This window comes from Nicotiana sylvestris, chromosome 6, assembly GCF_000393655.2.
Source record: "Nicotiana sylvestris chromosome 6, ASM39365v2, whole genome shotgun sequence".
NCBI classification, from domain to species: domain Eukaryota; kingdom Viridiplantae; phylum Streptophyta; class Magnoliopsida; order Solanales; family Solanaceae; genus Nicotiana; species Nicotiana sylvestris.
In genome coordinates this window covers 61,924,359-61,996,447 of record NC_091062.1, presented here as the reverse complement: position 1 = coordinate 61,996,447, position 72,089 = coordinate 61,924,359, and the positions used below count along the sequence as shown (strand labels likewise).

The window sequence follows — 72,089 nt, the reverse complement described above, 5'->3', positions numbered from 1 at the left end:
CATTTTTATAAAACACTAAATTACTAATTAATTCAAGAATGCAAAATTAGATCCTAAATGCAAATGCAGCATATTTTTGTATTTTTCATTAATTAAACAAAATTAAAAATGCACAAACAAATGCAAACAATTATCAGAAAATTTCACAAAATCCACAAAAATTGCAAATTATGAAAAGAAATTATTTTGTTTTGAATTTATGGGAGTAATTCATATAGGGCAAAAATTACGTGCTCACGGGCATCATTAGGGAAAATTATAAACGTTGTCAACACTCTATGTCCCCAGTTCATTTAATTCATTTTCAAACATCTTCGTAGTTTACCAACCACTTTTCATTCAAACCACAACTCAAAGCCAAACCATTTTAGTAAGCAACCCATACTTTAAACATCTATCGCTCAATATAAGGCTCGTACGGAGTGATCAAGTTTATGAGTTCATAGGGGATAACCCGGAATGTAGAAATTAGGGACTTTGAGCCGATCATACTTAAACTTATGGAAATATTATGGAATTTAATTCCGAGAGAGAGAGAGAGTTTAGCCAACATACCTTGTTTAAGTTTTCCTTAAGCTACTACAACGCACCAACACCTCTAGCAATAATAATCTATAAGGAGAAATCGAAAATCGATTAACAACTAGAAATATTACCCATGGTGTAACTCTCTTAGGAATTGCATCAAACGCCTAACGTGTGAAATAGACTACAAGGTCCGAAAATGGAAATTCCTTCTTCCCTCAACCAATTTTAACAGGAACTATCCAAATTAGTTCATTAATATCACATACTACAACTTAATCTCACATGCATGGCCTATTTCTAATCCCCACAACATATTCGAACCCTTAACCTCTTGCATGCAAGTTCTGGAAATGGGACTTACCCGGATAGAGGACAATCTAGTGGCTATCTTCCTTGATTCTTGAAGACTTTAACAAGATTTGGTGATTGGAATGCTAGGTTCCCTCTTTCTCTCTCTAAAATGCTCTCACCTCTCTCTAGATTTAATTAATATAAAAATAGCCCCAAATGAAGCCCCAAAGCTTATTTATCAAAGTGGGTTCAGCTATGAAAATTTTCAAAAATGACCCCCGAAGTCAATTATGTGGTGCAATTATGCTATAGCATAATCGATATGTAGGCAGCAGACTTGCAGCATAATCATTATGCGATACCATGATCGACAGCATAATCAATTATGTGACAGCATAATCAATATGCTATAGCATAATATTTTGACCGGCTCTGCTTCACTATGCGAAAGTGTGTGGTCCACGGAGTCGTTTTGCGATCGCGAAATTGATCGCAAATCCATCATTTGGTAATTTGATCATAACTTTGTGTAGGAATGTCCAAATGACGAACGGTTTGAAGCATTAGAAATTAGACTCGAAGACCTTTAATTAGATAGGTTGTTCATCACATAAAACCTTATATGTTTTTAGATATGCTCGTTAAAAGTATGGACTTGTGCGAACTCATTTGGAATTTTAGCCTGTTATGTAATTTTTCAATTTGGCTTAGACTTAGTCTTTTCCTTGGACCCCAAATTACTTATTATATGATTTATACATTCATTTACCATATCCAATTGATATACATCATTTTATAGCACATAAAATATTATAATTAGCCTACCTGGCACCATGAAATCTTAAATTACTTAGTAAAAATTTTCGGGTTCTTACAAATAACAACATCAAGAATCGAATATCAAACCCATCTCTTGACTTTTAACCATTCCAACTTTGCCGAAAGCGTCCGAATCATACTTAGACATTCCGGACGACAGTCAAAGTTTGCACACAAGTTTCAACCAATTAAATGAATCTATCCAAAGTTTCAAATACAAATCAAAGTCCGGTAACACTAAAGTCAACTCCCCCTCAAACTTAAGAACCCTCAAATCCTTCGACTTGCCAACTTTCAGCGATTAGAGTCGAAACCTTCTAGAAACCTCTGAATCCAAATCTGAACACACGTTTGAGATCAAATTAACTATACAACCTATTAAAATCATCAAGTCCTGATTCTGAGGTCCTTTTATTCGAAACTCATACCTTAGTTAACTCTTCCAACTTAAAACTTCCAAAACAAGAATTACTTTTCCCAACCAATCTCGAACCTCTAGAAAAACAAAATCAATCGTACATATAAGTCATAGTACATCATATAAAGCTACCAAAGTCTCAAACCGTTGAACAAAATGCTAGAACTCAATGACCAATCGGGTCGTTACAGATTCAAACTAACTAAAAATTACAGAAAGACCTAAAAATTCTAACAAAACCGTGATTCAATTTCACCAATAGCCCAATCAACGTCCACAGATGAAATGAACTTCTATAAAATCACAAAAAAAAAGGAAGTATCTGAATAGACCGCAAAGGAGAAAATAAATGAGGAATTGAATAAAAAAAAAGAAAAAGCACCCTTTTTTTGGCAATTTTGCTATTTATTCATTCCTTTTCCAAATAAGATAAATCTACCTTTATTGATTGCTTACGGTGATTATATTCCTTCCATTAGTAGGCATATTTTGTTTCCATTTTAACTTAAGTAGGTATTTGAATATAAATTTGATGGAAACTTGAAAAAAAATCTTTGAAATATTGTTGAAAAATAATTTTTGAAAGTTAAAGTTTCATTTGGGCATGTATTTTCTTTGAAAAAGAATAAAATTTTATGAGTAGAAGAAAAAATTTCACCCAAAAACTGTTCCAAACTAATTTTTGGAACTTGAGTTTTTTCTAAAAAAACAAAGGTAAAAGAAAAAAAAATCTATTTACAAACATGGGCTATTTTGCCAAGTAACATTTCCAAACACTTTTATTCTTTCAAGCAGATACCCGGTAACATACTTTGCCAAGTGCTTGCTCTAAACAAGGCAAAAAAGTGTCTCAAGTTTTTACTAAGGATTGCTCCTCCGTTTTGTTTTTATTTTATGCAGCAATGGTTCTTTATTTGTTCGTTTTAAAAAAAAAGATACATTTATGCTTAAAAATAATTTAATCCTATTTTTCTATTTTACACTTGATAAAATATTTTTACACTCCGCAAAAATCTTATGACATATTTAATTCTTTTTTTTTGGCAATCCACTAGGCAAGCGCCTAGGGCTAGATTTTATAAATATATAAAAAAAAACAAAAAAACAAAAACAAAGCGTCATGAGGTCTTACAAAATGGAAGAAATAAACCTTGTCGATTACATAATGCCTATTATCAATATTGAGCATCGAGTTCAATATTGAGCATCGAGTTCAATATTGATATCACATATGATCTAATATAATTCCTGAAATCAAAAAATAGCCCTGCATGATGAATGTCCAATATTGAAAACTTGGTCCCCTTTGAAAGCTGATTGCACTTTGCGTTGTAATTGTTGAAACAGCCCATTTCCATGAATAATTTTGTCCTAGTCCTTTTGTTTCAACTCTCACGTTCCAACTCTAATACTGTCCACATGATGTTGAAGTGATGCTGCTTGCATTGCGCTTGTGATGCCCATGTCTGTCCCATTTTGATCCAGTAGTTCATGCCATGTCTCCAAAGCCAAAGACCATTATTACATTCTTCCATAGCTTCTCTATAGTTCTGCCAAATTTTTGCCCAGAAATATCCAGCTGATGCCACTTTTTCACGCATAAGTATACTCCAAAGCACTGCCCAGGTATTTTGGAATGCCCTGTTGTCGTAATAATCTTTGCGTGATCTCCCTTTGCTTCCTCTTGATATATTTTCCTTGCTTGTATCTTGTGGTGTCCTTTTAGCCTTTAGTAGCCAACCAAATTGCCAATTTTGTACCCTCGATAGTACCGTACAAGAGTGTGCATGAATCATTATTTTTACAACCTATGTTGTGCACTGCCCTTGTGCATATTGCTGCTACATTCTCCTTGTTTATTGCCTGAGATGTTGTATTAATCAACCATACTTCTATATTAGCCCAGCTTCTACTCCAACTCTTAGCCCGTGATTATTGCCCATGTCGCGAGTCTGCTTCAAAACCTGCTACTGCTGCATTGTGCAGAAAATCTGAATCTAATGCACAGTTCCAAGATTTAAAATAACCCTGCAGCACTGAAATTTCCATCCAAATAAATATCGAGTTGCCCATAAAATTGCTGCAACTCCCCTTCTGCCTTGTGATCCTGTTCATGGATATCATGCTTGTGCATGCCTCTTTTTCTTCTTCAAGGGAATGAGCACCAAGTGCTAATATCACCCATTGAAGTCGGAGTATTAGGCAACGCATGAGTACATTAATATTTCCTGCACAAAAACAAACAGAGTTAGTGAGAATATATTTCAACATCTTCTCCCCCATAAGGTTGTGATGAAGTTGCCAATTCCTGCTATCCAGATGAAAGCTGTCCCTTGATTCTATTCTTTTTTCTATCTTTAATTTCTTCCCATTGGCCTTAGTGCATTGCATTAATGCCACCAAAAAGGAGTCTGTTAAATAATAGAGCTTAGAAGTAGAATTTGCATCGGCAACGAAAAGAAATAGGATTCCTTGTTGTGTAACACTCTGTCCAACACCTCGAAAGTAATGTGTAATGTCCAAAGTTATGTCCCAGACTTTATGTGTATAGAAAACTCCATCCAAATTTAGAGTCCCAAAACGCATGCTTACTCTGTGGACCATAGTCATTGGCATTTGCAACCACGCTACCTTGCCTTTTGCATCCATATCTTTGCCCTCACCTCTTTTCATTTCTTTTGACTTTGTTTCTCCCTTGTCTCTTAATTTCTTGCTACCTTGATTCTCAGATTTGGGCATAACAATTTATCAACATTCACCAATCTCCTCCCGTGTGTGTCCAAGTGCTGGAAATCATTGCATTCTAAATTGCCCACGTCAAGTGCATAATTTGCCAAATGGTCTGCAAGCTTATTCCCTTCTCTAAAGATATGTGTTATCTCTCCCCTACAATGCTCCAGAATCTTCTTTATGTCTGCAATTTCATCTTCGATGATCCAAGGTGGTTTCCATATCCCATTAATAACATTCTTCATCATCATCGAATCAGGTTCCAACCAAAAGTCATCAATGTTATGTTGCACACATAATCATAGAGCCTCGAGAATAGCCAAAGCTTCAGCTTTTGTGTTCGTGGTCTACTCTATTTCCTTACCCAACGCATATACAATATCACCAGATTCATTCCTCAAACATATACCTATTGAGCTCCTCCCAGGATTGCCCCTTGATGCTCCATCCGTATTGATTTTGATCCTTCCCTCTCTTGGCAGCTCCCATGTTACCTTACTAATCTTCAACTTAGGCATATATCTTTCCACTATTACCAAAATATCTGGCCATCTATGAGGCACATGTTGCAGAATTGGCTTCCTCACCTTGATTAAGGACAGAATGGTGGTGTTAATTTGATATACCACCCTATTGATCGATACTGCTTTTCCATGTTTGTTACTATTCCTTCTTTTCCATAATTCCCATGTAATAATGCTAGGTAATGCGTGGAATATAGGTTTCAATCTTGGAATCACCTTCATTGTCCGGCATTTCACTATGGTTTGTTGTAGGTTCAGTCCTTGCAGAGTCAAACCTGCATTAGAGAAAAAATAGCCCCAAACCTTTCTAGCCGCATATGAATTAAAAAACACATGTGGTATGGACTCCTCATCTGGATTCAAACAACAGCAACATTTTGATGGCATTGAATACCCCATCCTTCGAATCGAATCATCAGAGGCAGTTTCCTCTTCCATAATCTCCACATGTAGACCCTTCACCCACATGTTCTTATAGGTAATAGCATTGTCCTTCCTTCTTCTCAAGTATTCCCAAGCTGGCTTGACTAAAAATGTCCCTCTTGTTTCTAATCTCCACCCTGATTTATCCAGTGCATTGAATTCTCCTGGAGGTGCAACATTATCCAGAATATGAGTAGCTAGATCTTCGGGTAATAATTGATATAATACTTCTTCATCCCAGCTTCCATCCTTCATCACTTCTGACACATTATGGAAATTTTCATCGCAAAGGAAATCTGGAGGAGTAACAAATATAATGATCCCAGCTCTGTCCAATTGTCAAACCAAAATAATGATGATCCCATTTTGAGTTTCCATACTATTTCATGTTCCACAATGTCCCTACACTCAAGCATCTTTCTCCAAACGTGTGATCCACCTTTCCACGGCACTACCATTGCATTTAATTTTTTTAAGTATTTTTGACTCATAAATGAGCTCCATAGGGAAGGTTTGTTCTAAAATTCCACCATAATTTACAAAACAAAGCCGCAGACCATAATTTACAAAACAAAGTAGCATGATGCATATAAATTGCAGATTTTGCTTTATTAACCTTCTGGCCACTTGCTACTTCATATGCATATAGAACTTCCATAATCAATCGTAATGAGGTAGCGTCAGATGATGAAAAATGATCGTATCATCTGCATACGCTAGGTGATTAATTTTAGGGCTCCACTTAGGCAAACCAAACCCACAAAAGTATAAATTCAAATGAAGTGAATTTAAACCTCTTGATAATGCCTCACTCGCTAGAATGAATAAAGTAGGTGACAAAGGATCGCCTTGCTTTACTCCTCTTGTAGATTTAAAGAATCCATGAGCCTGCCCGTTGATGAAAACTGAGTACCAATTGTTGGAAATAATCCCAAATACTAATCCAATGAATCTTTCATCAAACCCCATTTTCCTCAAGACTTTGGTTAGGAACAACCACGATAGTCTATCGCATGCCTTAATCATGTCTAATTTAATCACCATGTTAGAATCTCGTATTTCTATCTCCTTCTTTAAGCCATTGCATGCCTGATTTCTGCTTCCAAAACTCCTCCTCCAGTGCCATGAATTTGTATAGATCTGCTTGAACTCGATGGAGCCTTTCTCTGTTTTCTAATGTAGGTCTCAAAATAAACTGCGATTGATGAACTTTAACTACCTCCTCCTAACTAATAAACTTCTAAAATATGTCCCCAAATGTAGCCTTGCTCCATGTAGATCAAGCTTTTTTCAACTTCTTTAACTTATAGTTAAATAAGGAGAAAGGATTAGCGTGAAAGTCAGCGTTCCAATTCTCTTCAATTACTGAATTGAAAGAATCATTTTTTATCCAGAAATTCAAGAACTTAAAAGGCTTCTTTATAGGGACAACTTCTGACTTCAAAGTAATGAGCAACGGGATGTGATCTAATCATGTCTTTTGTAAATGTTCAATCTCCATTCCAGGCCAGAGATTTTGGAATTCCATATTATCCAAGCATCTATCCAAGCGTTCAAAAATACAATCCTCCTCAGCTCTTCCATTCCACCATGTATATATGCTTCCCTTGAAACCAAGATCAAACAAGTTGCACGTATTCACATAGTGTCTAAAGTCATCAATTTCATTAATGTTTACTGGTAAGCCTCCAATTCTTCCTCATCCCAGATGACATTAAAATCTCCCCCAACAAGCCATGGAAGATTCATGTCACTGGCCAAAGCATAAAGAGAATCCCAAAGTTCAATTCTTTCAATTGCGTCGCATTTTGCATATACCAGAGTTAGGATGAATTCCTACTGATCTTCAGTGTCAAATATCTTCAAAGTTAGTTGTTGCACCATGTCCATAACCACAGTGACTTCATATTTTTCATCAAAAAATGCCCAGATTTTGTTAGACATATTTTTGATGGCAATAGGAAAGTCAATCCTCCTTCGGTATCTATCCAGCTTCCTTCCTTGTTGCATTGGTTCCATCAATCCTATGAACTGGAACTTATGTCTTTTATGCATTGATATGAGCCTTTCAAAGGCTCTCTTTGTATTTACAGAACAAATATTCCAAATCAAAGCATTCATGACTAAATTATGGATTTGGAGATTGTTCTTCTCGTTTGCACCCCAGTTGCTTGTACACTAGGGACTTCCTTATTCTGCCTTTTCTTTCCTCGACCTGCTGATCTGCCTTTTTCCACCTGTCGAGGTAACAAGTCACCTTGTCTTGCAATATGCATAAAATTTTGTGCAGTTGATTCCGCATCTAAATCTTTTCCTTTGTCTATCTGAGATTCTTCTTCTTCTTCTTGAAAATCTTTGACTGCCATCTGATTATTTGATTTTTTTTATTGTTAAACTCTTTTCCTCCTTCTCCTTCATAACAATTTCAGTTGTGTTGGTTGCATTGATTCCACGTGCTCTTTCTTTATATCTTTCTTTTTGATTAATAGCTTTTGAACCACTTCCTTTAGTACCCTCTAGTTGTATTACCTTCTGAGTTATGTCTCCAGGATCAATAGGAATTCCACTGTTCACATTTTCATCCATAGTATCGTTCTTATTAAGGATATTGTGAACCTCCTGTGGCGTAGATTCAATCCTAGGCAGTTACTCATTCCATTTTGAAGAGTTATCCTATTGTTGAGTTGTCACTCGATCATTGTTGGCATTGACACTATACTCTTCTTCATAGTGGACATCTTCCTCAATGTGATCATTCTTTTCCTTGCCATTAACCAAATTATCTTCTTCTTCTTCTGTGTGTTCCTCCTCTTGTGCATTCCATAACCTTCCTTCCATGAATTTAACTCGATCTTGGTAATTCTCCTGCTCTTCAATAGCTTTTGTATCTAGAGATTGTGATGGGGTTTCCTGGTAGGATTGATTTGTAGTAACATTGTTTGGTCCAAAAGCTTTATTTACCCATTGAGATGTTGATTCTTTCTCCTTCTCCTTCTGAGTAATGGCTTTCAGAACCATAATCTCATTTGTAGCAAGGTTATATGCAGGGGCAGCTACATTCAGATGTTTCCCAGGCGTAGTGTGTTTGGTCGATGACTTAGGCTTTCCTTTCCCAGTTGTATTAGGAGTTGGTGATGCTGTACTTTGTGCCACTAATGCCAATTCATTATTGGCATCCTGTTGTCCTTCCTCAACTTCTAATATTGCAAATTGGTTAGTTGTTTCTACCTTTTGAGTTGCCATATTCTCCACTGGAAGATGTTCTTTTTCGATTTCTACTGTGACAATTTCGCTGCCCGTAACTGTTTGTCCTGCAGTATTACCTTTCTTTGCATTATTATCCCTTATCTCCTTCCATTGTTCTTTACCTTTGCCAAGTATATTTTCAACGATCTTACCACTAGATAATATCATTAGAGGGCCTTTTTGATTAGCATTAGCAGTAGCAGTAGCCTTTTCAACCTGTTTTCCAGCTTCATCATCATAAGCTTCCTTACTTTCCATCAATTCTGGATGTAATTTCTAGCACTCCTTGATATCCCGTCCTTGCAATTTGCACTCCTTACAAACATTTTCCTGCTGCTGAACAGTTTTGCTTTCCATTAATTCAGGATGAGTTCTCCAACATTCCATCCTATCGTGCCCTTATAACTTGCATTCTTTACAATATTTTGGTAGGTAATCATACCTAATCGTTATCCACTCAGTTCTTATTTCCCCTGTTGCCTCATTAACAACATCCATACGCACCTTTGTAGGGAGATCAGTTAATAAATCAACTAAAACCTTAACTCAGGCACAGCTTGGTCTTGTCCTGTTGATAGTAGCCAAATCAAGATGCATTGGCTTTCCCACAGCATATGCCAATGAGAACAGGCATTCTTTCACAAAATATGTTGGTAGCAAATTTGGAAATGAAATCCACGCCATTACCTTAGGTGTTTCCTCCCCGGCTTTGAATTTAGCATCATATATCAAAGTTCGCAATTGGTATTCATTGTCAGCCTTGTCTTTCACATAATACACACTCTTCGATGAGAATTCAATAAAATTTTGCCATAACGTAAATCGTATTAACACATGCCTGTCACGAAGGTATCCAATAGTACACTCGCCTTTAATTCCACATTGGATCGGTACAATTCGACGTATTTCATTAAGCTCAGCCATCCATACGAAAATTTGCACACTACTGCGTGTTGCAGTCCTTCGATCTCGTTCATTCAATCCACGTCAGCTTTAGTGAACTTCACCATAGGCTTCCCTTGAAAGCACACTGGTCGACAAAATGAAATTGCCTCACCAGAACACTGTTTTGATTGAACCGGTGCATTGATCGTTACTGGTTTCAGGATGTTTGAATAATCTAAAGGCTTATGTATTGTTGTGGTGTTATTAGGGATGGAGGGTGATGCTTGGGAAGGGAGACCAGCCATGGCCTTAGAGGCCATGAATGACCCCTATGTATCTGCTCTTTTTTCTTCTCCCAGAACTGTCCAGTTTCTTTTATAATACAGTGATCTTCGAACCCAGCTCAGCTGCTAAGTAACCATGGAGCTCTTCAACACTCCATATAAATGAGAGAAAAGCTGGACAAACTTCACGCTTGTATTTTCCTGAAGAAAAATTCAATGCTACAGTAACTCGGGAATTTCAAATTAAGATCTGCTGCGGATGGCTATAGATTTTAGGATAAAACCAAAAGGAGGTTGTTCCCAAAGAGAAAGAGGTTCTTTTGAGACCAATCCTGTGATGTTACCTTGCCGGATGCTGGAGTTATGAGGTGTGAATAGTGACGGAGTTACTATTCTGAGTTATGATTTCAAAAGTGAAATTGAGGATTTTTGTATAAACTTTTTATGACATATTTAATACCACAAAATGGAGTAACTAATAATTTTTGGAAAAATGCATAAATACTCCTGACCTATATCCGAATTACCAACTACACACTTTTTCTTTGCGGGAATCCTATTATCCCCATAAACTTATTTTAAATATAATTATTTGCACCATTAACGCTAACAACCAAACTCTTGGCAAGTGGTGAGCTACACGCGCCCCCACATGTATTTTTAGTACTTTTTTATTCTTTCTTCTTTTTCTTATCCTTTTTTCTTATTTCTTATTATTCTCATATATTTTTTGGTTATTTCATTCTTTTTCTTTTTGTTTTGGTCACCGGCGACATAAAATAGTGGTCGTCGGTAGGGGTGTTCATAAAAATCCGAAAACCCGAACCAAATCGAAAACCAAACCAAACCGAACAAAAAAATCGATACTTTTTTGTTTGGTTTAGTTTTGGTTTTGAAATTTAAAAACCGATCAAATTTGGTTTGGTTTTAATAAAAAAACCGAACCAAACCGAATATAGGAGTAGCTATTTTAAATTTATTATTACACCTATATATATGTATACTTTTATACAAAGTTTCAAATTTTTTATAGTAAATGTTAATCGTTTGCACTTTTAGTACAGGTCTTTACCTTTACATTCTAGTTTGATTGGTAGTTTTCTTTTGTTAAGTGTAAGAATCTATTTCATGTTAAAAATATTTTTAATTGTGTCCTTAAATTATTCATCACTATTTAATTCAATCATCATCAATACATCTTGGTAAATAATAGATTTCTCAAAAGGCAATTGATTTGATAGTGTTACGTTGAAATGTGGTCGCCGAAATATGTGTTTGGTAGTGTATGTCTTATATTTAAGAAAAAACCGACAAATAACCGAAAAAATCGAAAAACCGACATAAATTGAATCAAGAAAAAACCGACTTAATTGGCTTGGTTTGGTTCTAATATTTGAAAAACCGACTTACTTGGTTTGGTTTCTTTTTAGGGAAAAACCGATCCAAACCGAACCATGAACACCCCTAGTCATCGGAATTTCACAAACACCATTTTTTCCGGCAACAGATTTTTATCCTGATCTAAGTATGTTTTGTTTTATATATATATAAATTTTTCTTGAAAGTGTAATTTATGTATGGGAGGAAGAGCAAAAGAAATAAAAGCGAATATAAGCTGAGAAAACTTTTTCCAGTTAAAATTTTAATACATCATCTTTTTCCGGCTTGGGAAGGTTTTCCGATGATGAATTTTTTTCCCCAAATCTTAGTGTATTTTGATTTGCTTATGAATAGATCTTTTTGAGAATTTAATTTGTGTGTGAAAAAAATGGAAGAAAAATAGTTAGACAAAGTCGTCGGTAAATGAATATCCGCCGGAATTAGAGAAGAAACGAAAAAAAAAAGTAAAAGAAAAAAGACAAAGAAAAAGGAAAAGAAAAAGGAAAAGGAAAAGGAAAAGGAAATGGGAAAAAAAAGTAAGAAAAATGGTAAAAAAAATAAAAAATTATCTAAAATTATTTTTTCTTGCTTCTCACTCTCCTTTGGGAGAGTGAAATACACACTCTGTCACGTCAACGTTAAATAATTTCATTTAAAATAAGTTTAAGGGGGTAATAGGATTCCCGTAAAGAAAAAGTATGGAGTTGGAAATCGGGGTATAGGTTAGTTATGCATTTTCCCCAATTTTTTCTATGTTATATGAAGGGGAAAAAACAAAAAGAAAGGAAAAAACTAGTACAAAAAACAAACAAAATAAAAAAGAAAGAAAGAAAATGAAGTCGAAATTGTCTCTTGAGTGGAGAAAACCCTTGTACACAACTCCAAAATGTGAAAACACCAACATCAAACAAAAACAAGTACAATCAAAGTTCAAACACACAACTCTCTTCGTATAGATCGCCTACGCCATCCATTACGTCTTCCCATTCTCGATATTTCTCTCTGTACCTATATATACACACGTCCTAACACTCACTTTAACAACACAAACCCTTTTTACACATTATTATTATTATTAACAGAAAAGAAGCGAAAAATGGCAGAAGAAGTGAGCAACAAACAGGTCATTCTTAAAAACTATGTCACAGGTTACCCTAAGGAATCTGACATGGAAATCAAGAATTCCACCATTAAACTCAAAGTTCCAGAAGGTTCTAAGGCTGTGGTTGTGAAGAATCTTTACTTGTCTTGTGACCCTTATATGCGTAGCCGCATGAGGAAAATGGAGGGTAGCTATGTTGAGTCCTTCACTCCTGGCTCTGTAAGTGTTTAGTAATTTTTTTTTCTTGAACTTACCATGACCCATTTGATTTTTTATTCACAAATATGTTGTCTTTTTGTTTGTTAGTCTTGAATGCTTTGGGATTGTTAATTTATTAGTCTTAATGTGAAAAATGATTTACTAGTATTATATTCTGGGTGGGAGGTGGGGACCCAGTTTCTACTGAATGTAATTTATAGTTTAGGTTTTCTTTTTCTACTTTAGTTTATTACTAATCAAAATTGGTAAAACAATCCAAACCAAAAAACTGTTTTTTGTTGCTCTTGTTTGAAATATATTCGAATGTTCCTTAATACCTAGCGTATCTAATTATAAAAATGTACTCTTGTTGCTCTTGTTTGTATTGGGATTATTTAATTAAATTTGTGTTTTATAATTTATTAAAGGCTATTCGAATAGTTTTGACCGATGTTTGGAAAATGTCATCAGATATCAATGTTGGAAGCCATTTAGTTCAGTAAAATTAGTTTAACAAAATCAAAAGGATAAATTTCTTAGAAGTAAATATTATAGGTTGGAGTAAATAAGTTCTTAATGGTAGTGTTTCTATTTGGTCATTTGGGATTAGCCAAAAAAAAAAAGTGTTCATTTGGTTCTTCCTCCTCCTCCTCCAATAAACGTTCTTGTAATTGTTTAACTGACTGTAGAACAACATAGATAGGCTTTCTACTTATTTTTGTGAACTACATACCAATCTAACTGTCATCCATAAAATGCAACCACAAGTAAATCGTGCTGACCTCAAACATACAAATTTAATATTATTTCTTTTCCCCTGTGTTGTTCAAGAACTTGTAGATGTTGTACAAGTTAAGGGTAAGTGGACGGATGCTTTATTCCTTGTTTTTGATGTTTTGGGATCCAGCCCACAATGATTTGAAATATGAAACAGACGGAAACGATTTTCTGTATGGCTAACAGTTTGTCCTATGATAATGTCTCTCATAACTTTCTTTTCTGTTATAGCCTATCACGGGATATGGAGTGGCTAAAGTTTTGGAGTCTGGTGATCCAAATTTCCAAAAAGGTGACTTAGTTTGGGGAATGACTGGATGGGAAGAGTATAGTATTATAACACCTACTCAGACTCTCTTTAAAATTCATGACAAGGATGTGCCTCTTTCCTACTACACAGGAATCCTTGGTGAGTTATTATCTCAATATGCAGAATCTATTGAGTCTGCGGTATATAGTTTAGCAATTTGAAATGGTACTTTCTTTTTTTAACTATAATGCTGCCTCTCTGCTTAAAAATGCTGGAATTGGTCCTCCTGCATTTCATAATCAGTTTTACCTTTATAATGAGTATTTGCACATTTTATCTATGTCTTCTTGATGCAGCTTTCTATTCCATTGAGGAGTTATGAGCATGAATCAGTGTCTTTCTTTTTGTAAAACCATGTGGATAAGCACAACCTTAAGTAATTGAAATTGAAGATTTTGTTTTGTTTGAATTTTGATTATCTAACATATGTGGAGATTAAAGACGATACAACATGTTCATGTACTTGTAGTGTACATTTTTTTATTGCGTTTCATTTTCTGTTCTTCATCTTTATCCTGTTTGTCATGCTTTTACTTGTTTGTGCTTGTCAATAATTACTGCACAGTTGTCTTAAAGAATGCCGTATATGAGTTGGTGAGCCTACAAGAAAGCTCATTTACACCAGATTGATCCTTGGAAAGTTGATACTAGATCCCCGTTTCTTTCATTGAATGCTTACTTTACCTTAAGAGTTGGTCCGGAGGGTTGTATGATCATGTCGTGAAACATGTTTATTGAACTGTGCAGCTTCTCTCGCAAAAAAAAAATGTTCTGCTTCAAAAGGTGGAATAGATTATTTCTTTATTAGATCATGAATAACTGAAGTTTTTAAATGGTGAAAACAGATGATCAGCCGTTTCTAGAATTGTATGTGCTAAATGTTTATATTAGTTCCCTGTTTGTTGGCTGCAGTTGTGCTTAAACTTGTTTTTTACTTAAGATTGTCTCTGAATTCTCCTCCCTATTTTCATGTGTCCTTCCCCCTATTAAAAATAAGTAAATAAATAAAGTACTTATGTAGAACCCTGTGGGAAAAGTTGCTGTTTCTAGTTTGTGGCAAACAATGGATATATTTATCCGTAGGTCAGACAGGATGTGTTGTTGATATAAAAGAGGGAAAAACAAGAGCTCATTAATTATCTGTGCTCGCAGGGATGCCTGGTATGACAGCTTATGCTGGTTTTCATGAGGTTTGCTCCCCCAAGAAGGGAGAAACTGTGTTTGTTTCAGCTGCATCTGGAGCAGTTGGTCAGCTCGTTGGGCAATTTGCAAAGATGCTGGGTTGCTACGTTGTTGGTAGTGCTGGAAGCAAAGAAAAGGTAAGTTCCATTGCGTTGGATCTTCATAGTGTTGAATCTATCTTCATTCTTCGTTATGTTAATCATTGTGCTCCGTCCACCATCAAACCCAAAGGTTGGGGTTGGGGTTGGGGTTAGGGTTGGGTGGGTTATGCCTTTGGGGGGAAAGAGAGGTTTTAGTTTAATAGACCATGATGTTTAAAACTCTTGTTATTTAATGTCTCTTTTTTATTCATTTCCAAAGGTTGATCTGTTGAAGAGCAAATTTGGTTTTGACGAGGCTTTTAACTATAAAGAGGAGCAGGATTTAAATGCAGCTTTGAAGAGGTGAGTAATCTTACTTCCTGCTACAAAACAATCTACCTATTGTACAAAAGCAGTTAAAGATGTTCTGTGAAAAGTATGATGATATTATGTAGATAGTGTGAAACTTATAGAAAGACTTTAAGATATGCCTACGAAAACCGAGGAACATGGATCATTTCAAATCTGGCTTTTCATGAATATGGAACCCCATTCACTAGATTTTAGTGCGAAATTCCTAGACTTGAAGTGACTGGAAATACTGGTTTGTTATTAGGTACTTCCCTGATGGAATTGACATCTACTTTGAGAATGTGGGAGGGAAGATGCTTGATGCAGTTCTTCTGAACATGAAACTCCATGGCCGTATTGCTGTGTGTGGGATGATCTCGCAATACAACCTTGAGCAGACTGAAGGAGTGCACAACTTGTTCTGCCTCATCACAAAACGAATCCGCATGGAAGGATTTATTGTTTTTGATTACTATCATCTTTACCCCAAATATTTGGAAATGGTCCTTCCTCAAATAAAGGCAGGCAAGGTTGTTTATGTGGAAGATGTTGCCGATGGCCTCGAAAGTGCTCCCAGTGCTCTCGTTGGTCTCTTCTCTGGACGCAATATTGGAAAGCAAGTCGTGATTGTTTCGCGTGAATGAATGTCACCAATGGATATCTTTAAATGGTTTATTTGTGTTTAATAAGCTTTCCCTTTTGGTCAAACTTAGTAGAGCTGTTTGTATTTATGGTTGTGAACGCTTTGATTATCATCACTGGTTTTGTTATTGCATAGTGTGTTTGCTTAAGGTGAAAAGAAATAGATCAATCGTTTTTGGCAAGTATATATTTTGTTCATGATCATTCCATATTACCTAGCCACACATGAAATTACTAAAGGATTTCCACTATTCTTCCAACAGTTGCTGCATGGAATTTTTCAAGTATAATTCCAAATTTAGCCTCGGAATGAACCAGTTATGTTGAGTTGACATTTTAGACGGAAAGTCACGTTTAAATATAAAAAATAGAGAGTAATTAATTTTAACCTCAATGTTCTAAAAAGGATACAACAGATGAAGATTTAACATAAACTGTTAAAATAGAGAAATTGGCATGTAGATAGTATAGGGGGTGTACAAAAGGTAACCGACAAATCGCACCAATCAGATAATCCGAGTCAAACCGAGAAAAAAATCCGAGTATGATTTGGTTTGATTTGATTTGGTGTTGGAAAAAAAAAACACGACAATAATTGGTTTGGTTTGGTTTTAACTAAAGAAAGTTAAACCGAAACCAAACCAACCCTGCATTACATATATAGAAATTTTAGATATATTTAATATATAAATATACTTATTGTGATGTAATTTATAAATATTTCTTAAACTTTCTCATAATTTTATCTTTTAAGATATTATTTCAAGGTTGGACTTAGAACTTTGAAATATTCCAATAAGTTTTATAGCCATTAATATTAGTAACTTAAATAATGCTAACAAAAGCCTAAACTAAAATCAAATCAATACTAATACTAACAAAAGATATTCAATTCAATACTACGAACAACAATGTATTGAATATCTATTTTTTATTTTGCAATAATTTAGATAAAAATGCATAACCTATTTTTATTTTTCTTTAGCGTTTAGTCATGTAATTAATACTTCCTTATTAATATACTTATTTTAGCATGGCTTAGTTCTTTTAGATTATGTTTATTTTTATTATGACTTTTTAATTAGCAATATTTACATAATTTTATTGTTTTTATTGTAGAATATTCTAGGATAATGTCATGACACATCTCATATTTTGGATTATTTTCTCAGTAAATACCTTATATAGTTGTATCTTACTAGGATAAAAAGAAATATTTTGAGCACAAGTTATATGTTTTGTGCTATGAAGATTTTATCGGAAAAAAAAAACCAAAAACCCAAGAAGAACCGAGATTGAAAAGTCTGAGTTTTATTAGTTTGGTTTGGTCTTTAGGTTTAATAACCCGACACAATTGGTTTGGTTTGATAATTGCAAAATTCGAACCAACCCGACCTATGTACACCCCTAGTAGATACGACGCGGGTTCATCTGTTGACAAGAAATAGCCAACTTCATGTTATCGGCCCGATTTAACATTTTTAATTAAAACTAGTATTAGGACCCGCACAATACACGAACAAATCATTTCAAATTGTGATGTAGGTTGTTTGAATCATGTGCAAATAACCTTAAAATATAAACTTCTCACATAAAAATTATATAACATGAGAATTTAATTATGAAGTGGGATATGAAATTATTGTTCAAATCTCATAGTAGACAAACAATCTTTTTAATATATATTTGTAGCAACCTACCCCCTTGATTTTAGTACTTGCATTTTGTTCCGCTGTCAATATTAAAGAAGACTAAACATGTCATATTGTGATCTGTCTTGTTCGAGCACATTAGATCATACTATTTTAACAAAAAATTTACTATCACTTTATTTTTATCTGGAAGTCAAATATGTCTTATTCATCACATCATTTTTACGTAAATTCTTTTTTTTTGTTCTTTTCTTATAGTTATTGTTTTATTTATTATTATAGTATCATACAATTTTTTATTAGCTTATAATTAAATTAATGTCCTGCTTATTATCCTTTTAATAGTATTTAATAAAAGTAAATATTTTATTCTTGAAATTTGGTATACTTTTATGTTTTTATCCTCTTATTCATAATATTTTAATCATTTAAATTTATTAGTAATATTTTTAATATAATTTTATTATTTTATTTTATCTATTTTTAAATTAATTTAAAGTATAAGCATCCTCACACTACCTCTATTTTATTTTATACATTCTATTCCCTACTATAAATTTTAATTAGTTTTTATATTAATGTTTTACCTATAACCAAAATAATGTCATATTTTGTTTTAAATTGTAAATTTTAATTAGTTTAAAATATTAATACATAAGTTATTTGATTATCATGTTCCAAATGTATTGAGTTCTCTTATAATTAATTTTGTATTAGATGCAGTTAAATTTTCTTTCTTTTTTAGCTATAAGATACAATTTAATATTTAATTTTTCATTAGTAAATTTTATTTAATCATAGAAAAAAATTCTTAATTGTTTGAACACATTATTTCTAAATATTGTAGTAATATTTTTACTGTCATTTTAGTTCTTTATTTAATATTTTCAAAAACAAAAAAAAAATCTCATCTCAAATTCAAATAATTCTTATCATTCTATTTTCTAAATTGGACCGCACTTTTCAAAAATTATGCTATGCATTCAAACTCAAACTAACTGCACTCGATTCAGATATTAATCATAGAAAAATATTTTCTTAATTGTTTGAACATATTATATCTAAATATTGTAGTAATATTTTCACTGTTATTTTATTTCTTTACATAAATTTTCTTTCTTTTTTATTTTTAAGATACAAATTTAATTTTTGTAAAATTACCGATATTAGAAATTTATTTTGTAATTTAAAATTTTTGTTTGTTATTTTTTTATTTTTCATAAATAAGACTTCAATTTCATGATATTATCCATAATTTGAGCATTCGCATCATAGTTTTACGAACATTCTAGTCTCAAATTTAAATAGTCTTTTCTTTTCATTTCTAATAGTAAATTTCTAATAATTTAAAATAACTTTGCTATTTTTTTAATCTAATATATAGTCTTATTAAGTTTTATGTGGCTTTTCATTAACTTGTAACTTTATTTAATATCATTATCAACTACTTTTTTTAATAATATAAGATAAATATATAATTATCTAATTCTAAAATAAACATTTTTTTAAAAAAATATGGTTCTAAAATTTTAAATTATTTAAAATTTAATAATATTTTTAAGTATTGTAAAATTTACTTTATTTTATTTTCTAAACTTATGATTTATAAATGTCCTTACATTATCTCCAATTTATTGTTATTGTTCAATATTTTTAGTTTTTGATTTTACTATTAGACTTGAGTTATGTGGATTTATATTATGACTTTTCTTATCATAATATATAAAACTTTCTCATCTTAAATTTAAATAAATTTTACCCTTTTTCCTATGATAAAAATGTGAATTTTTATTTTTTTCTCTACTTATTCTTTAAGTTTGATTTTATATTATTCAATACCTAATATTATTATATTGTCATGTGAATTTTTATTAGCCTGTTTGAATTTAATATCTATTTTTTTCACACTCATTCTAATATAATACAGATAAAAATTTAAAAACTTTCTCATCTTAAATTCAAATAATTTTTATCATTCTATTTTCTTAATTGGACCATATTTTCAAAAAATTATGTTATGCTTTCAAACTTAAACTAACCGAACTCAATTCAAATATCATAGAAAATATTTTCTTAATTGTTTGAACACATTAGATCTAAATATTGTTGTAATATTTACGTATAAAATATTTGTTTGCACAATTTATCAATATTAATATGAATTTATTATTCTTGTTATTAAAATATCTTTTACTGATATAATTTTTCTCTTACTTTATAAATAATTTGTATACTTTATGTAAGTTCTTATTTTGCTACTTGAATTTATTTAATTGTTAAACTCAATAAATATTTAATATCTTAAGTAAATTTTAGTTTTATATAAATAGTCACAGGTTATCTCAATTTATGTCTTTATATTTTTTATTTTTTTCTATTATAGTTTTTTAATTAATTTTTCACATCCATATTTCTAGCTAATATAAAGAAAATCTATGAGTGTATCAATATATAGATATAAATATAGATATATAAATTTGATTTGTCTAAGATCTATTTAGATTATGTATAAGATTCATTAAACTACTTTCATTAATTATGTTTCTATATATAATTTCTAATTATTAATGTTGTCCTAAAATTGCCAAGTGACATTATTTTAGCTTGTCACTTGGCTTAACCACAATGCATACTATATAATATAGAAGTGGAAAAGGTTCAATTCTATCTTTAAATTATCCGAAATAGGTTACTTATACCCCTCGATAAAATTTGATATCAATTATGCCTTCACCGTCTAAGTATTGGATCACTTATATCCTTAGTGGCTAACAGAACTCCACATCAACTTTCACTTCTGAAAAGAGATCCCACATATTGATAAGCCCGACCCAACCTCCGTTTAACCTGACCCGAACCAAATAGACCCACGTTTAATGTTAAAACAAAATTGACCCCTCATTTTTTTAATCCACCGTAAAAAATACTCCTAAACGGCAATTTGGACAAGGCTTCAACAGGGTTTTCTGTAACGACCCAATCGATCGTTTTGAGTATTTGCATTCCGTTCAGCTGTTTGAATTCTTGAATAGCTTCATATGATATATTTATGATTTGCGTGTATCGTTGGTTTTGGTTTTCGGGTGATTCAGAATTGATTTAGAAGCATGATTCTCATTTTAGAAACTTTAAGTTGGAAGAGTTGACCAAGTTTGACTTTTGAGTATTTGACCTCGGATCGGAGTTTTTATGGTTCTGTTAGGTCCGGATGGTGATTTTGGACTTGATCATATCCCCCGATTTGCATTTGGAGGTTTCTAGAAGGTTTTGACACTATTTGGCGAAAGTTGAAAATTTGAAGGTTTGGAAAGTTCATAAGATTGACCGGGAATTGACTTTTATGATATCGGGTTCGGATTATTATTTCGGGAGTTGGAATAGGTTCGTTATGTTATTTGTAACTTGTGTGCAAAATTTTTGAGGTTATTCCGAGTTGATTTGATACGGTTCGGCAAGAGTTTTGGATGTTGAAAGTTTAAAATTTTTATTTGATTTGGTGTCCAATTCGTAGTTCTAGGTATTATTTTGGCAATTTGATCGCGCGAGCTAGTTCGTATGATGTTTTTAGACTAGTGTGCACTTTTGGTTTGGAGTACCGAGAGGCTTGGGTGTATTTTTGGATCATTGGTTGAGAGACTAGTAAAGTTAAGAATTTGGGAGTTTGAAAATGGTCAATATCGGGTTAAGACGACCTCTTTTCAGTGTTTTGAGTGCGCGAACAGGTCCGTAGCGTGTTCTATGATTAAAATTCATATATGGTTTGTGTCCGGGAGGTTTTAGATGAGTTTCGGGGTGGTTTCGAATCATTTCGGAGAAGTTTGGGTTTTGCTAGTTTCTGGTGCGACACAATCCATTCGCAATTGTGAACCTTTTATGGCAATTGCGAAAATACAATTCATCTGCAATTGTCAATCATTTATGGCAATTGCGAAAACATTATTCATTCGCAAATGCAAAATTTTGTTCGCAAATGAGACATTTGCAGTCTGTTAAATGCTGAGAATTTCGATTTTCTTCATTTTTATATTTTTGAACCCTAGCTTCGAAGTGAGGATTTTGAGAGCCAGTTTTCATATCAAAACATTGGGCAAGTATCTTTAATCAATTTCCAACTATATTGCATGATTTTATACAAGATTTAACATCAAATTCATGAAATTATAGCTATATTAATTGAAGTTGTTTTCTCTTGCATTGTGTGATGTATTCAAGACGTCATTGGCTAGATTGAGTCGAGCGAAGGCGAATTTGTAGAGGAAAAGGCTAAGTTGAGTGTTGAGTTAGCCGAATCGAGGTAAGTGTTTTGCCTAACTTTGTTGAGGGAATTTTTCCTCCTATTTGTCATTGTTTGCTACATGCGGGGGTGATACATATATGAGGTGATGAGCGTATATGTATGTACCGGGATTAATCATGCTCGGGGGTAGATTGTGCTCTAATTGTGTCTTGTAGAATTACGTAACTCTCTTGCTTCATGCTTCACTTGATTTGCCGATATTAAGAACGTAGTATAAAATGTTAGTAATCAAGACTTAGCCTAATATAACTTGATCGAATTTGATAGAATTCCGAGAATACATTGATGTATCTAGTTTGGTCATCTTTATGCGTAATCATTACTACATTGCTACGGTCGATATTTTGAGATGCTTGATTCTATACTTGGGTTGCTGATAAATTGTGATATTCGTGGAAGTACTTGAGTTATACTGCCCTTGAGGGCTTATTGAATTATTGGGGCTTAGAAATTCCGTGATTTAGAATTTGTTGGAATATTCGTCTGAACACTCTCCTCTATGTTATTTATACTTCTTACCTTGTCACTTTATTGATATCATATGCTTAGTAAGGAAGAGTGTAAAGCACGAAGGGTGATCCCGTGCCATTTCATATACATTATCATGTAAGGAAGAGTGTAAAGCACGAAAGGTGATGTCGTGCCATTTCATATACATTATCATGTGAGGAAGAGTGTAAAGCACGAAGGATGATGCCATGCCATTTTATATACATTATCATGTGAGGAATAGTGTAAAACACGAAGGGTGATGCCGTGCCAGGTGAGGAAGAGTGTAAAGCACGAAGGGTGATGTCGTGCCGATACATTATCAGGTGAGGAAGAGTGTAAAGCACGAAGGGTTATGCCGTGCCATTTCATATGCATTATCATGTGAGGAAGAGTGCAAAGCACGAAAGCTGATTTCGTGCCATATACGTTATCATATGAGAAAGAGTGTAAAGCGGTGATGCCGTGCCATTTCATTTATATTGTTATGCTTTTTAATATTGTGTGGTCATGGCACGAAGGATGTTTCCGTGCAGGTGAGGATGAGGGACATGCATTATGATGATCTTTTTTCGTGTATACACTTCCACCCTTACCTTGAGCTGTTATTGTCGCAATTAAATATTCTGAGTGATATGTTGTTATTATCCCGTACTTGACCTCTATCTCAATTGTTGTTGTGTTGTCCATGTCTTTTACTTGATTAACTTGCATATGCCATGCCTATTTCCTGCTTTGAAATTATACTCATGTCATACTTATTATGTCGCACTCTAGCTTAGTCATTCCATCATACCAATCATTCGTGCCCTTGCTTGTTAACTTGTAAAGATCATGTGTTTCCTTCTTATTTGTCATATTTGTACTTAGGCCTCCAATATACTAGTTAATTGACGTTGATACCCCTTGCTTTTCAATTATTGTTATTACTCGCGTGCTTTCCGTTTAGTCCTTTACCGTTGTCCACATGTATATCCTGGTCCATTGTTGTTACTTGCGTATTTCCTACTTTGTAATTCCTATTATTGTGTTTCTGTCATATGGTTGGTTCTGTTATACGTTCATTTGGAAGGATGAGTTGAACGCACGAAGGATGTTGCCGTACTAATTGAATTGTGCATAAATTTATTTATACATGGTGAGGATGAGATAAAAGCACGAAGGGTGTTGCCGTGCCATGTGATTTAATATTTTGTATATACTTCTCATACTAGGAAAGATCGTAAATCTTTTATTGTGGTTCCTTTTAGTAATTGTTGACTGTCTCGCCGAGTTGTATATGATACTTGCATCTGCTATGCTTTGAACTGCTTTACTGCTAATCTAATGTACAGATTATAACAATAAGCATCTTTTAACTAAAAGCCTCGTCACTACTTCGACGAGGTTAGACAAAATACTTACCAGTACATGGGGTCGGTTGTACTGATATTGCACTTCTGCACATTGCGTGCAAATTTTGGATCGGAGCTATTGGTGATGTCGGGTGCTGATTCTAAAGATGTTCGTGCATTTGGATACAACTGCCACTTGTCCTTGGCGGCTTAGGTTATTGCTAATCTGTTTATGTAACCTTCAAACAGAACGTGTATTTATTTGTATTAGTTTTGAAATTCCAAATCTTAGAAGCTCGTGATTCGTACTACCAGGTCTTGGGTAAATTTGTAAATGTTCAGTTATCTATTCTCTATTATCTTATAATCTCAGTTGAGTTGTATTTTCTGTTAGTTGCCTTACATAGCGGGTTGAGTTAGATGTCATCACGACTTGTGGTTTTTGGATCATAACAAAGGTAATAAAAAATGTGAAAAAATATACAAAGAGATATCTTACGTAGTTTGCTTGCATTGCAAAGTTTGATTTACAATTGGTTGTGTTATCTTCGTCCATCTTCTCTTTGCGTTGTCCAATTAATGCAAGACAAAACAAAATGTTTGAATTTTAAGAAACGCATGAAGAAATGGAAAAATAGTAGGGTGGATTAACGGCTTTTTGCAAACTAAGGGTCCCGTCTTTTCATATGTTTTGTTTGAATGGCTCCTTAATTAATTCAGTAACGTCCAGGGAAAAAAATAGTAACGTAAGGTAACATAACTGGTGCATTGTTTGGATAAGCACCTTTTAAGAAGTGACTTTTGGTGTTTTAATATAGCACATGAATGAGGGACAACTAGGATAAATGTCAAAAATTTGAGAAAAAAGATAAATATGATTCATGGATAAAGAGATATGACACATCGCTCTTTCTTTCCCCTACTTTATATAGATACTAGGGAATTTGCCGCGCTTCGCGCGGTTTTAAAAGTAGCAGCCCATCTCGAAAGGATTTTGTTTATAAATTTATTAAGAATTAAAGCTAGAATTTTTCAACTTTATGACTAAAAAAACTAATTTTATATATTGATGGCAAAAATCACAAGATAAATGTTCTTGTAAAATTAGAGCTTAGAAAACTACATTTTTTATTATCAAATATTCTTAAAAAATGAAAAAAAAACTTTTAGGGGAAAAATCATATATTTTTTTGTGGAGAGAGGTTAATACGGGATTCTCTTAGTCTTATATATTTCATAATACACGATCTAAGGACTTGATGTTTTTTAATTTTATTAGATATTAAAACTTTTGTTTGATGAACTTGTCTTCTATTCAAATAAATAAAAGAAAATAATAAAACAAAAAGCAACGAAACTAAAAAATCGGGAAAAAAAAACATATTACGTACATTGCCTGCTTGTAGCACATTTAATTTCCTTCACAATCTTCCCAGAAGCAACTAATTAGTAGTAAATCCAAGAATATTTCTCACATCACTTTTTAATCACTTCCAATTTAACCAAAAGAACATAACGGCACATTTACCTCTTAGTTCCATCTCCACCACATTCAAGCTAAGTTTCTACTTACACTTTTTTAAAAAAAAATACATGAGATAGGCCTTCACGGCTTATTTTAGTTGAAATTAAAATATATAGATTTTTTATTTGTAAAAGATAAATCTCTTATGTGTAAAAGATAGATCTCTAATGTGTAAACAAATCTCCCATAAGTTAAAAAAAAAGACAGGGATCATAAAACTAAAAATAAATTTATAATGGCCCACAAAATCATTTGACTACAATTATATACAGTTATATATATATATATATATATATATATATATATTCCAAAATAGAGGGAATGTGAAGCATTAATTATTACATAAAAAGAAATAGAAAATAATTGATATAAAAATTTATAATACAATGAAAACGTGCTCTCACTTCAAGAAAATTCATACCATTAGAAATCAAATAGGAAATTCACTTCTAGATCCCAAAGAAGAATGAAACAATAAAGAACAACATCAATTGAAAATCATAATTACGTGTCAAACACAACACATCAATGAATTACCAAAAAGCAAAAGTATGATAAATAAAATGACATCCACCATATAAGAAAAATAAAATAGAACAAACAATACTTGGGAACATTTATTGTCAGGCAAAAATAAAACATCAATGAATTACCAAAAAATAAAAAATTATGATAAATAGAGTTACATCCAAGGTAATATTGTTCTAGGCCTAAAATTACAAACAAATAAAGAATCTATAAGAAAAAGAAGATTCCAAAAGAATGACAAAAAGAATGAAAAAATAAGTTGGTGGAGGAGCAACTGATTAAATTTGTATTACTTTCATCCAAAGACTATTTAGTTTGTATTATACTAAATAATGTTCTAAATTTATTCACAGTAAGAAATTGAATATGTGTATCTTATAGGGAAAATGCATAAGTACCCCCTGACCTATACCCGTAATCCCAACTACACACTTTTTCTTTGCGGGAATTCTATTACCCCCATAAACTTATTTTAAATGGAATTATTTGCACCTTTAACGCTGCCGTGGCAGAGTGTGTGTATTTTACTCTCCCAAAGGAGAGTGTGAAGCAAGAAAAAACGATTTTCGGATTATTTTTTATTTTTTTTTACCATTTTTTTCTTACTTTTTTTTCTTTTTCTTTGTCTTTTTTTTTTTTTTTTTTTGTTTCTTCTCTAATTTTGGCGGATATTCATTCATCGCCGACTTTGTCTAACCATTTTTCTTCCATTTTTTCTTTTCACACACAAATTAAACTCTCAAAAAGATCTATTCATAAGCAAAGCAAAATACACTCGGATTTGGGGGAAAAAATTCATCATTGGAAAACCTTCCCACGCCGGAAAAAAATGATGTATTGAAATTTTAACTGAAAAAAGTTTTCTCAGCTTATATTCGTTTTTATTTCTTTTGCTCTTCCTCCCATACATAAATTACACTTTCAAGAAAAATTTATATATATATAAAACAAAACACTTAGATCGAGATAAAAATTTATCGCCGGAAAAAAAATTCGCCGAAAAAAATGGTGTTTGCGAAATTTCGACGACCACCATTTTATGCCGCTGGCGACCAAAACAAAAAGAAAGAGAATGAAATAACCAAAAAAAATGAAAATAATAAGAAATAAGAAAAAAGCATAAGAAAAGGAAAAAAGAATAAAAAAGTACTAAAAATACATGTGGGGGCGCGTGTAGCTCACCACTTGCCAAGAGTTTGGTTGTCAACATTAAGGGTGCAAATAATTCCATTTAAAATAAGTTTAGGGGGTAATAGGATTCCCGCAAAGAAAAAGTGTGTAGTTGAAAATCCGGGTATAGGTCAGGGGGGTACTTATGCATTTTCCCTATCTTATGTATATAAAATTTTCAAGAAAGATACCTGGAACTATTCCGAGAGCATTCACAGTTTGAAAGTTTTGTTTGGTATAATAACACCTGCAGTTGCAGGATTTTCCGTAGTGGCAATACCAATTTGATGCATGTAAAAAATTTGTTAAAAATTCTTCAATAAAAGGTGGCAAAAATATGAAATTTAGAATTACCTGATGGAATATGATGATTTTACTAAGCTTGTTGGGAAGCTGACTGAACCTTGTGTGTAAAGTCTCTAGCATTTTGTTGAGTTCTTACTACCTTCAAATGTTATAATTTTTAGGAAGAAACTGAAGAGGTGGGGAAAAGAAGAGGAAGAGATAAATGTGCAATAAAGAGAATTTAGAGTGAAGCAGTAGTTATTGAGTCATTTAATGTTATCAAATAAGGCACATAAAAATAGAAGACAAGAAAAATAAGAGGGAAAAAGCAAAAAAAGGAGATAAAAGATAAATGTGTTTCTTGGCCAAAGAGGCATGCCACATCATCTTGTCTATGTCCACTTATATATATATATATATATATATATAGATAGATTTCTATCTCTTTCTCTTTCACTTACATTTATGTTAATTCTTGTATTTGATTTTCACCCTTACCCCCTATTTTTATCTGATCATCTGAACTATCTTTATTTTCAACTTTCACACTACTATCTTTCATCATCCTCAACGATGTAACAACCTCATTCTCCTCGTAACCTTCTCCATTTCTCCCTATTTTCGTCTCACGTAAAGGAGATTTCTTCGCAGGCTTTACATCCTTTGGTACGTCATTCTCCTCGTAACCTTCTCCATTTCTCCCTATTTTCGTCTCACGTAAAGAAGATTTCTTCACAGGCTTTACATCCTCTGGTTCTTCACTTAAATCATGCGTTTCACTCTCACCAGAATCACTCGTATATCGCTATCCCTTATTAGATTGCGTCTTGCCCGCAGTTTCTTCTGCGGTTTCACTACGGATGACGACTCCTCTTCTTCTCTCCTTCTCACCCTCTTGACCACTGAAACCCTTTTCTCACGGAGTAAATGTTCTATAAGTGGTTTAAGAAAATGCTTCTGGGGTTTACCTTGGATCCTGTAGCCGTTGCACCTCCATTTCTTGCTGTCTGACCTTTTGCAACGGAGATCATCCGGCGGCTTCAACCCTAGCTCCATAATCGTCTCGTCGTTCCACCACTCGTCCTCTTCTTTCCCCGGCCTCATTCCGACCTGTTGATGATAAGTATAATTGCATTCACATATACACTATCTTTTAACATATATAAAGTATGTATTATAGATGTGCTCCCATGATGATTATTTTCAACTTTCGTTTGTTTTTCTTAGTGTACAAATTAAAACATGTGAAGCGAACAAAGAAAATGGTTTGCTTACCATGGTCATGGAAAACTAAAGGATACTCCTCCCTCACTTCATGCTAATTTTTATATTCTTGCTATGAGATTTTTTATAATTAATATTTTTTTGTTTAAAAAATGTATAATTCCTTATTCTCTTTTTGTATAGGATAAGAAGGTCTTTGAAAAATTCAAAGTAGGAGATATTTCGAGCAATACAAAAAAATTTGCAATGCTTTATATGGTAGCTCTCAATTGGACCATGTGATTTTCTTTGGCCATGGCCTAAACATATAGCAACATGATATATTTGGTTGATCGTGAGGCATTAATGAGTTAAATGATCGCAAACTATACTTGTGATTTTTTATTAATTGTCAAACTTGTGGTTTTTTATAAATTGCCAAGTGTGCAGTAATACAATTACTATCACAAACTCCCGCTTGATTTGGATGCTTTGTCCTTGGACAAAAAATATTTTACATTCTTAACATCACTTTAGTGATGATCAATTTTTATAAGATGTTCTTGAATGGTCTCATTGTGCTAGAATCTTCAGTAATGATTTATAAACTAAGGGGACAAGAAGTTTAAAAAATTACATCTTGAAAACAAGACATCAATGGATAAGTTGAACAAGAAAATTTCACTTAAAATTTACCATTAATTTACTCTTTTCTCGCCCAAGTGAACTTCAAACATAATTGTCTCTTCGTTTTTTACCTTTTTGCTTTTGGGGGTCTTATATGACAGAAATTATAAAATATTTTAATTGGCGGAGATGATCTTATGGAACAAAGGAATACTTTTAGGATGTTATTTTAGTTTTGAAGGAAAAGGGTTTTTGCCTGTATTTAGAGAAGTGATTATAGTTTTTTCCTGAATAACGTGACGGGTACTAAGAGGTGAGAAGAAAAGATATCAAAATGAAAAGATAGAGGAAGAAAAAAAGGGAAAAAATGAGAACCGAAAAAATATATTAATTAGAACAAGGAGCAAGTAGTAACTATTTAGAACAAACACATGATAATATTTATTTTGTTGTCTCAATCACCGTTTGGACACGTGTTGTTCTGTTAGTGTTGGAGAACTTTTTGAAAATGTTCTCTCGAAGAATTTTTTAAGAACAAGGAGGATGAACTATTTGAAAACACATGTTATTATCTGTTTCACCACCTCAATCACCATTTTCACGTATAAGTATTGTTCTATTAGTGTTTGGACTGGTCCTTTGAAAATGTTTTGTTGGAAAAATTTCTAAGAACTTTTGAAAATAATTTGTGTTTGGATAATTTAGTTTCTACACAATCACAATAGACTTTCTTTCTTTGAGATGTTTTCTTTTGATTCAAAACACTTCGATTTCTTGGCCAACAACAAGCAATTATTCTTTGGCGAACAAATCTTGATTACTATTGATTAATGTGCTAATAAAGTATTAATCTAATCCCATCGGTTAAATCTCAAAAGTAAAAGATGCATTGGGATCTAAATTTGCTTAAAACAAATTTCTGTCGAATATCATATAATCATACGAATTAGAACCGTTTTTGTTGAGGTGAAAAAAAAGGAAGGATGAAAATTGAAACACCGGAAAAAGGACCATTTTTCATTAAGAAGCTAAACACAAGAAAAGTAGAAGAGAAGTTCCTTTATTTACTAATTTCAAACTTTTATATTACTTCTAAGTTAAATACATATGAAGAAACCTTCTCTTTTATTTTCTTCGCAATATACCAAACAAACAACAAAATAAATTATGAACATCTTATACGACAAATAAATAAATGAATTTCTCTTTTCTTTAAGTTTTTCCTTTCCTTTGTTAACCAAATATGCTAGAAAGAACTAGGACACACATAAATAGCTCTTCACAACTTATTATTTTATTCTTTTAACCATTTAAATATTGGAAACCATTCATTTCATAAATATAAAGGTTCTTTAAAATCGCGTGAAGCGACACAAGTTCACTAGTTCATATAATAATGAGAGACAAAAAAAACTGCATGACTTTAATCTAGTAGTGAGAGTGCAATGCATGTTTTTTGAGTTAGATGCACGTCATGGTTAAACTCTACTCTATACAAAAATATGATAATAAGTGAAAATGATAAAGGAGTGAGTTTATTATTCATTGAGTTTTGAACCTTTTACACTTGCCTAGGGGATTACTTAGTTAAAAAAGATGAGAAACAAAAGAACTTAGCTTTATGATATATGGATCAATCAAATGAGACAAAAATGCATAGCTAATGAGAGAATCTAAGTTGAACTTTTAAAGGTAAAATAACGAGAAACATAAAAAAAAAGTATATGCATAAAAGAAGAAAAATAAAATTACGTAAATATATTGTTTAAAGTTAATATGAGAAAAAATTTATTAACTCACTCAATCTTAGCTCTATCAAATTTTAAATACATACTAAAATTTAAATATATATTAGTTCAGATTTTGGCTTTTTATATATATAAGCCAGTGACTTCACCTGGCTGAACCCTAGAGCCGTTTTTCAATCGCACAACAGCAGATCAGCAAAAATGGCTTCTCTGTGTCGTTTCAAACCGAAAAAACTCTCCACTATTTCACCAAGATCAACATCCTTCTTCTACAGCTCCGAATCCCTCAACAACCCGGACCCGAGCACCCGAATTCCGACAACTCACAATCCTAAAACCCCAGAAAAAGTAGAAGATCTCATTTGCAGAATGATGTCTACTCGCGTGTGGACTACACGCCTTCAGAACTCCATTAGGAATCTTGTTCCTTCATTTGACCATGAACTTGTTTACAATGTGTTACACAATGCAAAAAACTCTGAACAGGCGTTACAGTTCTTTAGATGGGTAGAAAGATCCGGTCTTTTCAGGCATGACAGAGAAACCCATTTCAAGATTATTCAGATTCTTGGTAGGTCTGAGAAGCTTAATCATGCTAGGTGTATACTTCTTGATATGCCTAATAAGGGTGTTGATTGGGATGAGGATTTATGGGTTTTGATGATTGATAGTTATGGTAAAGCTGGGATTGTTCAAGAGAGTGTCAAGTTGTTTCAGAAAATGGAAGAGTTAGGTGTTGAAAGGACCATTAAATCCTATAATGCTTTGTTTAATGTGATAACGCGTCGAGGGCGATATATGATGGCCAAGAGGTATTTCAATAAGATGGTTAATGAGGGTATTGAGCCGACTACGCACACTTATAATCTGTTGATTTGGGGTTTCTTTTTATCGTCTAAGCCGGATACTGCGATTAGGTTCTTTGAGGCTATGAAGAGTAGGGAGATTAGTCCTGATGTAGTGACTTATAATACTATGATTAATGGCTATAACCGGGCTAAGAAAATTGAAGAGGCCGAGAAGTACTTTGTGGAAATGAAGGCGAGGAATATAGAACCGAATGTGATCAGTTATACCACCCTGATAAAAGGATATAGTTTGGTTGTGCGAGTAGATGATGCATTGAGATTGTTTGAAGAGATGAAGAGTTTTGGTATTAAACCGAATGCCATTACGTACTCAACACTGTTGCCTAGTCTATGTGAGGGACAGAAAATGTCTGAAGCTAGGATGATTTTGAAGGAGATGGAAGAGAAGTATATTGCACCAAAGGATAACTCTGTATTCATAAGATTAATCTCTGGACAGTGTGAGGCAGGTGATTTGGATGCTGCAGCTGATGTTCTGAAAGCTATGATCAGGTTGAGTGTTCCCACCGAGGCTGGGCATTATGGTGTCTTAATTGAGAATTTCTGCAAGGCTGGTGTCTGCGATCGAGCTGTCAAATTGCTGGATAAGCTTATTGAGAAAGAAATCATCTTGAGTAGTAGTTTGCCTATGGAACAAAGTGCATATAATCTGATTATTGATTACCTATGCAATAATGGCCAGACAAGTAAGGCTGAAACTCTATTTAGACAGTTGATGAAAATTGGGATTCAAGATCCTGTTGCCTTTAACAATCTCGTCTGTGGGCACTCAAGAGAAGGGGCTCCTGATTCGGCCTTTGAAATTTTGAAGATTATGGGCAGGAGAAAGGTTCTTTCTGATGGTATTGCTCACAAGTCACTTGTTGAGAGCTATCTGAAGAAAGGGGAGCCTGCTGATGCTAAAGCTGCTTTGGACAATATGCTTGAACAGGGACATGAACCCGACTCATTGTTGTATAGATCAGTGATGGAGAGCCTGATGGGAGATGGAAGGGTTCAAACAGCAAGTCGAGTGATGAAGATTATGTTGGAGAAGGGAGTCAAAGAACACATGGATTTAATTTCTACTATCTTGGAAGCCCTCCTAATGAGGGGCCATGTTGAGGAGGCCCTTGGAAGAATTGAATTGTTGTTACACAGCGGTCTCTCACCTGATATTGACGGTCTCTTGTCCGCTCTATGTGACAAAGGAAAAACAGCTGCTGCTCTAAAGCTGTTAGATTTTGGTTTAGAGAGAGATTGTACCATAGACTTTTCAAGCTATGATAAGGTGCTGGATTCTCTTGTAGCTGCTGGGAAGACACTTAATGCTTATTCTATGTTGTGCAAGATGATGGAAAAAGGAGGAGTTAAAGATCACAAGAGTTGTGAGGAGTTGATTAAGAGCCTCAATCAAGAGGGAAACACAAAGCAAGCAGATATTCTAAGAAGAATGATCATCGGAAAGGATACAACTCTTGACAGCAAGAAAGCAAAGAAAAAGACAGCCATTGCTACCTGATTCCGAGAAGTTTTAGGTGAGAATTTCTGAAACAAATTATCTGAAAGATGATGATGAGAATTTTGTTTTTAGCAGAATAATATGAGAGATGCCATTTGGTATTTTCCCCTTTCTAAGTTTTTGCATTCTGGAATCAGTGATCATATTTTTTATGCATGAATTTGTCTATTACATGTTTCTTCTTTCGATTGTTAAATGTCTTCTACAAGTTTCATTTGCCTATAACAATTAGGGAACGTGGTTTGAGGTCTGATGACATATATATTCTGATGGGAAAATTGGTTCTGGTTTTCATCCTTTTGAATGTCTAAGATATAGTTTCGGTCAATTCAGAAAACCGATTATCCAATGATGGGCAATTATTTATTTAACTTTTTGGGGGAGGCCTCTGTTTGATTTCTTGGTGCCTTAGCTGAAAGTTCGGCACACAAATGTTTTGTCTCTTCTTTCTTTTTTTCCTGAAATATAACTAGTTTTTGATTTGTTCTATCCTCTTCAATATTTTACTAAATACGGTGTTTGTTATATCTTCACTAAAACAAATAGAACGAAATCAACGTTGTGGTGAATGCCTAAGACCCATGAGTCAACCTCTTCCTCTTGTTTTTCTCTTCTTTTAATTGGTTGTGTTCTCAATCTAATGTTATTTTTCCTTTTGGAGTTCCAAGTGGCAAGTGTCTTATTTTATTCCAGGGATTACTATTTGCCCCTGGTTGTAGTTACAATGATATCTAATGAAAACTTTTGACTTATCCAAAAAAGAAGCCTTTGCATTACTCCTGTTTGTTCTGTGAGCTGTTATGCGTGAGAGAAATTGTAATGAGCTCTTGTTGTGCCTCCTGTTCTACATAAATCTATGATAGACCAACCTATCTTAAACCAATTTCTTTTCCTGAATTTAATTTTCCATTAGCTTCTTTGCCGTCATAGTTTTTTTGTGTGTTCTTTTTTTTTTTGGGGTTTAATCATCTGTGTCTGTAACCCGCAAGGTCAACTAATTTGGATTTGTGCCATAGAAAACCCACTATGAGGTTTTAGCGCTCCCTACCAAGAGAGGACTCTATTCCCAGGGCTAGAACTCGAGAACTCCGACTAAGGATCAAGGTACCTTTACCATTCCACCACACCCTTTGATGGTTTCTTTGCCGCCATAGTTAATAGTGCATTCCTATGTTTGAAGTTCATTCTCTTTGTTCATTTCTTTCCTTCTTTTATGACGATATTCCTTATAAACATGGTTCACTATCCTCCTGCTATCCCGGTTAATTTACAAAATATCGGTCTCTTGCCCTTTCCTTGTCTGATTCCCATGAGAGGCCTACAAAGTTCCTTGTTAGTCTGTAGACCTTTAAGATCTGAAATGACCAACCCTTCTCCTTCATGTCTAATGCTGATAAATACAAGAAACATTGTGAAAAAGAAAAGTAAAGGAAACAAAAAAGATTCAAATAAAAAGAAGAGGAAAAGGAAAGACTGAAATCTTCTTGATGGATTGATCTCTTATGCTAACTTACTGCATATAGCTTTTAGATATAAAGCAAATGAAAGAAACCTGAATCAACAACCTGGATTGCAGTTTGTTTATGAAATGAGCTTTATTATAGCAGCCAATTTATGTCTATGAAGTATGACATGATTTTAGTTGTTTACGGTTAGCCTGTCTGTTACACCCACGTTATGTAGCTTAAAATAAAGGCTCCAAAATCTGTTGCTGCTGTTGCAAATTTACACTAGTATATCATTATAAGACTCTATATCTAAAAGAAATAAAGCAATCAGTCCTGCAACCCTGCCATTAGCTTCAGCAAGTATGGCATTTATGTGTCTTTTCGGTTGCACTTGTCTATTCGTTTTTTAACTTCCTTTTGTTGTGTTATATAGGGTTTTCATCCTTCATCTCATTGATGTTGTTTATGTCAATGTCGGAATGATACTGGATGACGAAGGGTGACCATTCTGATTGCTGTTTGGATAACATGCTCTCGTTTAGTCAATGAGAATGCGTGCTTTAGTTAAAATGTTTCATATTGGCTTGTATAACATGAAGTATGACGAAGGGGTGCACTTTGATCCTTAGGCTTGAGAGTATCGATGCGACAGTTTCTGCAATTTCATTTGATATATCTATGTTACTATTTAGTTTTATTGTTCTTCTTACTTTAGAAATGATAGAGGAACAAAAAAGAAAAACAGTTGACGCTGGTTTTATTTTCATGAATGGAAACAGGTTATGCTTCAGCCAAACCATCTTTAAGTGCGCTGAGCTTTCCCTGGCAATTTAAATGTGGAAACTGTTATTATGCAAAAGTTGACAACTTGTTTTCAGAAGTGAACTTCCTTCATTTCCATTGCAAACTTCAACTCAATCAGCGTAAGATACTAGTCAGAGTTGGTTCATCTGGGCGTTACCAAGGGGTGAGGTTACAATAGGATTGCATCATGGTCAAGTATAAACAGCGATGGGCGTTTGTTTTTTTCTTGGTTGGCCCGTAAAATGGTTTTCTTATTTAGCTTTTCTGAGTAGCAACTCATGTTTAACTCATAGGAACACAGAGTCAATCTCTCTGAACTTTGCTGCTTGATTCAAATTGAATTTGGGTACGGTATGGCAAACATCTACCCGAAGTTTGGGCAGATAAATGTGAGTTTTGCTAACTAGTCAACATCATTTTCCGTTCTATTTGTTCCTTGTGTTGAATCTGAGCTGTAGTTCTCCATTCTTAAGCTTTTGCCCCGATTTTGGAAGGGTTCTTTTAGTCAATAGGATCACTTACTTTTCTCTTTCCGGACCTCATCACTTCAATTCAAGAGCTAAGTAATTTCCTAATTACTGGGCTGAGCACATCCGTTTGGGATTACTGCACCTCGAGCTAATGATATAGCAATCTGAATCCTCTTCACTAAAAAATTATACATGTATATATAAATGAATTCTTATATAAATTGTTCTATCCTATTAATAGAAAAGAGCCATTTTTTGGACTCCCTTAACGAAATTTGTGCCCCTGCCTGTTCCTACCATTAGATCTGCTATTTCGGGTATGCTAAAACTTTGAAGGGATACAGATGAATACTAAAGTTTAAAATAGAGTTTGTCTTTTTCTCTCTTTTAAGTTTTACACAAGAAAGTGCATCCGGCGTCTTGATAATAAAGTGCCACTGAGACTTAAAGTAAGTTCTACAAAGTGGTTGTTAGACCAATTATGTTGTATGGGTGTGTGAAGTCTTGGCCAATTAAGATCTCTCATGTACAGAAGATGGAAGTAGCGGAAATTAGAATGATAAGATGGATATATTGGCATACTAGGAGAGATATGATTAAGAATGAAGATATTCGAGATAAGGTGAGAGTGACCTCTGTGGTAGACAAAATGTGAGAAGCACGATTGAGATGGTTCGGGTATGTGAGGAAGAGAGACATAGATGCTCCAGTAAAGAGGTGTGAGAGGCTAGCTACGGTCGGGCCAAGGAGAGGTAGACGCAAGCCGAAGTAGTATTGGGGAGAGGTTATTAGGTAGGACTTGACATATTTCCAGCTTGTTGGGGACATGACCCTTGATAGAAGGGTGTGGAGATTGAAAATTAGGGTAGTAGATTAGACAATCATCAAGCATAATTCTTTTTCGTACCTGAATTGCTTTTCTATACCTGTAGTACTAGTGTATTAAGGAGAGCTGATTAGACAGGACATGACACATCTTAAGCTTGGTGAGGACACGACACTTGATAGGAGGACGTGGAGATTGAAGATTAGGGTAGTAGATTAGACAATCATCCAGCATAATTCTTTTTTTTCGTACCTGTATTGTTTTTCTATACTTGTAGTACTAGTGTATTCTCAGATTTTCATTTCTTAAATTTCTAATACTATATGATATTTCTTTTGCTTCAGTTATCTTTTTTCTGATTGTGTTTATTGTTTCTCTTTACGTGGATTCTCATTTGTTATTTTTTCTTATCCTATTTGCAGTGATTATGCGTTTCTTGAGTTGGGGGTCTATTATAAATAATCTCTCTAGCTTTTTAAAGTGGGGATAAGGTCTGCGTACGCACTACCCTCCCCGGACCCAATTTATTGAAACTACACTTGATATGTTATCGTTGCTGTACTTTAACAAGAATGTGAATGTGGTACTAGTAAGAAGCCATTTCTTTTGGCTTCTTCTTCAACTCAGTTTCTTCCCCCGGCCCAAATTATTTAATTTAGTGTTTTTTCCTTTTAATAAGTTGTGTTTCACATAATAAAAAATAAAACATCAATTTTCTGTTTCTAAATTACCCTGGACTGTTCATGCTTCGAACATGAAAAATACAAATCACTATACTCTTTATACTTATCAACTTAGAAAGATACAAATTTAATTAAGGTAATGTACTCAAAATCCATCTTAATTTCTAAGATGTAGTTTTTAAGAGATGTACAAAAAAGAAAAAAACATCAAATAATATGAATCAGAGGGAGTATAATTTTATTACTATAACAAATTTAGCTTTTGATGTATTCGACACGAAAGTGAAACAAATGATCTAGCTTGCGTTTATATATCTGATTGAAATTTGAAAAAATGAGTTTCTGAAGATGAGATGAAAAATAATTTTGAAATTTGAAATTGTGTTTGGACATGCATTTTAAACGAATAGGTTATCAAACAAATAGGTTATCAAAATTGGTTAAAATATATAAACAAATAGGTATTTGAAAACAAAATTTTAAAAAAAGAGAAAGGTAGTGTGCCGTAGCATCTTATCAAACGGGACAAAGTTTTTCGTATATACTCTTCAATGTTATTTAGCAATGGCCTACTTGCTATAAAAAACGTTTTGTTTTTCGATATTATTCACAGAGACAGACGAATGGAGAGAAAAGGTGAAAATGGCAGGAGGAGAGGAAGAAGCAAGTGATATTAAGGAAGTACATCGTCACTGGCTAATTTCCTAAAGAATCAGACATGGACGTTAGGATTACGATCACGCCCAACTCTAGTCCTAAAAAGGATAAACAATCGCTGCAAATATAATCCGGTCTAAATTTCGGAGTCAAATTTCACAGAGAACTAAGGTTTAGCTATATCTATTTAATATCACTAAAAAGACAAGTTTGAACAATTTTCTAAAGTTTAAAGATTGAGATTTATATTTCTAACTAATTAACTAGCAAATACTAAAAAGCGGTAAAATTATCAACTAACGAGACTAAAGGTTGGAGACTAAATTAAGGAGGTCTAGAGTTGTGATTTCCCCAATTGTCGGAATCCTTCCACTTATGTTCCCTACAATTTCGCCTATGTATTCTCTACTGATCGCGAGCACTTTATGTGCCGTAATTCTCTCTCGAACAACTACAACAATTTACTAGACATATTCTCTCAAACTACGCTAGTTGGCTTCATCTAACCGCTCATTATGACAACGTCAAGGCTTTGTTATTTCTAAACCTACCTTTAAACCCGTTGTATTGATTTCTCACATACATTAGAAGTGGCGTTGTTCAACAACCACCTAAATATGTATCCTTTCTCAAGCAACACATAATAAATAGGCACAGTCAATCGATGGCCATTCAATCAATAATAATAAACACGTAGTTGAACAAGTAGAGAAATCCAACGGCTCAATTATATAAAAACATAACAAGATTTTATCCTACAAAAGGTTCCATCAAAACTCTAGATAACAAATTAGCTATTCATAATAATATGTAAAACTACAATACTAAAAGTCATAACCAACAATGAAAAAAATTGGAAGAGGAAGGAAAAACTCGTAGAAGAATTTCCCGCCTTGCTCCTATTGTGTCTCTGCCTCTTTAGGTCGAATTTGTGTCAAAAGTATGTTCAACCCCCTCAAAATACCGTTTTTCCATGTATATATACCAAGTAGGGTCGGGCCCAAACAACTATACCTTCTCCTACGGGAAGAAAAATAATATTTCAGGTCTGGAGGCTCGCGGTCGCGGTATTTTCCCAGTGCACTGCCTCAGTCCGCGTTCAGGCCCGACCACGTTTTTCACCCTGTTCCGTTTGGAATTTAGAAAAACGTAAAACTTGAAAGTTGTATCCCTTTGAGTTAGCTTTCCAACCATATATTATATAGCCCAAATGGAGTTCGGAGCAAATAGTTATGTCTATTTTACTAGACAGTGCGCAATATGCCTAATCGAGTCTTCATTTGTTCTTAACTATCAAATTTGACCCCCGAACACGATCCCGGCTTAATTCCTTGGGCTTTTGCTCAGACTTCAAAGCTCCAAATCACTAGAATTCATTCCATAACATCTATATAGCTCGGAATCACTCCTACAAGGCATAAAATACAACATTAGTGCAAAACACTAGCGATTAAAACTCAAACTCAATTAAAGTGCAGTAAATTATAGAGTAATAAGCGACTAAAAAGCCTATCATCAGACTATCACCACTAAACTGAACGTTCCAAAAGGTGAAGAATATATACTTGTACATGAGAAATCGCATGGGAGCGCAGTTACATCGAATCCTTCACTCCTAGCCATGTAATTACTGGATGGGAAGAATACAGTATTATTGCAGCTGCCGACACTCTTACTAAAAGTAAAAAGTATAGAATTTCCAATTTCCTAGAGTCTTAGGTAAGTGAATCCACCATGGAATTGAATCTGTTTCTCCTCTTCTTTTATAGGATTGACTGCTTATATATGTTGGTTTCTTCTCCAAAGAAAGGAGAGAGTTTTTGTTTCAGCTATGTTGTTGGAAGTGCTGGAACCAAACAAAAGCTTTGTAAGCTACAGTAGCCTGCTGTTTTTATTTTGTGCAGCATTACTTATAAGCAGAGAATAGGGAAGGAAAAGAGTAAGAAGACCGTAATCCTGAGCAAAATGATCTGTCAATATTTTATTGCATACATGGTTTTCAAGTAACAAATCACGTTATAACAGTCTCAATTTTGTGCCTGTCATATTTGGAGTTCCAGCTGTTTTATAGAATTTGGAAGTCTGACGAAAAAACTGCAAGTTATGTATAAATTTATTCCCATATGAAAATTAATTAGTTGTCCAGTTTTTTAGAGACTGCTGCCTACAAATTCAGTTTCTTATATGTCAAGAAACAATGGAACTTAGACTCATTTGTAGAAATTGGGGTTCGACGAGGCTTTCAACAATAAATGTAAAATAAGACTGCGTAAATAAACCCAATAAGATTTGGCTCTTCCCGAGATTTTGAGTTTCGCGCATCTAATTACCCTTTTACTCTTGATACTACCAGGTGGAACGTCATTAAACCATATAGGATCTGTTCCATCGGCTCATACCATATAGTATTGGCCAATCAAAATAGGGCATGAATAACAACCATGACCGTTGGCTCGTGCAGCCATATGGGATCCTTCTCTGGCCCACTCAAAGGTTTGAGAGTCTTGTGACAATATAACAGACTCAACCTTTTATGTCGAATGGTGAAATTTCACCTAATAAAATCGCCTCCTAGATTAATTATAGTGGTATTTCCAATTACATACTCATACCTTTGGATTATTTAAAAGCTAAATTATTGAAAAAATAGCACGGGCTAGCCAGTTTTCGGATTGGTCATTAAAAAATAGCCAGCATTTGCAAAGTCATTGAAAAATAACCACTATTTTGTTGCAACACGGAAAGTTCCAGCATAATATACTGAAAATCGGTGTACCTGTATATGGACTTCCAGCATATTATGCTAGAACTCCAACTCGCGGAAAGTTCCAGTATATTATGTTGGACCGGTATAGTATACTAGGACTCCAGTATAAATATACTGGAGTTCTAGTCTACTTATGCTAGAACTTCAGTATATTATATTGGAATTCCAGTATATTATACCGGAGTATTTTTTGGATTTTGAACAGTGTTTTCATTCAAATTTATCTTTACATAAAAAATGGCTAAATTTTGATTACTTTTAAAACTGTGGCTAAATGACCACTTGTAAATCTGACTATTTTTGAATTTCTCTCTATTTCACTTGAGCAGCAACAAAAATTGTTAATAATTTATCTTTAGCCTTTTCTTTTAATAAATATTACTACAATTTTTTTGCCTTTTTATTTCAACTTTTCTTTCTTTTCCTTATCCTTTTCTCTCTCCTCTTTCAACACCATTGCTAGCGGCTGCTCCACCAATGTTTCACCACTTAATCAGACTTAAACAAACAGAAGTCTGAACCCAAACCCAAATATGTCTAAAAAAAACTCCATTACTGGTGGAAAGAAATTCCATTAAAGGAATGAAAAAGAAAGAAAATAGAATTAGAAAAAGAAAGAAGATAGTGATTAGGAAAGAAGAAGCTAATCTGGCTTCTGTTATTTGGATGACAACATAAGCATATGCTGCAAAGGGAATGAAAAAGAAAAAAGAAAAAAGAGCAAAAATGTAACATTTCGTGTGCAAATCACCACCAAACATAGATTTTGGTATGACTTTTCAAGGGGGCATATATTCTACTTCCAAAAAGTCCAAGGAGGTAATAGGACACCTGTGAAAAATTGGTGCGTAGTTCAAACTTCAAAATATGACTACAGCCTGGGAGGATCTATGCCTTTTTCCATAAATAAAAGGAAAAAGAACAACTGCACGTAGACATACAATCTAGATGTTTTATATCACTTTCAGATTTAAAAACCAAAAATGCTAGTCATATTTTGCTTGTAATTCAGATGACGATGTCAATCATTTTCAGTGAAGCTTATTGAAGAACCATCTCTGCTAAAGACTAAAGGTGAAAAGAAAAGAGCTGAATGGTCTAGGTCCGTCCTTGTTCATAGAATGGTCTAAATGTACCCTATTCATTTTAATAAACTTGCAACTACCTAAAGCTAAAAGCATGCAAACTTGACTTGAAAGCCGCAGCGTCACAGCTGGGGCACGAGACCATCTCCGTATCAAGCAACTTGATTCAGCCATCCATGTTCACACACATTCCGCAAAGAGCAGGCATTTTCCTTAGGTTCGGGGACTTTAGACTTACAAAGGGTATGAATATCCTCGCAAGTACTTCGAATCCACACCTGATTCACGTACCAGCGCCAGACGTCCTGTTCGCGCTACCTGTTGGATGTATATCAGGACAGAAAGCTTAGCCTCCAAAAACACAACAAGGAAATTGCAAATGAAAATTAGAGGTTTCATGTGGGGCCGATGAACATAGAGCTTTTGGGAAATATACAGAAACTTTGGTAGTACGATATGCACCTTTTTAGCCACTGTATGAACTTGGTCATTATTAGTCATTTGGTGGGCTAAATAAGGAAACACAACATCATCTGTTTCCCTATGGGTTGTGGATCTGAAAGTTACTTATCAGTATAGCATTAAACTCCATTTATTTTATTTCCGGTTTGCGAGCGAATAGTTTTATCCTCTATATAGCCATATGGTGGCCAAATTATCTCTCACATCCCTTTCTCCCCTTCTCATGTTTCCCACTTCAAATCTCCTCCTTTTGTCCCTTTCAGGTGTTTACTCAATGTCTAACGACCTTATTTTTGCTCAATTTAATGCCAAAATTTCATTCTTAATAGGTGATGTTAAAAATCTCGTGAAGAAAAATTTACAGATTATATAATACATTTAGGTCAATGGCGCCTCTTCACAAAGGTTCAATTCTTATTGCCTTCACTTCATGAACTGAATCATAAGCTGGAATCCTTACGTTGATCCCAGTTCCCTTAAATCTCATGAACCAAACAAATGAGTGATACACTCTAGTAAAAACCAGTTATTGCAGTGACCCTTATCCCTTTGTATCACAATTCCCTTTACATCACAATCCCTGTACTTACCAGCTCATTTTGTGCAAGCTGCACTGCATATTATGGATAATAATTTTGATATTGAAACAATATTATTGCAGTAACTGACCTCACAAATACCATAAGGCTCTAGTAGCCGCTGCAAAGCAACCATCTTATGCAAATCTCCTGTAAGCTGGAAAAAGCAAAGAAAGTAATAGTTCATTATAATGGCCAAGAGAAGCTTCATCCAACATTAGATAAAATTAAAGGTCCGCCTGGTTGGTTCATAAACTGCAATTGAAGTGCATAAAGAGCTCTCATCCAGGCTTTTTTCTTCTTCAGGACAAAGCTTAAGAGTGCTACTCTGTACAACATAAAGAACCAAGAAACTGATCCATCATCTTATATTTGATCCACAATACCCACGGTAGCTAGAGGGATCAAATTGGAAATGGTGAAAGATTGCATGTTCGTAAAAGCAATAGTTGGTTCATGTCAACTTTATTGAAGTGCAAAACCTTATATAAGTGATCAAGCATCAGCCCTGAATGATGTATACATGTCCTGTAAACTAACAAGGTGGGAGTTGGAGGATGAAGCAGGCACATTTGAGAGACCAAAATGAAAGATCAGAAATTTAAAAAATACAATGTTTCTTGCATTAACCACTAGGCATACCATACACCCATTACCAAAGACAATCAAGTCCAGAGAGGACAAACTAAAAATACTAGTGTAAACAAATCTTTACCTCAAGAGTTATAGTGTGGTCAGACACATCAACAGCTTTTGCTCTGAAAATGCTGGCAATGTCAAGAACATTGCGACGCGCTGCAGCATTCACAGCAATCTTTATCAACATTAGTTCTCTTTCCGCAAATGGGTGGTGAGTAATATCCCGAACCTGAAAGGATGTAATAAATCAAAACCGTTTATCACTTTCTGCTCGTTTGCATGCAAATTAACATCGCAATCTTAGATCGATAGGATATCCTAACAAGTTATTGCATGGAGCTGGACACCAGTATTGGGTTAAGACAGTAATACGGATTATTTGGCTCTTGGCTTGGAAAACAATTATCTTTATTTGTTTCGTTTTAGATGTTTGGATCTGGTTCTGGAATTGATTTCTTTTTTTTTTCTTAAAAAAGATACATAGGATTAAGAATTTTTAAAAAGTCTAGAAAAAAATGCGCTTGCTCTTCTAAAAAAATTATAAGAATCAGCTATTGCATTTTGACTAGAGGAAGTAGGTCCAGATAAGAACCAAAAAATAGTTTTCTGTTATCGGAGAAACTACTTCAAACCATATTTGTTTTAAAAATTAGACAAATTGGTCCCTTGTTAGACATGAATAATTTCAAAATTAAGGGATATGACATGATAAGGTGCATGCCACTGTATTTCCACATCCACCTTTTTGTTTAGCCCCAATCACATAAAAAGAAGTAGAAGGGGTAAAGGTCATTCAATTGATATATTCTGAAGATAATAGTCATTAAACATCACAACGCATAAAATCACTCAGAATACTGAAAGGAATAACATGCATATCAAATCTAAAGCATACACATTAAGCTTATAATATGAATGATTACATATACATCAACTGTTAAATAAATCCATGAGCAGTTCAATACTTGAGGAACAATTTCTGGAAGCCACACCAAAAAGAAGAAAAAGAAAAAGAAAACACTGCAGTGCTTAACCAGGTGAACATATTAATCTATAAAATTCATACTCAATTTGGAAAACTGTTTTCCAATATTAAACATATTCTGTCACAATTTTGTGGAAAAAAAATGACCAATAAAAAATCACCATTCTTACACCACCGCACTTCCCTGCCTCTCAGGAAATTCTATAGTGGACAGCCATTTTTAAATTGAAACAGTACAAAATCTTCCATCGGATTGGATGTTGTTGAGCAAGCGCTCATGATAGATGACTACTTACCTCATGAATATCAACCAACTTATATAGTTGCTGCACCAACTTGCTAACTGACTCATCTGTGCCAGGAACAACTGTTGTAATACGAGAAAGCCCCTCAACTTCAGCATGTCCAACAGCTAAACTCTGGAGAGGATAATTCAATACATTTAAGTACAAAAAAAAACCCTACAAATGAAAGACAAAAGGACGAGGAAACTTGGGTTCTGTTAAAAGAAGCGCAAATATTTGAACATACTTGGATGTTATACCCTCGTCGAGCAAAAACTCCGGTGACTATGTTGAGAACTCCAGGAGTGTCATTCACAAGCATTGACAAAGTATGTGAGCGAAGCCCACTTGTCTGGAAGAATTAAGCCAAGGGCTAACATAAGCATCACTTGTAAGCAGTTTTCAATTTAATGGACTAATCGTCAAGACATAAAATTCAAGAATGAAAAGGCTAGCAAAAGCTGTTCTCAATCTGGAACATCCTTAGAATTTGCAGCATATTATGGGCCATTTCCCCATGGAAATTATTCAAGCAAATATCAAGAAAAAGAAAACTGCGACAAAATCTACATCAATAGAAAATGCAATCAGTGAGAAATTAAGGAGGCAAAGCTGTAGTTTTTTTTTTAAACAGTCAAATACAAGTTGTACAGATGACATTTCATATACGGTGCTTAAAATCTGATCAACTTATTTTATCTTAGCCCCGTTGGGGTAATATTAAAACTTCCCCAGATGCATTTCAGGCCATCCTAGTCTCAGTGGTGGCAAAGATGAAGAGATCAAATCATTCCTTCCTTTGGTTCTTTTATTATAGAGAGCAAAAGCAATAAGCCAGCCATATACAATACAAGGAAAATGCAATATAACAAAAGGATGTTCTTTGGTTTTCCAAGAAATTCAACAAAGCAGGCAAAATTTAGATTTCAGACCAGCCCTCATAAATTGCACAATTAAGTTCATATCTTTTACAGGCTATAGAGAAACAATCATGTGATTTATTTGCATCTAATGTCAGGCAAGATGGTCTAATTCGATCTACTCAGATGACAGATTCCCTGGAAATACTGAATAAAAAAGGATGTAACGTCAAAACCTTCATAAATATGAAAAAAATATTCATCTAGAACGGAACAAAGGCACCTTTGAGTTACAGTTTACAATTTCTTACATCTTCATCATTGAGAACACCCCAGTGAGCATCAAGAACTTGACTGACTCCAGAGTTGTCATCTGTCTCAACAGGATAGACATCTCCCTTCGTTTGGCAAAAAGAAAGTGCATCCAAAGTCAGATATTAAGGCTACTTTTTTGGTTTTTTGGGGGGGGGGGGGGAGGAGAAAAGAGTTTAAAAAGGTAAATCTCAAATGGACCTTGCTCATAGAGGCCCAATTAAATGACCCCCTCCCCCCCCAATCCATTAGTGAATGACTAATAATATTATGCTCTAGCTGTTTTAAACCATACAACTAGTTACAAAGATGCATTTTGTGAGTATGCTTCCTGTATAAGGGACCATGATGCACTAAAAAGTTACTTATAGAAAAGGAAGTTACTAAGCTCCAACAATTCACAAAAGTACACATAAATCAAACGGATACATTAAATTCCTTTAAAAGTTATTGAGCATATTAAGATTCACATCTTGCAATCTTGACTATTTCTTTTGTAAGCTTATCAAAAAATAAACTGAATTCTAATGATTGAAAGAAAATGAATCATATAATTTTTCATCTCTGAGTAAATTATGAGTTGCTGACAAATGACAATTACCAACTAGCAATTGCCTGTGTATGAGGTAACTTGTAAGTTCAGGAAAGAAACAAATTATATGTTGCTACAAAGAAACAGGCACAATCCATGTAACTTGCATACCTCAGCCATAGACATAGATTCTCCATTAGGGGTCCTCTTGATTGTCCTCGAAATAGTACCAGCAGACATTGCACCTTCAAGATCTGGGTATGATGCTGCTGAAAACCGCCAAAAAGGAGCAGATTCCCCCATTTTTTCCCTTCTCAAGGCAATCTATGTTCAAATCAATCATGTGACGGTGATTACTTGAGACACAACTTTAAGAAGCAAATCTAGAAAAGAATATGCAACTCAAAAATTATATGATTTCCTTTCAAGATACCTTCCCAGTGCGAGCAATTTCTCTAATTCCAAATTTACTTAAGTTCCTCTGAACAGCCACCATCTTCCCTGGATCTCCAGTTACCTGTTTAAATGATAAGCATCAGAAAGACTGGATCGACTTTGGGTTAAATATACTTTAACTGTTCAACCATGTCATGCAGGAAAGTTAAATGCTACTCGCAACAACTAAAAGCATGAGAAAACCACAATTTGTCAGTTCTAAAGCGTGTTTAGCAAAATACAACCTCAACGCTTATTGAGACGACAAATACATGTGTACGGCGAAATCGGGGGGACCAATTTCTCGTTGATAAAGTACTTCAGAAGATCGCCTCGGAGGCTCGAGACCTCGAGCCGGGTACTTCCCTCAAGATCTGTCGACACCCGGCCTGGGGATAATGTTGGCCGAGACCCCGACGAGCATGGGAGGCTTCCGAAGAATGCATCCGGAGCCGGTTAAGTCTACCAGGGCAGTCTAACGCTGGTCTACGTCTACATCATGAAGCTAGTTAGCTGTCCCATCCCGCTTCCTTTATCATTTAACGTACCTTGTACTAAGTTTGGATTCCCCCCTCTTATAAAAGGGGAATCATTGGCACTCTGTAAGCAGGTCGCTCCAACTATTCTACATCAGATCAATAAACATCTCTCTCTTTTCTCTCTAACTTATCGCTCGAGGCTACCTTCTTCATTTATTGCTTTCATACTTGTTCTTTATTTATTGCTTGATATTGGCCATAAAGAGCCTCCTTTTAATTATATCCTAACTGTTAGTCCCTTCCCGGTTACCCCCGATAGCTCGAGCTCGAGCCCAGGCATTGACCTCGAGGCCCCTCATCGGTCAGTCCGAGGCCCGGACGTCTAGCTCCTCGGTTTGATTACAACCCCGTTTTAGTTCGTATTTCATCGTTAAGCTTCACGTATCTAGCATCAACTGCCTTAAATACTAGCATAAAAATAGATCACGTATTTTTAGAGTCCCATTAACAAATTTAATTGTTATTACCATTTTCACGGTAAACAGTTTGGCGCCTACCGTAGGACTAAAAATAATAGTGATTATTTTCTTGCTGGTTTCGTTACACAACGCAAGTTATCTTTCACACTTTTTCTTGTCCAAGATCTTCGATTTCAGGTCAAAATGTCTGGTTCGGTAAACAGAGTTGAGAACGACAACCTTGAAAACCACGGAGAAAATGGTGTGGCTGTTCCAGTCGTTGGCGCGCCACCGCAGAACCCCGATAACACACCTGGACCGATTCCAGCGGACGCGGATTCGCAAGACGCGCAGCAGGTCGACGAAACCTCACACACCGACATGAGCATACGACATGGCGACCAACAGGAAGCCCAAAAGCCCCAGCTCGGGAAGAACACGAAGTTAGTCTTCATGTTATTTTCGAAATGTTGCAGGCACAACAGTTGGCTATCGCTCAGTTGCAAAGCCACCCCAAGGCTCCGAGCACAGCAGCAGCGGAAACAGCTCCCCCAGCTGAACAGGTACCATGGAGATCAAGCAATAACGGATCGATAGCCGACCCTGCCATCGTAAAAATGCTTGAGGATCTCACCAAAAGGATCGAATAGGGCGAGAAAATGATAGCAGCCAACGACAAGAAGGTCGAGACCTACAACTCCAGAGTCGACCAGATCCCAGGTGCACCCCCGGTCCTCAAGGGTGTGGATTCGAAGAAGTTCATACAAAGGCCGTTCCCCGAAGAAGCGGCCCCGAAACCCATTCCAAAGAAGTTCAGAATGTCGGAACTCCTTAAGTACAACGGGACCACAGACCCTAATGAACAAGTTACTGCCTACACCGGCGCGGTAAAGGGAAACGATATAAAGAATGACGAGATCGAGTCCGTATTGTTAAAAAAATTCGGGGAAACACTCTCGAAGGGGGCCATGATGTGGTATCACAACTTGGCTCCTAACTCCATAGATTCATTCGCCATGCTAGCAGACTCCTTCGTAAAGGCACATGTCGGTGCCATCAAGGTAGCGACGAGGAAGTCCGACGTTTTCAAAATCAAGCAAAGGGAGAACGCGATGCTGCGGGAATTCATGTCTCGCTTTCAGATGGAACGGATGGAGCTACCGCCAGTCTTCGACGACTGGGCAGTGCAGGCCTTCACTCAAGGTCTGAACGAATGAAATTCGGTGGCTTCAAAACAGCTCAAACAGAATTTGATCAAGTACCCGGCTGTGACCTGGTCAGACGTCCACAACCGGTACCAGTCGAAGATCAGGGTCGAGGATGACCAGTTGAGAGCCCCTTCGGGCTCAGTATACCCGAACAGGCTCCTGGCAAAGGAACCAAAACCAAACAAAAAAAGGTATCAGCCGTACATCGAAGATAGGAGGAACGCCCCGAGGCGCAACCTACCTCGCAATGATCGGAGAATAGATCGAGGACAGGATCCTCGAGGGCTCACCAACAGAGCCAGATTCGATCGGAACGTAGTGCCAACGGGTGCGCCCCACTTGTTAGAATACAACTTCAACGTCGATGTGTCGGACATCGTGTTCGCCATCAGTAAAATCAAAGACGCCAAGTGGCCCAAGCCTATATAGTCGGATCCTTCGCAAAGGAATTACAACTTAGTATGCAAATTTCACAACACGCACGACCACAGGACCGAGGATTGTCATCAGCTACGAGAAGAGGTAGCTCGGCTACTTAACAAAGGGCATCTCCGGGAATTCCTTAGCGATCGAGCCAAAAATCGGTTCCGGGAAAGGGAGGCGACCAAGAAGAACGAGGCAAACGAGCCACAACATGTCATCCACATGATCATGGGGGGCGCCGATGCCCCGCAGGAACCCGTAATGAGAAGAACGAAAATAACCATCACCAGAGAAAAGCGGACCCGAGGATATATTCCCGAGGGCGCCCTCACATTCAGCGAAGAAGACACCGAGACCTTGTCTCAACCTCACAATGATGTGCTGGTAATCTCCTTCCTTGTAAATTCTTTTCAAATAAAACGTGTACTCATAGATCCAGGTAGCTCGGCCAATATTGTCAAGTCGAGGGTGATAGAGCAACTCGAATTGCTCAACCAATCGTGCCCGCCAATCGAGTCCTCAATGGATTCAACATGGCAAGTGAAACAACGAAAGGAGAAATCGTCCTTCCGGTCACCGTGACCGGCACGGCCCAAGACGCCAAATTCCATGTCATCAAAGGAGACATGAGGTATAACGCCTTATTCGGACGACCGTGGATACATTGCATGAGAGCGGTACCGTCCACCCTTCACCAGATGATGAAATTCCCAACAAAGGACGGAATTAAAACCGTCTACGGGGAACAACATGCGGCAAGAGAAATGTTCGCGATACACGACCTGGCACCAACGCTCGTACCTCCACCCTTGAATAAGCCAAAGGGCGATCGGGCCTCACCCTCGATCAAACTTGACGAAATGAGATAAAGGACCATACCGCGTCCTCACCTTGGGCGATTGTAATAAATCAGCCCTCATGACTGAAGCGTATCAATCCTCGAGGCGTCGCCGGCATATCTCACTTCAAGGTACGGCCATCTCCCTTTTTTATTTCGAATTTCGGACTAACCCTTATGCAGGCACTCGATCGGAGCGGTCAGAACGCTAACATTGCTCGAAGACCTTAGGGTTTTAAAAGCACCCATTGCACTCTTTTCCTACGACCGAGTTTTTATCCCAAAAAGAAGGGTTTTACCGACAAGGTTTTTAACGAGGCAACATCTGCGTGCTACCTAAGGGAAACTCAACAAATGCTCCAAACTTCTTTTGCAGTCAACTTTGAACGTTGGGGGGCATTCCCCCGGGAAGCCACCCGCTCAGAAAAGTCATGAAACGCCAAATGGGGTCCCTGTAGGAAAGTAATATACCGGGCCAAACATTCAAATGAACCGTGTCTATATAGCCGGGCTCCCGTCGGCAAATACGTGTACTATTGTACCGAATAATCAAAGAATATCTTTCACCAAAAACATCTCATAATCCGAAGAAAATTCAGCATGTTCACAGCAAGGATCCCTCCATCGAGTACGTCCCGAAATACTCGGAGACTAGCGTCAACAATTTGATACCCGCATGGCCTCAGGGTCGGGACTCCATGCTCATAAGCTCTCAATGAGACAATTCCGAGCTCACGAGTAACGGCCTTCGAGCCTAAGCAAACTCGATGATTCGGAGACTATCGCCAATAGCCATTCGCGTAAAAACCCAAGGCCGTAAGACCCCAAGCGGACAAACTCGGTCTAGCGAGATCTATTTAGCATAACAACGAAAACTATAAGATCTCAACATGCACGAAAATACTGTAAGACTGAGGCATGAAAAAACATCAAGACCTCAATAGACATGAAAATATTATAAGACCTCAACAGGCATGAAAATACTGTAAGACCTTAACAGGCGTGAAAATACTGTAAGACCTCAATAGACATGAAAAAACTATAAGACCTCAACAGTCATGAAAATTTTGTAAGACCTTACTACAGGCATAAAACTCGATCCCGAAATTTAGGCTATATGTCGCATTTGTAAGACTCCCGAAAGGGCATACCCTCGATGTAGACACCTAAACTACCACGCTCGGGATCATAAATGGCTCCGGCCAAACACAAATGACTACGGTCAATACGGCTGCATCAGCCAAATTAACGCGACTCGGGGACGCCCGACCATCGCTATAAAATCACAGGTCATTACTTCGAAAAGAATCGATTAAATAGGCTACCCTCGACAGGCAAACGAGCTTCGACCATGTCAGCTCCAAATCACAAGGCTTCGAGCTACTCAACCTATAAGCTAAACCTTCCGAGGTGCTCGAACATCGCCGCAAACGACTTGAAATCGAGGTTCTTCCCGAACCGACGACGGGTCAGGCAAAATTATTTCAAAAAGTCCTTAACGAGAGGAAAACAAAGCCTACATATGCCTAAGGGCAAAAGCGTAAGAGTCATTGTCGCCAGCCAAACGAGCCTCAGGGCCACATACTAAAGGGTCGCAACGACCAAAAACGTAAGAGCAACTGTCGCCAGCTCAAAATTTGAAAACTTGAGGGTCAAATGAGCTTGAGTCGTAACCCGATTCGGAGACCGAATCCAAAATAGTTAACTATACATGCCTAAGGGCATAGCGTAAGAGCCATTGTCGCCAGCCAAACGAGCCTCAGGGCCACACACTAAAAGGTTGCAGCGACCAAAAGCGTAAGAGCCACTGTTGCCAGCTTAAAATTTGAAAACTTGAGGGTCAAAGTGAGCTCGAGTCGTAACCCGATTCGAAGACTGGATCCAAAATAGTTAACTATACATGCCTAAGGGCATAGCGTAAGAGCCATTGTGGCCAGCCAAACGAGCCTCAAGGCCACACACTAAAAGGTCGCAACGACCGAAAGCGTAAGAGCCGATGTCGCCAGCTTAAAATTTGAAAACTTAAGGGTCAAAGTGAGTTCGAGACGCAACCCAACTCGGAGACTGAACCCAAAATAGTTAAAATATAAATGCCCAAGGGCAAGGCGTAATAGCCATTGTCGCCCGCCCGTGCAGACACAAAAGCTTGAGGGTCGACTAGGCTCGAGTCAAAACCCGACTCGGAGACTAAATCCAAAACAGTTGAGCAAAGCATAAGAGCTCCAACGCCAGCTTACACTAAAGGCCGCATCAACCGAGCGCGTAAGAGCCTCCGGGCTTGCCTTATGAGCTCCAGGGCCATATCACAAATCTAAGAATTCTCACCAACTCTGAAACCGGTCCGCCTGGCCGAGAGCAAAGCAGAAAGGGGTACAAAAGAAACAAAACCTCGAGTTCTTTGTTATTTACAAAAAGGTGCATTCCCCATCTACAAACTCGAAGGCATCGGGTATCGCATGTGAAGTGGCAAAGTCTACGCCCCGCCCCCGAGAGTTACGAGCTATCAGCCTCGTCTTCATTCTCCTCAACATCCGGCAAGTGATCGAGCATCACGCTCGTCCGCCCTCGCTCGAGCCAGCCCTTCCGGAAGAACAAAACCCCTGGTGCCGATCTCTTCAAGTACCCTTCTTCAGGACCTACAACGAACATATTCCTCGATCCTCTCTTTACGATGGAGGGCCCTCTTCAACTCGGCTTGGGCATCAGTAGCGTCCTTCAAATGAATCGCCATCTCCTGATCAGCCTTAGTCCGGCTCAATGCTGCTTCAGCCCGAGCATCAACAATCTCAGCCCCGACCTTCGAAAGTTCGAACTCGAGCTTCATGATCATATCCGCTTGAACTAAAGCGTTGTCACGAGCCAAGTGGAGTTGGGCCTCGAAGGCAGGAACTTTAGCCAAGGCACCCTTTTCTCTTCCGAAGCTTAGGCCTGCGCCTGAGCCCTTAGCTCGCCCCAGTCATCCCTGATTCGGTCGTCTTCACCTCTAAGGCGCTCCAGAGCCTCCGTCTTTTTCTACAACTGGGATAGGCGAAAAGTTAACCCAAAAGGTTAAAAAGCGAAGTGCATACCCGCTCAGGACGAGAAATTACATGCCCCATCAAGTAGCTCTCGTAATTCGAGCTCCGGTACGCCTCATACCGCCAGTACATCAACTCAACTTCCTTCTCCTCGCAAAGGAGCCTAAGGGACATACCCTCATCCAGGGCCTTCCAGAGCCTAGCTCCACAACGAAGCAGTCCGAACTCAGGCTTGTCGGAGGCCTACAGAAGAAAACTCAGTAAGAAGTATAAGGTGATAGCAAGAAAGGAATAGCGCAATGCTCACTATGATATTTTGCTTCCCATCTGTCCCAAGACAAAGCTCGCCACTCGCGCTCCTCGAAGGACGAGTGGGCCGCCAAATCCTCGGGCCAAGCCTGGCAGGTCGAGAACGTCGCCCGACGCCCGTAGAACCAGTACAGAAGAAGGGAGGAAAACACAACAACTAAATCCGCTCTCGCCATAGGCAAAACTGGTAAAGCACGGGGCGCATCACCTGAGAGTATAGCTCCATTCTCCAACAAATAATACGGGCTCCTAAGGTATAATGCCAGCAGTCAGCACCCGGGCAAAGCGACTTGTCCATACCCAATCTCTGTTGTCCTCAACGACAGCAACGAAGGGCGTAATCAATCGACACCGTGAAGTCAGCAGACCCAGATGAACCCGAAGGCCGGGGGCGAAGCTCTCTCCTCCCTATTGGATAAACCCCGACATAGCCGCCATAGCGGTCGCAAAGTTGAAGAACTAAAAGGCAAAGAGATGTACAGGCGTGTTAATGCCAGAATGCCGAAAACATGGTGCAGAAAGAAAATGGCAACTGCTTAAAACGGGGTAACCCCTAAGAAGGCGGAAACAACCTTATTTTATATGTGGGAAAGGCGGCAATGATTCGCCTACCTCAAAGCCGGTCAAGAACGCTAGCCGATAACATCCTCTCCAGTCCCAAGGCAGTACCCGACCTCAAGGACCTCCGTCAAGGTAAGGCTACGCTCCAAGGGGCTACAACGCCGTCGCCAACACAAGGGTGGCACCCGGCTTCGAGAATCTCCATCAAAGGGAATCAGGCTCTGAAGAAATGAGCGTTTTTTGAACGTCACGCGTATGGACCTAGATCCGGGTGCCGTCCAAGGTCGGACAAACCCTCTTTCAGAATCTATCTACAGCACCATAAGGCTATTCACACTAAAACGCGCTTCCGGGTGGTCCGAGTGCGAGCAAGTCTTCGCTCGGAGACTGCTTTCAAGAGATCAAAAGCAGCCCCCGCCCACGGATCCCCGAGCAAATTTCTTCTCAAAGGTTATTACAGAACTCAAATGGTAAGTCACGACTCCGAGGCCCAAAACATTATTCTCATTTTTGCGCGAAGTCAGGGTCCCAGCGGCCCGAGTTTATCGGCCTTATTCAGGTTCAATCCAAGGAATCACAAAAAACCCCGCACGAAGCCGTTTTCATCAACCGAAGGCCGGAAGGAATACTCGCATCCGGGTTCAGTATTAGCAACAACAAACAGGATCATGCATTCGGAGTCTCCGCAAACATAAAGAAATACGGCAAGTATCAAAGACAGGAGTCAAGAAAATATCCTTATATTCATAAATGTTTGCTTAAGCTGGCCCTCGAGGGGTCCTTACATATGATTACAAAAGCAAGGGGATCCTTACACAGGAACAAAGAGGCGGAAGGGTGTGCATACAACAAAAGCCTAAGAATCTAGCCTATTCCCAAAAGTGCGTCCTTAGTAGCGACATCTTCGGTATCATCTCCTCGGGCGCGCGACCTCAAAGACAATATCTTCCAAGCCCAATCCCCTCGGGAGTCTCGTCTCGACCCTCCCGGAATGGCATCTTCAAAAAGGAGGATATAGAAGAGGAAAGCGATGGAGAAGAGCAAAGTGACGAAGGAAAAACCGAAAGGAGACAAGAAGCGGCTGGGTGAAAAATTTGGCTAGTATGAACTCAGCCAGTATTACTATATAAAGCCACTTCTTGAGACGTTGCCTCGGCCTGGGAGGCGATAGCTAGTAGAAAGTGCCGCCATACCCCAAGGAATCCAAAGGGGGTGTAATACGCCAAGCCGAGGAAGGAGGGGGAGCAGCGGTGTATAATCCAAATACTTCTTCGGGTCGGAGGAAATCGGTCCTCTGCTTCATCGCTCCGAGCTAGCGGAGACAACAACAACAATAACATCAAGGCAGCACAACTTCGTCCGACCAGAGAAGGTTCGGGAGACAGGCCGTAGCACGCATGATGTCGCCGTAAAATCTTGAGGCCATGGGCCTCAAACATAGCTAAACAGCACGGAAGAAAGATAGCAAGAAAGGAGGAAAGGATAGATATCGGATGATGCTTGGATAAAAAACTGGTCATAAAAAAGCCCCATTTATAGAAGGGAAGGGCAAAATAGCCGGCGACGCCATTATCGCCCTCGAAAAACGTAACGACAGGCGCATTCAATGCGTTCATGGGAGCTGAATCAACGGCAACATTATGACCCTGATGAACGAGAAATCACGACACGTCGAATGGCCCTGAAAAAGCGAAACGGTGAAACGTTTCGGCACTGATAAAGGGTTGCGTCATCAACACGACGTCATTATGGGAGCCCACAGAGTGGAATGTCAAAATCGTTTCTTATCGCTTCTCTCTGAGAAACGCGGAGACTATCTGTGTACGGCGAAATCGGGGGGACCAATTTCTCGTTGATAAAGTACTTTAGGAGATCGCCTCGGAGGCTCGAGACCTCGAGCCGGGTACTTCCCTCAAGATCTGCCGACACCCGGCCTGGGGATAATGTTGGCCGAGACCCCGACGAGCATGGGAGGCTTCCGAAGAATGCATCTGGAGCCGGTTAAGTCTACCAGGGCAGTCTAACGTTGGTCTACATCTACATCATAAAGCTAGTTAGCTGTCCCATCCTGCTTCCTTTATCATTTAACGTACCTTGTACTAAGTTTGGATTCCCCTCTCTTATAAAAGGGGAATCATTGGCACTCTGTAAGCAGGTCGCTCCAACTATTCTACATCATCAGATCAATAAACATCTCTCTCTCTTTTCTCTCTAACTTACTCGCTCGAGGCTACCTTCTTCATTTATTGCTTTCATACTTGTTCTTCATTTATTGCTTGATATTGGCCATAAAGAGCCTCCTTTTAATTATATCCTAATTGTTAGTCCCTTCCCGGTTACCCCCGATAGCTCGAGCTCGAGCCCAGGCATCGACCTCGAGGCCCCTCATCGGTCAGTCCGAGGCCCAGACATCTAGCTCCTCGATTTGATTACAACCCCGTTTTAGTTCGTATTTCGTCGTTAAGCTTCACGTATCTAGCATCAACTGCCTTAACAACTAGCATAAAAATAGATCACGTATTTTTAGAGTCCCATTAACAAATTTAATTGTTATTACCATTTTCACGGTAAACAATATGATATCTTGGTAAAACTGGAGGTATTGCTGCAGTTTACTCAGCCATGAGTAAACACCATTGACATACATTGATAAGCTAAAGAAATTCATTTGGGCAAAGGCAAAGGAGGATTGCATGTTTGGTAGATTAGGTCATGATTTTTCTTTTTCCCAAAACTTAGTTTCGTCTTTCTCTTATTTGGTACAATAATACTATCTTGAGATATAAAATATACGACACATTGTTTTTATTACTATCTTGGGATATAAGATGTGCAAAAACATTGTTTTCCACGATTTGCGTTGATATTAGCCCTCTGTGCATGTCCTGATTTTCACCTCTTTTTGCAGCAGAGGTGAAAGTCTCCACACTTGTAGAAATACGCGATGCTTAGAGAAGCACTACTACCAACTTCATCAATGGAAATACATGATTGACCAGATGACCACTGCTGGAATCATAGTACAAGATGTTGGAAAAGCATAAGAGAATCAAAGGACCCCACTGTGATTTCTCCTATATGCCAAAGCCTTGATGGCAGAATTAACCAGTACATGTACTGCGGATCCGGGTACCAGGTGGAATGGTCGAAGTGCAAACTAGCGTGGCGCAGATAACACTACAACAACAACATACCCAGTATGATCCCACAAGTGGAGTCTGGGGAGGGTGGGGTGTACTTCCATCTTACCCCTACACAAGGTAGAGAGACTGTTTCCTATAGACCTTCGGCTCAAAAAAAGCTGGCCCAGATATTAATGTGATATTAATGTTACTGGAAAAAGAATCCATTGGTAGATATGACAGGAGACTGACATACGATCTAATAGTCAATGTGAGATGCTTTTTGCTTCATAAGAATGAAACTTACTGCTATCAAATGAAAATCAGGTTCACAAAAATTACCTTGATCATCAGAAACCATTTGGAAAAAAAAAGAAGGAAAAAGTCACAGCTCCGAGATATGATCTATTTGTTGAGAATAGATCAGAAAATAATCTTATCTTAGATGGAGTACAAGATTTTATCTGATCTTACCCCGGTTTGTTTTCCCGAACGGTGATTTTATCTAGTTTTATCTTTTAGTTAGAGATCAAATTTTATCTACTAATTTGAGGTACTCTTTTTCTTTAGTTACGAATACAACTTTATTTATTCTAGGAGTTCTGACTATTTACCATTCCTACTCTATATATAACACCCTTACATACTTTCTTGGGAATAGACTTGAAAAATACTGATGAATTGATATTGGTAAAATCTCCCTCACTATTCTCTCTTATTCTTATTCTGTCTCTACTTTTTGTCTCTCTCACTCTTTTCTCTCTATTTATTTTTTCTCTTTTCTCTAATTGTATTCTCTCGTTGTTCCTATTTTCTCCCTTCTCCCATCTAGCCCGCATTACAAACTCCATAACATTATAGTTGTATAATTACCAAATACCAGTGTTTGTACCTATGCAACAAAAAACATGTCAGACATTTGGCATCCAATTCACAAGCATCGAGTTTAAGAAAAAAAAAAAGATGGATTCTGATCTATGTCATCAATCCTCACCTCAATAGTCAGAGAATGATCAGATATATCCACAATTTTTGCCCTGAAAACGTCCACCAACCACATAACCTAGAAATGATCGAAAGATTTGGACCCATCATAAAATAATAGTAAAATGGTAATACGGACAATGTAACTCCAATACTCCAATAAGAACCTCTGTGCGGTATTTTGGATCGGCGCTGATTTTAATAAGCATTAATTCACGTTCAACTTGTGGATCCTTGGATAGATCTTCAACCTGACCATCAACTTTTACAGATTAAATCAAAAGTATCAAACACAAAAAGAAAAGTAAAAAAGGAGCGGAAGGAAGAAAACCATTACTGCGTGACCAGCTAAAGCTTGACATTATAAAGGCTCTTTGAGTAATAATTTAAGCTCTTTTATCAAATTCACTTAAACCCAGCTGATTGAATCATGAATTAGTTAAAAGTACTAAAGACCTTATTTATAACCATAGCTGAGATCATTTGCATGGTTTTGAGTATCAAACATATTTCAGCTTTTGAACATCATTTTCAGAAAAAGGAGCAATGGCATGTCCATTCAATTGACACAAATCTATAGACCAGAAAAAAGGTTATTCGAACATTAATGACATCACTTTAATTTGGACGCCACATGAGAACAATCCAGCAAACTAGTAATTTATCTAATACTCATTACCAAAAAGGTAGGTTTTGCTAAATCAAAAATTGGTAACACACCGTACTATGACCTCAATCAAAACATACAAGGAAGATGTTAATTTGGTTGCAAGCTAACTGTATGGAAACTACAAATCCAAGAGATTAACATGATTCACCAAACAAGCAGCTATAAATGCACATTCAATTCATTACCCACATATTTTTTAATTCTCATGTTACAACTGAAGCACATAATATTTTGTCGTGCATCAAGCAACCCCTAAATGGTTGACACTACTATTTCTAGTGCGTAAAGAGGAACCAAGACCTGAGTGCTTAGTCTAACAGCTTATAGATTAAAATACCATATGCAAACCAAAGTAATCACCTTGATCACATTTACAAGCTTTTGTAACTGTTCCATAACTTGCTGTAACACCCTTTCAGTTCCAGAAACAACTATAGTAAAAAGAGCCTTGTCCTTGTTTAGACCAACAGCAAGAGACTCAATGTTGTACCCTCTTCGAGCAAAGACTCCCGCAATACGATTGATCATTCCACTTTCATCACCAACAAACACTTGAATCGTATGGCGCCTAGTCCTGTAATCACATCTCACATGCATTTACACCAGCATAACTTCTTAATACTTACACTCACTTTCAGCTTTTGAAAGACTTATTTTCCCTCCAGTCCATTTTGTGTGATACCATTTGACTGGAGTCTAAGACATGATTTAGACTTAGGTTTGTATAAGTAATAGTAGAAGAAAATATTAGACAAATAACAAAAAAGAAAAAATATTAACATTGAAATCATTGTATGGAGGTTAAATTTGATTAAATTATTAGTACTTGTGAAAACAGTAGTTTAAATATCTAACATCTTAAAACAATTTTCAAAAAGATTATCATATAAGTTGAAAATAGAAAAATTTAACCACGATTTTCTGTTTGTAGTTTCCAATCGTTATAACAGTTTTTTCTGCTCAGACATTGACAAATGCAAGCTAAAAAAAATTACTTTTGTCTGATGGAAGAGTCGAAAGTTGTGAGAGAGTTGTCTTCATTTGCAAATGTTCCATCAGCTTTGGTGGCAGAAATTACAACTGTTTTGGGGTTTGAAAGGAGAAATTTTGGTTTCAAAGTTGGAAATTGAACAACTTGGGAGAAACCCAAATGGGGAATAGAGGAATAGAGAGAAAGGAAGGGTTTATTTAGAGAGCTGTTGAAGGGAGTTGAAACAGCCGCCATTAACAACAGAGTTTCGTTGATTCTAATTTAGAGAGGTTAGAGGATGAATCGTTTTCGTTGATTCTAATTTGGTGAAAAATGAAAAGATAATTCCAATTTATTTAAGGTGGGGTCACAGTCAACTATACTTTAAAGTTTAGGTTAATATTTAATGTTTTTTTACGGGAATTTCTTTTTTTTTTTTTGATGTTTTTTTTTGTTGGGAAATAGCAATTTTGATCCTCGAGATATTGCTTTATTCAGAATTTAGTCCGTAGGCTATCCAACTGAATACATTTGTCCTTCAATTGATTCATGTGTGTGATTTTGATCCTTGAAACTATTTAAAGTTTTAACAGAATCATAATTTATATTTATATCTATACCTATATATTACTAGAATATATATTTATTGTAAAAACACGAATGTCAAAACACAAAATGTTGAGTAAACAAAAATATTTCAAGAAATTTTAGCCAATTTTTATGCCCTTTGAGTTCTAAATTATGTCATGCCACCAGGTCGTGATGGCACCTAATTTAATCCTTTAGGCAAACCAACCAACATAAAACACAACCCAAATGGAAGATCATCAACTAAAATGCGAAATTTTAATACAAACTACCCCAAGAACTGGTATCACAAGTCATGAGCAACTAAGAATAGGAATACAATCCTGATATGAAGAAAATACTTCATCTGTTTGAATATACATAAATAGAAATACAAGATTTTAGGCTACTATGAATGAATGACAACTAATAACTGAAATGTTGATATATCTTCAATGCTCACTTTTGAATTCCATAACAACTTAGCTCCAAAATTTGCTCCCAAGATGCAGAAGTATAGTATGAATATAACCGACGCCGTGTACTCATGAATATCAAGGCTAACCTCAAGAAAGTAGTGACTATATTTTGGTCAAAAGATACTCACCTTATACAATTTGCACAGTTCATAAGCATATACAATAACATAGAAATAACCAAGAAATGACAGATATCAATAATAAGGTACACAATCAAAGAAAAAGATAATAAACATGTTTTTTCAGATAACAAGATCAAAGAATAAAGAAATGCACCAGCTCTGCATGTAAAGAAGATAAGCAACAAGTAGCATTGATTTAAATACTTCTACAAGAGTCTAGGATGTCTATGCATGATAAAGACTTAACCTTTACATTAACTGATACTTCCAAGTGTCCAACATCTTGCTAATAAGTTTCATGCATGTGTATAATGTATAAATATGCATATGTAGATGATATACATGTATATTTCTACATGAGTGTAGAATGTCCATGCATGATAAAGAATCAAGCTTTACAACAAGCAACACCTCTCTGGTGTCTAATAATACTTTGCATTTACGCCCTAATGTAGCATGGGTAATTACGTGACTCTGAAGAGATGAATTGAAATTTCATGCACCCGAGCATTATAGCTCAAAAATCAATCATCAATATTATAGAAATCAATCATCAAGCCGCACAAAATAAATCATAGTGCCATGACATAACAACTATACAGAATATCCCATCGTGCCAACCTCAATCCATATTAAAGAATATATATATATATATATATATATGAGAGAAGTATATGGGATGCATATGGATATAGAGATAAAATGCAGAGATGTATGCATATATATGATGTATGACTCTGGCCACAATATGTAATCGAACATACAAGTTGCCCGTCACGTCCAAATACGATATCAAAAGACTAGATATGGTCTTTAGCATGATGTAAAAATACTTATGTAGTCATACAAATAAGTAAAGCATATCACAACTAGAACATGTACCAATCAAGACATAAAGAAGCCTAAAATTTATCCCAAATATGATACAACATTGGTATTCGCATATACGTTTCTCATATCGTATATATATTATCCCCAAGCACGTAGCATGTATCATATAAGTCCGTTCTTTGAAAAAATTCCCTCAAGTCGAGATTAAGAAAGATACTTATCTTTATCCCAGGCTAGCTTTGTTCTCTAAAATATGTATTTTCTAGATGCAACTCCATCCAATGAGTCTGATCTAGCCCAAATAATGTCAAGAAAGTCAAATATAGCTATAAAAATCAATTTCAAATGATGAAGCTTCGATCTTTAATAAAATCTTAACAGTCAACAAAAAGTCAACTCCGAACCCTTATAGTCAAAACCAGTAACGAGAGTCAAATCCCGATGACTTATAACATTTCATGATCAAATATGTGATTAGTTTTTAAATTCGAGTCCAAATCAGTATTCAAAATTCCAAAATACACTTTCTTATGTTTTGGACAAAAACTCCAAATGCTCTTATTTAAATCTACATTTTGATGTTGATCTAGTAATAGATTCATGTATAAACTATAGATCCAAGTTTGGATTACACAACCTAATGAAGTAGATGACAATTCTCTCAAAAGTCACTTTAATCCGAGTTCCCTAGCTCCCAAAATAATAAAATAGACTGAATGACGACGATGTTCGGTAACGCTTTTGTAGCTCCAAAGTTATAAGTGTGGTGCACCACATATGGGTGGCCTTCGAACATTCCTTAGATTATGCTAGGAACTGACTCATAGGAAAATGGTGAATTTTGTGGAATGTGTGTTCAAATAGAATTAATGAGCAACCCAAATGATTTACGAATTTTATTAGTCTAGCAAAGCTGAAAAGCGGATCCTTAACTTGCTTATGAGTTTGATGTCTCTCATTAACGATTTGCTCCAGTTTGTTGCTTAGAGATGGTTCCATATTGGGATGTTTTATCTGCAAAGGTGGAAACATAAAGATGTATGTCGGATACAGGTGTTAAGGCAATGATATAACAAATAAAGCAAAGATAGAGGAAGGAAAGCCTATGAGTGACGACTGGCTGGTTGGCATGCCCTTCACTGAAATTTACAGTCTCTAAGGTACAAAGGTTTTTTGAATTAGTGGGCCTCCAGGCTGCGAAGGGCTTGTGTTAGTGGGCCTCCGGGATGTAAAGAGATGTGAAGTTAGTGATCCTTCGGTCTGTGAAGGGCTTTGAGGTTAGTGGGACTTTAGACTACGAAGAGCTTTGAAGTTAATGGGCCTCCATGCTGCGAAGGGCTTTGAAGCTAATGGGCTTGAGAGTTGCGAAGGGATTTGAAGTTAGTGAACCTCCGGGCGGCTTTGATGTCAGTGGGCCTTTAGGTTGCAGAGGGCTCGATGTTAGTATAAAAGTCCCTATACAGTGTAAAGTAAATAAATCTATGCATCGAGTTTGTAAATAACAACAATAACGACCCAGTATAATCCCACAAGTGGGGCCTGGGGAGGGTAGTGTGTACGCAGACCTTACCTCTACCTCGATGGGGTAGAGAGGCTATTTCCGATAGACCCTCGGCTCTAGAAGATGAAAAGACGAAAAGAGACAATATATCAGTACCATCAACAAAAACCATGGAAATAATAACAACAACACAAGAACCAGTGAATAGATGGAAAGCAGAAATAATAACTAGTAAATAGGGTCCGACACTATGAAAACGGAAGAGTAGTATAAACACAACACTGACCACTAGCAGTCTAAGACTAAATCCTATCTGCCTAGCCTCATACTAGTAGACTAAATATGCTCAACTACCTCCTAACCTACAACCTTAATGCTCGACCTCCACAACTTCCTATTGAGTGCCATGTCCTCGGAGATCTGAAGCCTCGCCATATCGCGCCTGATCACCTATCCCCAATACTTCTTAGGCCGCCCTCTACCTCTCCTCGTACCCACCAACGCCAACTGCTCGCACCTTCTTACCGGGGCATCCAAGCTCCTTCTCTGTACGTGCCTGAACTATCTGAGCCTCACTTCCCGCATCTTGTTATCAATAGGAGCCACGCCCACCTTCTCCCGAATATCTTCATTCCTAATCTTATCCATCCTAGTGTGCCCGAACATCCACCTCAACATCCTCATTTCTGCTACTCTCATGTTCTAGGTATGTGAGTTCTTAACTGGCCAACACCCAGCCCCATACAATATGGCCGGCCTAACCACCGCTCTATAAAACTTACCTTTGAGTAGCGGAGGCATTTTTTTGTCACATAGGACTCCATATGTTAACCTCCATTTCATCCACCCCGCCCCTATACGGCGTGTGACATCCTCATCGATCTCCCCATCCCCCTGGATAATCGACCCAAGTTACTTAAAACTGCCTCTATTGGAAATGACCTGTGATCCAAGCCTTACGTCCTTGCCCGCTTCCCTCGGCTTGGCACTGAACTTGCACTTACGATATTTTGTCTTCGTCCTGCTCAACTTGAAACCTTAAACTCAAGGGCCTATCTCCAAACCTCTAACCTCTCACTAACACCACTCCGCGTCTCGTCAATCAGAACAATGTCATCAGGGAATAACATACACCATGGCACCTCTCCTTGAACATGGTGTGTCAGTGTGTCCATCACCAGAGCAAACAAGAATGGGCTGAGTGCAGATCCTTGGTATAACCCCATAACAACCGGAAAATGCTCAAAGTCGCCTCCCACTATCCTAACCTGAGTCTTAGCTCCATCATACATGTCCTTAATCGCCCTAATGTAAGCAACCGACACATTTTTAGCCTCCAAGCTTCTCCAAAGAACCTCTCTAGGAGCCTTGTCATACGCTTTCTCCAGATCAATAAACACCATATGCAAATCCTTTTTCCTATCCCTGTACTGTTCCACCAATCTCCTAATAAGGTGGATAGCTTCCAAGTAGAATGACCCGGCATGAACTCGAGCTGGTTGTCTGATATAGACACCGTCCTCCTCACCCTCGCTTATACCCTCTCCCAAATGTTCATGGTATAACTCAATAATTTGATACCCCTATAGTTGTTGAAACTCTGGATGTCACCTTTGTTCTTGTACAACAGAATCACCGTACTCCATCTCCACTTGTCCGGCATCCTCTTCGTCCTAAAAAAATAACATTAAACAACCCAGTCAGCCACTCCAAACCTGCTCTACCCACACACCTCCAAAATTCTATCGGAATCTCGTCAGGCCCGGTAGATCTGCCCCTGCTCATATTACACATAGCCCCCACGACCTCCCCAACCTTGATGCACCTACAATACCCAAAATCGCGGTGGCTCTAGGAATGCCCCAACTCTCCTAGCACAATATCCTGATCCCCTTTCTTCATTCAGAAGTTTATGAAAGTAAGTCTGCCATCTCCGCTTAATCTAGGCCTCTCCCATCAATACTCTACCGTCCTCGTCTTTGATGCACCTCACTTGGTTCAGATCCCGAGCCTTCCTCTCTCTCGCCTTTGCCACCCAGAATAATTTCTTCTCCTCGCCTTTGGCCCCTAGTTCCTCGTACAAATGACTAAAAGCTGTAGTCTTAGCCTCCGTGACCGCCAGTTTTGCCTCCTTCCTAGCTACTTTATACCTCTCCATGTTCGCACTCCTCTCTACCTCACATGTGCTCCCTACTAACTCCAGGTACGCCGCCTTCTTTGCTTCCACTTTACCTTGGACCACTTCATTCCACCACCAGCTGTGAGCACGTGATTTTTGCCCTATATATGAATTATTCCCAAAAATTCAAACAAAATGATTTTTCTCTATTTTTGCAATTTTTGTGAATTTTGGTGTTATTTTTCTGATAATTGTTTGCATTAATTCATATGGAAAATACAAAAAATACGTATTTGCATTTAGGATCCAATTTCATATTTTAGGTTAAGTTGTTTTAGAACAAATATGAAAAAATAACAAAAATGGTTCACTTTTGCATTTTTATTGTTTTAATTGTGAATTCATCACGAAATAACTTTTAAACAATTTTAGGCATTAATTTGTTTAATTTTGAAATATATTAGGACTTCATTTTAATTTTTATTTTAATTTTGCATCTTTATAAAAAAAAAATCAAATCAGAAAAATAATACAAAGTTACAAAGGAGAGGAGGGTCTTCTTAATAAAAGACACCATTTGGGCTTTTTAATTCAAAATCCCCTGACCCAATTCAGCCCCTATCCGCTTAACCCACACCCCAACTAGCCCCAACCTGACCCGTTCCCAATTGACAAACATGAAACGAACGGGCACCCTAAATCCTAATCTCCCAAGACACAGCCTCTGTTCTTCTTCTCCAAACCTTCCGAATCCAACGATAATCATGTCCAAATCCATGGCAAGTGAGCCTCATATCCACAACCCACACGTCCCTCTATCTATCCTCTTGTTGTTGCTAACGGATTTTCTGATGCCAAGATTCGCTTTTGTTCACTCGCTCGATTTTGAGAGAAGGCACGTGATTGGAAGGTCCTAGAGGCGATTCGTTGGATGAATGTGAGGCATTGGATTGATTTCGTTCAATCCGAGCCCCACATTCATCAGGGGTTCATTTCATAAAAGGACATAATCCGATTTTTTTTGGGAGAGGGATTTTGGGGGGAAGGAAAAAGTTCAGAGGTTCAATTTCTAATTTCTATTTTGATTTTCTGATTCTTGGCGTTTGTTTGATACAAAACCCTCGTTGTTTTGGATTTTATTTTAGTTTCAATCCCAGAAAATACAGAAAATATTCCAGATTTCTATTTTTCTTTGTTAGAGTAAAAACAATTAAAAAAATAAAAAAGAGCTTCGATTTCTTTGCATATCATCTCTGGTTTAATCGTGCTTGTGATGGAGTTGGTTTACAAATGGAGCTCGTTTGAGAATTGTTGAGTTCGTCGCTGTCTAGACTTCTGATTTCTGCTCGTCTTTGCTACTGATTTGGATGTGTTTCGAGCCTTCTGTTATTTTACTGCTGAAAGTTTGGAGTCGAAACTGTGTAATTGCCTTCGATTCTGTTATCAAAAGAAGTTCGAAATTTCAGGTTCAATCTTCATCTCTCTGTTCTCGCGATTCTATTTCGTTTTAGTGCTTTGGACTATATGTTTCTGTCTCGAGTGCTCTGTTTGTGCTAGGATCGAACCTCGTGTTGAATGAATTCATTCTCAGTAGTATGATGTATTTGAGTATTTTTAGTTAGTAGAAATCGATTTGAATAGTCGTCTTTCATTACCTACATGTCTTGACGGTTATTCAAGCTTGAAGAATATTCTGAATCAAGTGTCATCGACTTTAAATGAACAATGTGCTCATGTTTATTCTGGTTCTGTTTAGTTTAGTTTACATATGAATTGAACTCTGAAATTGTCTGCCATGCAGTACTGGTATGAATCTGATCGTTTAACGAATGCGTTTGATTAAAGTCAGATTCGATTCTTGTTCGTTTGAGTTGATGAAACACTTCGATTGCTGTTAGAATCAGTTTGATTAACTATTTGATAAAGAAATTTGTTATTGTTCAAATGATCCATAGTTTAGTAATGTGTTCTCTTGAGCTTGTTGTAAATGTTTGGATCCAGTTTGTTCGTATAAGCTCGAAACGAGTTCCATAAGCCCTGTTTGATATGTCTACTTCCCTTCATCCTGTCATTCTGCCAGAATAGGACTATATTCTCTAGTTTCTTCTTTTCAGTTTTAGGTTTTGTTGATATATGCTACTGATTTAGCTAAAGATCAGCTTGAATTCGTGGTAGTTTCGCGTTAAGGGATTTTTTTTAATGGTTCAGGTCTATTTGTTTCAATTGTTTGGACTTAAAATTTAAGTTTGAGGTTCAGTTGTGTGAGTTGTGCTCATGTTTGAAGTTCAACTTCAATGATCATACTAGCTAGGTGAAATTAAGGGAAGAGGCGCGACTGATTTCAGTTGTTTTGTCTTAGAGTCAGTTTTGTTGGTCTTCATTTAGTGTATTTCTCCATTGGTTTTCAAGAAGAGTAGCAGAATAGTGTTTATTGTTTAAAGCTTTTGATTTGTTTCGTTGATTGAAGAAGAAGGTCCATTGGTTGGTAATTCTTTAGAAATAAGGTCCTGTTAACCCTTTGTTATTCCATGGATGTCCAGATTCATTATTTCCTTTTTATGCAATTTGTCTTAAGTGAAAATGATTCAAATATAACCTATATGCAATTTTGGTACAATGAATTGGTGATCAGACATTTAAGTGTTGATAGAGGAGTCATTTCTTATAATTATTTTTTGGTCCTGGACCGCAATTTGAGTCATAGTTTTATCAAGATGGGGCCTGTCGCTAATTGGGTTTCTCACATAACCGAATGCTGATTTCATTTTATTTCTGTTAGTTATTAAGGTTAGCTCAACTGTTCGTTTAGATTGGACTCAAATCACGCTAGGCCTTTATCTAATTAATTGGACCTTTGAGTAGACTTGAGACGAGCCTCGCCCAATAAACACAATTGCGGGGCCCTCAACGAATGGTTATTAAAATAGTTAAAATTTGGGAGGGTTGTTTAGTGAATTTCACGGCCTTCCCCAAAATAATAATACGTTAGAATCTTTAGGCACAATTTAATTAAATTACTTTCTTAAATTCGGGTGCGCATTGATGCGGCCCAAATCCAAATCTCGGCGAAGTCGAAATGTGTCGACAACCACAGGTGCATTGATTGCGACGTGGTTCGAAACGCGTTTTCACGACGTCGCAATTATTTTAGAATAAACAATGATAAAAAGCGGTTTACGAATAAAAGGCACATAAGCTAGCATGTATTAAAGTCAGATAAAATCAAATGCAACAGTTAAGCGACCGTGCTAGAACCACGGAACCCGGGAATGCCTAACACCTTCTCCCAGGTTAACAGAATTCCTTACTCGGATTTCTGGTTCGCAGACTATAACAGAGTAATAAATTTCCTCGGTTCGGGATTCAACCGGTGACTTGGGACACCATTAATATCCCAAGTGGCGACTCTGAATAATTAATAATTAAATCCCGTTCCGATTGTCCTTTAATTGGAAAAACTCCTTTACGCGCCCTTGCAGGGTGTAGTAAAAAAGAAGTATGACACCAGTCGCCTTTGTACTCGCCAGCGTAACCCTTTGAGACTCCCAACACCTCTCTCGCTGCCTCCCATATATAATCCACCGTCGTTGACCACATATCACGTCCCCACTACTCTTCTAGGCTCCCACAGCCGATAACCTCCCTTCCAACTCCTAAGCTTTATCCTTAGTCAAGGGTTCCCACCTGATCCTCGGTCGACCTTGTGCAGTCCTCTTCTTCCTCTTCATCAAAATACCGACGTCCAATACCAAGAGCCTATGCTGCATCGCAAGGGTCTCACCCAGGATAACCTTGCAATCCTTACACAACCCTCTGTCGCACCTCCTAAGGAGAATATAGTCAATCTTAGTCTTCACCACCGTACTCTGGAAAGTAACCAAATGCTCTTCCCTCTTTGGAAAACTAGAGTTAGCAATCACTAGCTCAAATGCCTTTGCGAAATCCAACAGCAAAGTACCTCATGCGTTTCTATCCCCAAAATCGAAGCCCCATGCACCTCGCCATAGTCGCCTGCAGTCAACCCAATATGACCATTGAAATCCCCTCCTATAGATAACCTCTCAGCAGGCGGAATACTACGCACAATCTCATCCAATCCCTCCTAGAAGCGCCTCTTGACCTCCTCATCCAAGCCCGCTTATGCTGCATACACACTAATGACATTTAGGGTGCACTCTCCAACCACCAACTTAATAGACATTAACCTATCATTCACCCGCCTAACCTCTACCACAGACTCTCTAAGTTCCCTATCCACCAAGATGCGTACACTATTCTTACCCTTTAGGACTCCAGAGTACCACAACTTATACTCGTCCGCATTCCTCGCCCTCGATCCTACCCACCGAGTCTCTTGGACACACGCTATATTGACCTTCTTCTTCTGAAGGATCTTCGCCATCTCAATAGACTTACCCGTCAATATACCTATGTTCCATGACCCAATTCTCAACCTATAGTCACCATTGTGCCCCTTACCTCCCTTGCCTTCCGTCTCACCCCCTAACCCCTGCCCCACCCATCGCCCTGTCCCCTGGCCTCCCCAAGGACATGACCTTACTCTACTATCCTAGACTACAGCCATTATACCTACAACAGACTAAGGAGAATCACTCACACACACTAGGCAAACAAACTAGACTAGGAGAAAACAAGTTAAAGCTAATGAATGCTTAACACTAATGCGAACTAATGAGGTAGCGGTTTAACTACCACAAGGGGAATGAGAATAGGAAAGCGGGAGGTACCAACTCCCGGAAATATAACCTGGAATTTGTCTTGGTGTACACGACGGTGTTGTGGCACTTGGCTCGTTCACGTTCCCATAGGCTGTTTAATACAGAATTGAAGTCATTAAGGTCACATAGACACTCAATCAATACCAATTAGAGATACTTAGAAGCATAAGATATGCCCATAAATTAACAACATATTATGCATTGGAAATAACATCTATACACTAATGACAACCATTATAAATGAAAACAACTAATAAAAGGTAGTAGGCATGTTCATGATATTTGAGTAAAACAGTCAAAAGAGAAAGGGTGGAGGTGTACTACCTCCTTTTGAGCAGCAAACCAAACAAAGTCTCTTTCTTAGCCATATAGAATCAAGTACTCAAACTCCGACCAGTGTAAGGCTCAGAATCAGAAAGAAATTAGAAGCTAGTTAGAAAACCCTAGCTTGATTTTTTACTAACCAAGACTAAAATTGATATTTTCTTTGTTAGTTAAGTGATTTCATAGTGTATCTCTATTGTTAGGTGAGAGCATTGAAAGCTCCTTTTTATAGTGGAATGCAATTCCTCTAGGGCTCAACAAAATTCAAAATCGATAATGAAAGAAGACGATGAGTTGATGATGTGGGCAAACTGAGTGACATCATAAAAGAATAGAGGGGAGGATTTTTACCTGAGAAGAGAGAAGGTTGACCGTTGAAGTCTTCAAATTAGTGGTAAGACTCAATGTCCAAAGGTAACTGCGTTTGACCTCTGGAAAAAGAATAACGATGATGAAGCTGCAGATATCAACCATACATGCTCTGATTTGAAAGAACAAAGGAAGAAATCAGATGAATTGAAGTTTCATCCTTTAGGTATAGACTTTCAGATCGAGAATTTTGAATTTAAAGATAGAAATGGAAAGTAAATCTCAGGTTTCATATCCTAGGAACAAAGCGAATAATTTTTGAGTTTGGATTTGAAAGATCGAAGACGAGACAATGTCTCGATGCTTAGGTTGGGGTTTGGTGATTCAGATTTGAAGAACTAAAAGGGAAAGGTCAGCAGGATTCTCAGATAGAAGTAGGAAAGGATGATTTGGTGAGAGATTTCATGACCTTGCACAAATTTTGTGCAAGGTCTAATGATTGACATTCATGAGAGATTGAGAGGTGGCTGAAAGGGATGTAAATGAATTAGGGTTAGGAGATTTTGGGGAGTGCCATATCTGAATTAAGAGTGAAAGAGTTGATCTGGGCCGTTTATCTTTTAGACTAACGGTCCATATATTTAGGGATTGAGCTGATTTTTGTGGAAAATTCGGTGGCCGTTGGATATTTGTTATCCAATAGTCAAGATTAAAAATTCTGGGCATTTTAAATTAAGGGGAAAATAGAGTAAAAAATCATGGGCCGTTGATCTAAGAAATAGACTACCCAGATTTGTTGTGTTAGTTTTGTGAGGGAGAGAGATGGGTGATGTG

At 36.8% G+C, this 72,089-nt stretch overlaps 3 protein-coding genes across 8 annotated transcripts; 2 read left to right on the top strand and 1 right to left on the bottom strand.

The window, feature by feature from the left end:
- Positions 1-12,365: 12,365 nt before the first annotated feature.
- On the top strand, positions 12,366-16,355 carry LOC104231555 (2-alkenal reductase (NADP(+)-dependent)). Its single transcript, XM_009784571.2, has 5 exons — positions 12,366-12,849; positions 13,837-14,014; positions 15,068-15,234; positions 15,458-15,540; positions 15,794-16,355. The coding sequence occupies exons 1-5, from the start codon at positions 12,625-12,627 to the stop codon at positions 16,170-16,172; spliced, it is 1,032 nt and encodes a 343-aa protein (XP_009782873.1). The 5' UTR covers positions 12,366-12,624; the 3' UTR covers positions 16,173-16,355.
- A 14,812-nt stretch (positions 16,356-31,167) lies between these two features.
- Positions 31,168-36,078, top strand: LOC104231527 (large ribosomal subunit protein mL102 (rPPR5)). 5 transcript variants are annotated; one of them, XR_712099.2, is made up of 3 exons: positions 31,168-33,414; positions 34,415-34,502; positions 35,626-36,078. XR_712099.2 is itself a non-coding variant. In XM_009784548.2 (2 exons), exon 1 carries the CDS (start codon positions 31,230-31,232, stop codon positions 33,396-33,398), a length of 2,169 nt encoding a protein of 722 aa, XP_009782850.1. In that variant the 5' UTR covers positions 31,168-31,229; the 3' UTR covers positions 33,399-33,414; positions 35,626-36,078. The 5 variants fall into 5 exon arrangements, 2 of the variants coding, with proteins under 2 accessions (XP_009782850.1, XP_009782844.1); XR_712098.2 differs by having other exon boundaries at positions 34,388-34,502; XR_712102.2 differs by lacking the exon at positions 35,626-36,078 and adding an exon at positions 35,280-35,543 and having other exon boundaries at positions 34,388-34,502.
- A 5,907-nt stretch (positions 36,079-41,985) lies between these two features.
- On the bottom strand, positions 41,986-60,588 carry LOC104231515 (acetolactate synthase small subunit 1, chloroplastic-like). 2 transcript variants are annotated; one of them, XM_009784530.2, is made up of 12 exons: positions 60,290-60,588; positions 59,655-59,868; positions 58,792-58,875; positions 58,635-58,703; positions 47,224-47,307; positions 46,962-47,114; positions 46,258-46,344; positions 45,334-45,438; positions 45,099-45,221; positions 43,894-44,046; positions 43,270-43,335; positions 41,986-42,456 (listed from the first exon to the last, which is right to left on the bottom strand). In XM_009784530.2, the coding sequence occupies exons 1-12, from the start codon at positions 60,517-60,519 to the stop codon at positions 42,373-42,375; spliced, it is 1,452 nt and encodes a 483-aa protein (XP_009782832.1). In that variant the 5' UTR covers positions 60,520-60,588; the 3' UTR covers positions 41,986-42,372. The 2 variants fall into 2 exon arrangements, with proteins under 2 accessions (XP_009782832.1, XP_009782836.1); XM_009784534.2 differs by lacking the exon at positions 46,258-46,344.
- Between the last annotated feature and the right edge of the window lie 11,501 nt (positions 60,589-72,089).

Excerpts from the sequence above, each read along its gene's own strand:
- LOC104231515 (XM_009784530.2), bottom strand. The coding sequence starts at position 60,519 with ATGGCGGCTGTTTCAACTCCCTTCAACAGCTCTCTAAATAAACCCTTC. Across the intron at positions 47,308-58,634 it reads ATCATTCTCTGACTATTGAG|GTAACTGGAGATCCAGGGAA; the intron begins GTGAGGATTGAT and ends TCATTTAAACAG. Across the intron at positions 43,336-43,893 it reads ACCACACTATAACTCTTGAG|CTTACAGGAGATTTGCATAA; the intron begins GTAAAGATTTGT and ends TGCTTTTTCCAG.
- LOC104231555 (XM_009784571.2), top strand. The coding sequence starts at position 12,625 with ATGGCAGAAGAAGTGAGCAACAAACAGGTCATTCTTAAAAACTATGTC. Across the intron at positions 12,850-13,836 it reads AGTCCTTCACTCCTGGCTCT|CCTATCACGGGATATGGAGT; the intron begins GTAAGTGTTTAG and ends TTTCTGTTATAG. Across the intron at positions 15,235-15,457 it reads GTGCTGGAAGCAAAGAAAAG|GTTGATCTGTTGAAGAGCAA; the intron begins GTAAGTTCCATT and ends TCATTTCCAAAG.
- LOC104231527 (XM_009784548.2), top strand. The coding sequence starts at position 31,230 with ATGGCTTCTCTGTGTCGTTTCAAACCGAAAAAACTCTCCACTATTTCA.